The 72,089-nt window shown below is 41.1% G+C and overlaps 1 protein-coding gene across 2 annotated transcripts; it reads left to right on the forward strand.

Moving 5' to 3' along the window:
* The first annotated feature begins 3,726 nt into the window (after window positions 1-3,726).
* On the forward strand, window positions 3,727-29,374 carry FAM161A (FAM161 centrosomal protein A). Of its 2 annotated transcripts, XM_047781988.1 has the most exons (7): window positions 3,727-4,072; window positions 14,174-14,400; window positions 16,910-18,076; window positions 18,412-18,579; window positions 20,945-21,044; window positions 27,932-28,086; window positions 28,842-29,374. In XM_047781988.1, exons 1-7 carry the CDS (start codon window positions 3,866-3,868, stop codon window positions 28,978-28,980), a joined length of 2,163 nt encoding a protein of 720 aa, XP_047637944.1. In that variant the 5' UTR covers window positions 3,727-3,865; the 3' UTR covers window positions 28,981-29,374. The 2 variants fall into 2 exon arrangements, with proteins under 2 accessions (XP_047637944.1, XP_047637947.1); XM_047781991.1 differs by lacking the exon at window positions 18,412-18,579 and having other exon boundaries at window positions 3,730-4,072.
* Window positions 29,375-72,089: the final 42,715 nt, after the last annotated feature.

Consider the following 72,089-nt stretch of genomic DNA (forward strand, 5'->3'; position numbering starts at 1 on the left):
GAGGTGTCTTTGTCAGTGACTGGACACAAGAAAAAGTGGATGATGAACTACTCCTAGACAGGAATACTGATGAGTGCCTTTTTCATCTTACTGGAGATCTGCTCTTTCTATGTGTTGGTGGAGTTCTTTGAGGTGATGGCCACCTTCTTGGGGTTGGTTGTCTTGTAGGTGGGATGATGATCTGGATGGGATCTATGGCACTGGCAGGGTCAAGAATAAGAAGGACCCTTAGGTTTTGGATGATCCTTCTCCTCTTCCTTTTCTTTTCTGGAATTTTTTTTTTCCCCAGAGAAGGTCCTTTAGGCTCTGGCACAGGTCAGGCTAGGGCACTTTCAGATGTCACTAAGTGTCAGAAGTGGCCACTTGTACTGAAGGCTCTGGGAGCACTGGAAAGCTCTCCTCTTCTGGAGCAGGAGAAGAAGTCTGGCTCTTGGTTCTGGGATGAGGAGGTTGAACATGACTGTGCTTTCCCTCTGTTCAGACTGGGCGGAATCATTTTTTAGGGAGGGAAATCTGGACTTGAGTCTTCTTGGACTTCAAGACCGCTCCTGTTGAATAGCACAGGGAACTATATCTAGTCACTTGTGAGGAAACATGATGGAGGACAATGTGAGAAAAAGAATATATGTATATGTATGTATGAATGACTGGGTCACTTTGCTGTACATCAGAAATTGACAGAACATTGTAAATCAACTATATTAAACAAAAGAACTCTCCCTTTTCTCTGCTGCTTTCTTGTTCTTCCTCATCTCTCTTATCTTTGTCTTCATCCTGCTTTTTTTCTTAGATGGCAATTTTTCTTGTTCAGTCTGTCTGTTTCATTTCTTCTTCAGGTCTACAAAAGTGAAAGGGATTTCACTATTCTTTTCTTTTCTTTTTAGGGCCGCACCCATGGCATATGGAGGTTCCCAGGCTAGGGGTCAAATCAGAGCTACAGCTGCTGGCCTACACCACAGTCACAGCAATGCCATATCCGAGCCTTGTCTGTGACCCACACCACAGCTCATGGCAATGCTGGATCCTTAACCCACTGAGCGAGGCCACGGATAGAAACCGAAACCTCATGGTTCCTAGTCAGATTCATTAACCACTGAGCCACAACGGGAACTCCTATTTTATTTTTAAGTTGTGTGCTGCAATCCTTTATGTTACTAAAATTTCTAAGCATAGTCACACACACACTTTCTCCCAGAGAGCCAGCCATTAACTATTTACCAGCATACCTCTAGCCAATAGCATGCAGCCACAGTACTGTAAGGTTTTCCCACAGTGTTCCATCTGAGAATGTGCTCTTCAGAAGGAGCACTAGCCGGTAATTGAGATGACAGGGCTAGTAGGGTCTGCCATTTCTGTTCTGTGAGCAATCTTTTTGCTGGAGCTCTCTTTTTAGCTGGCTGAGAGCTTCTCAGACCTTCACTGTAGTTTCAACCTCTTCCTACACAATTATTCTTCCTTCTCTCTCTCTTTTCCAAGACGTCAGAATAATCTTGGCCTGAAAACATTCCTACTCCTCTCCCTTTATCTTTCACAGGAATTTCCCCTAGTAAGTCTCTTTTAAGTCTGAAGGACCTAAACTGACAGCCAAAAAAAAAAAAAAAAAAAAAAAAAATGGAAATAACAAGTGAATGAATAAACTTAAGTAATAAAGACAATGTTAACAGGGCAGGTTAAATTTAAGAGTATGCCTTGTCTGTAACTGTCACATTATGAATAGCACAAAATAATGGAGGAAATTCTTGGCAAACTATTATCTCAGCAAATGCCATTCAGCAATTAAAGAGGAACAGACTACTCATATCCACTCAATGTGGATGAATCTCAAAAAATAGTAGGCCTTTGAAAAGAAGCTAAGAGCAAAAGAAGTACATATGATTCCATTTATTTTATTTTATTTTATTTTTTAAAAAAGGAGTTTGAGTCGTGGCGCAGCAGAAACAAATCCGACTAGGAACCATGAGTTGTGGGTTCGATCCCTGGCCTTGCTCAGTGGGTTAAGGATCTGGCGTTGCTGTGAGCTGTGGTGTGGGTTGCAGATGTGGCTTAAATCCCGAGTTGCTGTTGCTGTGGGGTAGGACAGCAGCTGTAGCTCCGACTGGACCCCTAGCTTGGGAACCTCCATATGCTGCAGGTGCAGCCCTAAAAACAAAACAAAACAAAAACAAAACACACACACAAATTTATATTACGTTCTAGAGCTGTCAAGGGAATGGAATGGGGAAGATACTTGGGAAGGGGTACAAAGGATCTTTCTGGGATGATGGAAATGTTCTATATCTTAATATGATGTCATAAGTATATGCATTTGTCAAAACCTATGCAACAATACATTTAAGATTTGTTCATTGCACTGTATATGTTACATCTAAATAGAAAAATACAAAAATAAGTCTTCCTATGATGACGTAAGATTTGTCATTTTCTTCTTGTACATATGTCCATTTTTGCTTTATATATTTTGAGGCTATATTATTAGATACCTGCAAATTTAGAATACTGCTGGTAAATGGAAGGTTTTCTGCTCTCTTACAAACACATACAATGTGTTTCTCCACACTTACTCCTCCTGTTGTATTCTAGCCTAGCCTAGCCTAATCTCCCGTTTTCAGTGCTTCAGCATGTAGATCTGCGTTGCTGGTTTGGGGCCAGGCTTACAATAAATCCTAGCAAATCCTAAGAGGGCCGCGTGCAGCCACAGAATTAGCTGCATGCAAAGAAATAGAAATCCCTTCTTTGGTCACTTGGGGCATCCATACTTCAAGGGCTTCCAGCTCTGGCTTCTGCTCAGAATCCAGCCAGAATCTGTTCCAGTGTTCGAAGCAAATGCTCAGCCAAAACAAAAAGCAGCCCGAAGACGGTGAGGGGGTTGGGGATTTTGCAGGTGCTCACGCTCTAGACCAGGCGAACAAGAAAGGCTTGGTATGATGGGCTCAGATCTCAGAGGTTCCAGATACGGAGCGCCGCATACTTAACTTTGTAGTGGTGCGGCAGGTTGAAGGGCCAGGCCTGGGAGGAGGCGGAAGGATAGGGCTGGGGAGGTTGCTGCAGCCTCAGTCCCAGGAAGTAGGGGCTTAGGTAGCTGAGACTGCAACATGCTCGCTATTTTAAGGCTAGGCCTCTCTTACTTGCGAGGGGTGTAGAGGGAAGGCGCCTGCGAAGCACCCAAATTCCAGGTGGGAAAAGTTGATGCGGTAGAGGTGGAGAAGAGGCTTGGACCCCACCACTATAAAGCTAATGAACCCAAGCAGCAAACACTGGGTTCATACACCCGCACTGTCACTCACTGGCGAGGTTCTACCCAACTCTGGGCTTTCATTGGTCAGGCGAAAAGTATCGCTAGCCGGATTCGTTGACTTCTGCCAGCTCTCAAGTCAATCAGAGTAGAATGTGAGGCACTCCCTTCCATTCACCCGCTCCCCCTCGCGGGAGCCATGTTAGCTAGCGGGGTGCAAACCTCGCCACAGGCCTGAGGCCGCAACACAATAACATCCCCAGTTTTCCTGTGCCACCGCCGTTTCCTCCTAACATGTTATTTCAATGAATAAAAATGCGCTCCCCCCACAAAAGAGTAACTCATTAGTATAATGTGAGAAGTCTGCGTTTAGGCGGCGAAGCGCAAAAGGAAAGAAGTGCCTTGTTCCGTCCGCCAACGCTCTACGCCAGCAAAGACTCAGTCCTGATTCCCACTATCCAGGAGGCTCCGGGGTTTTCCGAAGAGTGCGCGGGTTTTGAGTGACGTTTGGTCGCTCGCGGCCCCTGTAGCGTCCCTAGTTACCAGGCCCCTAGTAACCACCACTCCAAGCAAGGAGCCGCCGGCTTCCCCGCCCCAGGCCAGCGCGGGCGCTAAGGCCTCGGAGGCGCGGTAATGGCTGCCTCGCACCAAGCTGCGAAGCTGGCGGCTGGCAGTCTCCAAACCCCGGTCAGTCCCAACACCGGAGCGCAGATCGCCCAGTACGAACGTAAAGACCCCTTAGAGTCCCTGTCTGCGGCCACGGCGGCCTTGGAGGAGGAGGAGGAAGAAGAAAAGGAGAAGGAAGAGGAGGAGAAGGCAGAGCGGCCGGCGCGGGCGCCGGTAATGCAGGGGCGGGACGTGGTCTGGGGCTGGGCTCAGGCGGGGTGCAGCTGGAGGCTGGTCTGCGACCCCAGTGGTGAGGCGCAGGCTGGGAAACGCGCGCACTATTCAGATCCTCCCTAGCCCGGTGAGCCTGGCCCACTGCGTTCTCTCTCCTCCCACAGAAAATGCTCAAAATCGAAGCGTTGAAAAGTCTTTTAATTTTAGCCTAAGAGATGCAAAATTTTCTTGGAGAGTCTTTACGTTTCTCTATTTCTAAAGAGTGCAAAGTACAGAACTTTACTCCTTATGCTCCATCGTCTGTTGGGGGTAGATACAGCTTTTTTTTTTTTTTTTTCTTTTCAACTTGAGGAAAATCGATCTCATAGAGGATAACCTATAAAACGGAAGGAAATCAGCTGTGCTGTCAGGTGTGTTTTGTTGTCACCTTGATGTCCTGGTTATTAGTGCATCTTAATACAATACATGAGAGATGGTTTTTAAAACCATCCAGAGTTTAGTGGGTCGATCAGACACAGATATAGTTAAGCCTCCAGAGAAGCGAAGTACTGAGGTTCCAGTAAATTATGGCTCTTCAGGGTAGGGTGAGACAGTCTTTTCACTGATCAATTTTCAGTGTCAAATGTGTTGTGAACCCCTGTCCACCAGATAGAGGGTCAAGTCTGCCATCTGCTCTATTCACTTAAAAGGTGGGAATCTTGAATTTTACCTAGCAATCTGCATATATAAACCTCCCTAACCCCAGTTAAAGATTTTTTTTTTTTTTTTTTGCTGCACCCAAGGCCTGAGAAAGTTCTCAGGCCAAGAAATTGAACCCCTGCCATAGCAGTGATGACTGGAGATCCATAATCCACTGTGTCACAAGAGAGCTCCATAAGATTTTTAATACGTTTTGTCCAAACTTTTTCAGATTCAAAATGTTGTGGTCTAGGGCTGATAGAAATCACTGGATATTTTGGATTTCTAATCTCTTTAATCCACACTGTTAATGAGAAAATCTGTAGCAACATCTTTTATAGGTAGTATTTACCAACAGATAAACTACTTGAGGTTATCCAGAGTAATACAGATTGAGACCATGAAGGTGAACCAGGCCAAGCGACCTAGTACCAAATTCATTCACAGTAAAGCTTTCCCTCAACACAAATGTCAATAGCCAACAAAGGAGACAAAGCCATGAAGGGAAAGGACTCCATATGGATAGAGAAAAAGGATTTGGAGTCCTGGGTTCAGATCTTTTCATTTGCTAGTTGATTTTTTTTTTTAAGTATATTTGATTTACAGTGTTGTGCTCATTTCTGTTGTATAGTAAAGTGACTTAGTTATACACATATACATTCTTTTTTAAAAAATTAATTTTCCTAGGGCCGAACCCGTGGCATATGGAAGTTCCCAGGCTAGGGGTCAAATCGGAGCTGCAGTTGCCAGCCACAGCACAGCAACACCAGATCCAAGCCATGTCTGCGACCTAAACTGCATCTTGTGGCAACACTGGATCCTTAACTCACTGAGTGAGGCCAGGGATTAAACCTGTCCTCATAGATACTAGTCAGGTTCTTAACCTACTGTGCCACAACACAAACTCCAATATATTCTTTTTTTTTTTTTTGTCTTTTGTCTTTGTTGTTGTTGTTGTTGTTGTTATTGTTGTTGCTATTTCTTGGGCCGCTCCCGCGGCATATGGAGGTTCCCAGGCTAGGGGTTGAATCGGAGCTGTAGCCACCGGCCTACTCCAGAGCCACAGTAATGCGGGATCCGAGCCGCGTCTGCAACCTACACCACAGCTCATGGCAACGCTGGATTGTTAACCCACTGAGCAAGGGCAGGGACTGAACCCGCAACCTCATGGTTCCTAGTCGGATTCGTTAACCACTGCGCCACGACGGGAACTCCATATTCTTTTTTAAATATTCTTTTCCATTATGGTTTATCCAAGAAGATTGGCCAGTTGATATTAAGATGTAACTTCCTTCAATCTCAGTTTCCTTATCTGTAAAAGAACTATAATAACTGTCTCTTTCTTGTCTCACTGGACTGTTAAGAGAACCAAATGAGAGAATGTATGTCATAACTAAAGGACAGTTTGTGTAAATTAATAATAACAACTGCCAGTGGGACTGTCATTTGAACAATTCTTCCAAAGATTCTGCATTGGCTTGCTGTGGTAGCAGAGTCAGTCATTTCTACAGTTGCAGGTATACTTCCAGAGTGCCCTGATAAATTGCAAATTTGTATTACAAACTTATCACCTGAGGAAAGATTAGTTTGTTTATCTAATGAGCTAGTTTGCAAGGGACAGGATCCTACTGGAAAAAAAAAAAGAAGGAAGCTAAGTTACGAGTCTGACACTGTTCTGAGACCACCATACTTGAAGGATCCCAAAGCAAATCTGAACAAGCTGCCACAGTAATAGGCCTCATAGTCAGGGGGCACTGGGGTTGGTGAGCAAAGCACTGAAAAGGCAGGAATGAAAGTACAGCAGCCAAGCTTTGCCTTCTTCCCAGTTTGGGTTGGGTTTCCACCTTGATTTTTTTTTTTTTTATTTATCTTATTTTTTGGCTGCACTGGTGGCACACATAAGTACCCAGACCAGAGAGCAAAACTGCGCTACAGCAGTGACAACAGTGACAATGCTGGGTTCTTAACCTGATAGGCCACCAGGGAACTCCCCTGCCTTGATTTTTTTTTTTTTTTTAAGGCCATACATGTGTCATATGGATGTTCCCAGGCTGGGGGTTGAATTGGAGCTGCAGTTGCCGTGCTATACCACAGCCACAGCAACACAGGATTCTAGCCACATCAATGAATGATGTTGACTCACTGAGCAAGGCCAGGGATTAAACTGGCCTACTTTGATTTTTTTTTTTTTTAATCTTTTTAAGTCCGCTCCCGTGGCATATGGAGGTTCCTAGGCTAGAGGTCTTGCCGCCTTCACCACGGCCATAGCAATGTGGGATCTGAGCTGCGTCTGCGACCTACAGCACAGCTCACAGCAACACCAGATCCTTAACCCACTGAGCGAGGCTAGGGATCAAACCCGCAACCTCACGGTTCCTAGTTGGATTCGTTTCCGCTGCGCCACGATGGGAACTCCAGCCCTACCTTGATTTTTAAAGGTTAGTTTGTCTCATCTTTGTCTTGTGTAAAATGGAGTAAACTCAGCTACTATAGCCACCACACAAAATTGATTAGAGAACCAGCTGTCACAGTAGGTCTCTTTCTGTCCTTTAATTTGCCAGAGTGAACCCCCTTCCTCACACACACCCCCATTCCACCTTCCCCTGCCCCCGAGCACACACACACACACACACACACCCACACACACCCATGTTCCTTATGTTCCCTGAGTCTAGCCTTAGTTGGAAATCAGTTCATAGGCCTTGCAATGTGATTGATGATGACATGCATAAAGCATTATTCTGTAATTCACAGTTAAAATTTCACTGACTTTCTCTTTTTCAACAAATACTGAGCGTTTGTTGCTAGTCACAAACTATCTAATAGTGAATGAAACAGTCATAACTCATGTTGTCACAGTGCTTCCAGTCTGATGGGGAAGTTAGTAAAAATGAACAAATGATTATAAAACAGGAAATGTTGGGAAGGAAATTAGTAGGTGACTGTGATTAAAAAAAGTAATAAGAGGGAACTTACTTCAGTGAGTGAACACTTAAGCCAATGTCTGATAGAAGAGACAGTGCAGCCATTTGAAGAGTGGAAGTGGGAAAAGCATTCCAGGCTGAGGGAGCAGCATATGCAGGGGTCCAAAGCTAGGAAGAGGGGGAGTTCCCATTGTGGCTTAGCAGTTAATGAATCTGACTGGGATCCATGAAGATGCAGGTTTGATTCCTGGCCTTGTTCAGTGGGTTAAGGATCCAGCATTGCCAGGAGCTGTGGTGTACGTTGCAGATGTGCCTCTGATCCCACATTGCAGTGGCTGTGGTGGTAGGCTGGCAGCTGTAGCTCTGATTCAACCCCTAGCCTGGGAACGCTCCATATGCCGCAGATGCGGCAAAAAAAAAAGTAGGAAGAGAAAGACCTTTGGGTGATTAAGGATCCCAGAGAAAGCCAAGGGACTGGAGAAGAGAGGAGAGGAGAGACGAGTTTGGAGAGGTAAGCTAGACCTGATGGGTCAGGGCCTTACAGACCAAGGTCAAAGTTTAGTGTTTATTGTAGGCGCAGTGAGAGGTCCTTGAAGACTTTTAAGAAATCTGTCTTGTTCCTATTTACATTTCTAAAAGATGATATTCTAATGGCTTTGTGGAGAATGATTGGGGGTTTAACAAAAGCAAGGAGACTCGGTGGGAGGCTATTGCAGTAAATCAGGTGCTCAGAGTCCAAGGGAAATGGTAAGAAGTGGACAGACTGCATAGGACTTACTGTTAGATTGGCTATGAAGGCCAAAGAAGAAGTCAGAACACTCACTCCCGGATTTCTGGTTTGACCAGCTGCATGGAGGATAATGTCATTTACTGAACTGGGGGTAACTTGGGGAAGAATAGGTTTGAAGGCTGCATGGGAATCACGGTTTCTTTCTTTCTTTTTTTTTTTTTTTTTTTTTTTTTGCTTTTTAGGGCCACACCTGTGGCATATGGATGTTCCCAGGCTAGAGTCGAATCTGAACTATAGCTGCTGGCCTATGCCACAATGTGGGATCCGAGCAGAATCTGCAACCTACACCATAGCTCACAGCAGCACCAGATTCTTAACCCACAGAGCGAGGCCAGGGATCGAAACTGCGTCCTCATGGATGCTAGTCCACTTCGTTAACCGCTGAGCCACAAAGGGAGCTCCCTGTTTGGTTTTTAATTTAGTATTAATATTCACAAAACTTTTTTTTCTTTAAAGTTACTTTTTTTTTTTTTTTTTAGGGCCCCATTCACGGCATATGGAAGTTCCCAACTAGGGGTTGAATCAGAACTGCAGCTACTGGCCTACACCACAGCCACAGCCACAGCAACGCCAGATCCGAGCCATGTCTGCCACCTACACCACAGCTCACAGCAGTGCCAAATCCTTGACCCACTGAGCAAGGCCAAGAATCGAACCTGCGTCCTCATGGATGCTAGTCAGATTCGTTTCTGCTGAGCCATGACGGGAAGGCCTAAAGTTACATTTTAATTATGGAAGTAATACAGGAAGTTTAAAATTTCAAATGTTATAAATAAAGCTTAGGCCCTTTTTACACTTCTCTCCTGCCAAAAGAAAATCTGGCTCCCCCTTCCCTCCTCCTTGGTAGCCACTGTTTTAAAACTGATATATATTCTGGGCTTTTTCCTGACTCCTGTGTTTATAATATTTTAATATATGGTAGCATTTTATAGATCCATATTGTTTTGTAACTTTTTTTCTCTTATTTATATGATCTGCCTCATTCCTTACAAATCACTTTATTTTTTTATTTTATTTCATTTTATTTTTTGCTTTTTAGGGCCACAACCATGGCATATGGAGGTTCCCAGGCTAGGGGTCAAATCGGAGCTACAGCTGCCAGCCTATGCCAGATCTGAGCCACGTCTGCGACCTACACCACAGCTCACAGCAACGCCAGATCCTCAACCCACTGAGCGAGGCCAGGGAATCAAATCAGCAACCTCACAGTTCCTAGTCGGATTCATTTCTGCTGTGCCACGATGGGAATTCCCCTAACAAATCACTTTAATACAAAAAAATTTTTAAATAAAAATCCCAGAATTTTAGATGATACTAGATAGACTGTAATACAAATAATTATGAGTGCTGATTACTAATGGAGCAATATGTGTTGGAAGAAGTCATCATCTAAGTAGGTCAAACTAATCTAGGGAAGATTATCTGCTAATCTAGTGGCTGCGTGTTCAACACTCTACAAAAAGCTCAACAATTAAAGGGAAAGGGGGCTAATTTTAGGCTCTTGGGAAATAAAGTCCTTAGCCTAGGTTATTTGATCTACTAAAAGTTTCCTTCTGTGTGGAGACAACTAAAAATGAAATTAGAGTAGGAAGTTGCTTATTAGCCATTTATCTGTTTTAGGTAAAACACTGAGATCAGTATATCTGAAAATTTCAGCCTAGTGTTACCAGTATTAAGCTGAAATGGAATGAATACAGTGCAGAAGGCCATGCTTTAGTGTAATTATCAGACCTGCCATATCTCTTCAGAAGTTGCTCATCCTTCTATGTCTTTTTTTACACAGTTTTTTCAAGTTCAAATACATTTCATCTTTTTTGTGAAAATGATTATTATGAGGCTTTTTTTTTTGTCTTTTTTTTTTGCCTTTTCTTGAGCCGCTCCCGTTCCATATGGAGGTTCGAAGGCTAGGGCTCTAATTGGAGCTGTAGCCACCAGCCTACACCAGAGCCACAGAACTGTGGGATCTGAGCCGTGTCTGCAACCCACACCACAGCTCACGGCAACACCGGATCCTTAACCCACTGAGCAAGGCCAGGGATCAAACCCTCAACCTCATGGTTCCTAGTAGGATTCGTTAACCACTGCGCCATGACGGGAACTCCCGAGGCTTTTTTTTTAAAGGATGTTCTAAAAGAACAAAGGGAAGAGCACATGGATACTTTTGTCCAAAAACTGTTTGTTTTTTGTCTTTTTAGGGCCATACCTATAGCATATGGCAGTTCCCAGGCTAGGGGTCAAATTGGAGCTTTAGCTGCTGGACTACACAACAGCAATGCCAGATCTGAGCTTTGTCTGCTACCCACACCACAGCCCATGGCAACGCCAGATCCTTAACCCACTGAGCAAGGCCAGGGATCGAACCCACGTCCTCATGAATGCTAGTCAGATTCGTTTCTGCTGAGTCATGATGGAAACTCCTAAAAACAGTTCTTTGTAATATCCACCTATTTAAAGATGGATTTTGGAAAATAGTTCCTTTCTTAATGCTCAGTGGAATGTAGCTCTTTTTTTTTGGTCCTTTTTTTGGCAGGGGCTGCACCCACAGTATATGGAAGTTCCCAGGCTAGGGGTCAAATCAGAGCCGCAGCTGCTGGCCTACACCACAGCTCACGGCAATGCCAGATCCTTAACCCACTAAGCAAGGCCAGAGTTTGAACCTGTGTCCTCATGGATGCTAGACAGATTTGTTTCCACTGAGCCACAACGGGAACTCTGAATATAGCTCTTTAGAGCAGCCAATATGTCTTTGACTGCTTCAGTCCTTTGTGAGAGAATGTCTTTCCTTAGTGTTTTTTAAGCTGGACATTCGTTCATCCAACAAAAATTTATTGAGTGTCTGCCACTGGCCAGGCACTTTTCCAGTCATTGGGGACACAACTGTGAACAAAGCTGACAAATACTTGTTTTTGTGAGACTTACTTTTTGGTAGGGGGCAGGCATATGATACACAAATAAGCAGAGATATGTAGCCTGTCAGTCGGGGGTGAGAGAAATAAAGCAGAAGATGGAGGCTGACAATGAGTCAAGAGGGGGAGGTTGTAATTTTGAGTAGAATGTCATTGAAGACCTTGCTTGGAAGTGACATTTGAGTAAAGATCTGAAGGAGTGATCAGACTTTCCCCTAGTCGGAATGAGGTATTTCTTCTGTGAGTTCTCATGGTGTCTGAAATTGTCATGTGTGGTCACTCATCTGTCTCCTTGCTCAGCAGGGAGCTGCTCGTGGGCAGGAAGCAGGTGTGCTGTCTCATTTTGAGTCTGCTATCGATTATTTATCTACATGTTCTCTCCTAAACTACCTGGAAGCTTCTCAAAGGTGCAGTTTTTATCTGATGTGTATCTTTCAGCAACTAGCTGAATGCCGAGTGTCCCTCAAAACTGAATGAGTGAGGAAATTAATAGAACACTCATTTCCACAGCCAAGAAGGCTATGGTGAAGAGCAACTGCAGAAACAGCATCAGATAGCAGACAATTCTCTTAATTGAGTTGTATGACTCTTAAAGCAATTCTCCAATTTATTTGGTAATACATTTCTGCACACTATTTCTACTAAAAACTTGTTTTCCTGCGTTCGTTTTCTCTAAGTTGTCCCAAGTGATACGACCCTGGCCTCCTGTACTGTTTTTAGCCCATTAAAAAATTATATCTATAAATATGACTGACTCCTGAATTTTCCTGTTGGGAGACACCCCTCAGATTTATTTTCTAGAGTTTCATCAGACTGAACCTATACTTTTCTATGGCAAATATGCCTTTTTCATTTTGAGTATCCTTCAGGCACTAGGCTAATTTAAAACCATGGTCAGCAGCCTTTTATGCATATAAGTAATTTCAATTGTTTCCCACATGAAAAAAATATTAAAATTTTTGTTTTTGTGTAGAATGTGGGGTTTTACCTCTTTAGTTGTTTGAGCTAAAAGAACTTTGAAAGGTTTGTGAGAGGAAAGAGGGGAAAAGATCAGTCGTACCCTTGCAGGCATGTAAATAGAATAGCCCCCCTCTGCTTTCTTGTTCTCTTATCTCCCCCACAGTCCCTGTCATCCATGGCAGCGACTGTTTTTTTATTTTTTTTATTTATTTTTATTTATTTTTTTATTTTTATTTTATTTAGTTGTTGTTGTTGCTATTTCTTGGGCCGCTCCCGCGGCATATGGAGGTTCCCAGGCTAGGGGTTGAATCGGAGCTGTAGCCACTGGTCTACGCCAGAGCCACAGCAACGCGGGATCCGAGCCGCGTCTGCAACCTACACCACAGCTCACGGCAACGCCGGATAGTTAACCCACTGAGCAAGGGCAGGGACCGAACCCGCAACCTCATGGTTCCTAGTCGGATTCATTAACCACTGCGCCACGACGGGAACTCCAGCGACTGTTTTTGTAGCCTGCAGGAGTGGCTGTTCTGGAAGTCCCTCCCACCCCTTCCCACACCCTCCTCTTCCCTCCTGAGGTATCCCCCAGTATCCAGGAGGGCATCTTCCTGGCTCCTTGATAAGCCCCTAAGCACTCTGTTCCCTCCATTCCCTGTCCACTGTCCTCTCTTCCCTGGCACACCCTGGGACCCACGCAGCAGGAGCCCGGATGGGGGAGGTTGCTCGGTTTGCAGCAGGAGAAACTGTGTTCCCCTTCATCTCAGGTAAACCTACACTCAGAAGGAGCCTCTATGAAGGGTGGGTTGGGAGTTCCCGCTGTGGCACAGAGGGATCAGAGGCATCTCTGCAGCACTGGGATGGATCCCTGGTTGGCACAGAGAGGTAAGGATCTGGTCTTGCTGCAGCCGTGGAATGGTGGCTTATATCTGATTCCTGGCCCCAGAACTTCCATATGCCTTGGGGTGGTCAAAAACAAAAAGAGAAAGAGGAGTTCCCGTTGTGGCTCAGTGGTTAACGAATCTGACTAGGAACCATGAGGTTGCGGGTTCGATCCCTGCCCTTGCTCAGTGGGTTAAGGATCCGGCGTTTCGGTGAGCTGTGGTGTAGGTTGCAGACGCGGCTCGGATCCCGCGTTGCTGTGGCTCTGGCGTAGGCCAGCAGCTACAGCTCCGATTCGACCCCTATCCTGGGAACCTCCATATGCCGCAGGAGCAGCCCTAGAAAAGGCAAAAAGACCAAAAAAAAAAAAAAGAGAGAGAGAAAGAAAGAAAAAGATTTAGTTTTATACTTTCACAGTGTATGGGTTAGTACATGATCTGGGAATCTAACCATCCTTTATAAAATAAATGAAATAGCATTTATTTTCGGGCAACTTGGTAACTCTCATTCTGAATAAAATGTCATTAAGAGAAAATGTACCTAGCTACAAGTAGCTTATAATCCATTATATGTATAGAGTCCACATGTAACATATAACCTGATTAAGGGGACTTTCAAAAAAACAGCCTTGGGGGAGTTTCTGTTGTGGCTCAGTGGGTAACAAACCCGACTAGTATCCGGGAGGATGTGGGTTCCATCCTTGGCCTTGTTCATTGGGTTAAAGATCTGATGTTGCCTTGAGCCATGGTATAGGCTGCAGATAAAGCTCAGATCCTTCATTGCTGTCACTGTGGCATAGGCCAACAGCTACAGCTCTGATTTGACCCCTCGCCTGGGAACTTTCATATGCTGCAGGTGCAGCCCTAAAAAAAAATAAAAATAAAAAAGCAGCATTGGGAATCAGTGTCAGCTTAATTTGGTTTTCAATTCCAGACATCATATAACATTTTTTTCCTCCTACCAGGCTGATTTTAACACCGACGTTTCTGGGGTGAGTGAACAAAAACAGGATTTTGTGAACTTTTCTGATATTTACTACTCTAATGAAGAGTATTTCAGGAAACTAGAAGAGCTGAAGGCTGCCCACATGGAAACTATGGCCAAGTTAGAGAAAATGTACCAGAATAAACTAAATTTAAAGGAAGTTCAGCCAGTGGTCACCAGGGAAGAAGCTGCTAGTGTCTCTTCTAAGTAAGTTTGTACATAATGTTATTTGTGGAATGTAAAATAAAATGTGTACCTAAAAGTGCAGAACAAAATTATTTCAGAATATTTTCTCACAAATATTCCCCACATCCCCACTCCCCCTTTCTTGGCCTCTCAGCAGCATATGTAGTTCCTGGGCCAGGGAACAGATCCAGGCTGCAGTTTTGACCTAAGCTGCATCTGCAGCATTGCTTGATCCTTAACCCACTGTGCCAGGATGGGTATCGAACATGTGTCCCAGCACTCCCAAAACACCACCAATGCCATTGTGTCACAATGGGAACTCCGCAAATATCCTTTTAAAAAAATTTTTTTTTAATTCTTTTTTGGCAACACCGTGACATGTGGAAGTTCCCAGGCCAGGGATCGAACCTGTGCCACAGCAGCAACCCAAGCCACAGCTGTGATAATGCTGGATCCTTAAGCCACAGAAGCACAAGGGAACTCCATCCCTTTGTGTTTTTAGTGATATACAGAAGTAGAATTTTATTCAGGTTGTTTGCTGGCCTATCGACCTACTAGGTGGCTTTTTGCTTTGAGGGTCATTTAGTGGCCATTTGGTCCTTCCTCTCTGACCCACCACCTTTAAGACTTTATCAGAAATATTTAGTCTGGGCCATTTTCAAATGATGAGTATTAAAATTTAATTTTAAAAGCTCTTTATAGTTAACATCAGCTTATTAAAGATAGAGTACAAATTGTTCAGGACTAAGGAATAAATCTGGGAGTTCCCACCATGGCCTAGTGGTTAATGAATCTGACTAGGAACCATAGGTTGTGGGTTCAAATACATGGCCTCAATTAGTGGGTTAAGGATCTGGCATTGCCATGAGCTGTGGTGTAGGTTGTAGACACTGCTCAGATCCCGAGTTGCTCTGGCTGTGGTGTAGGCCAACAGCTGTAGCTCCGATTAGACCTCTAGCCCAAGAACTTCCATATGCTGCAGGTGCAGCCCTAGAAAAGACAGAGAGAGAAAAAAGAAATCTGATTTAAGTTTTCAAAAAATAGTAATTTTTGCCATAAACTTGCTTCTTTTGAAACTCGAGGCAAGTCCCTTAACTCATCCACTTGGTTGGTGCTAATTTGCATCTCCCATGTGCCAGACTGTGCCTGGGCACTGAGGAGTCAAAATTAAAGTGCCCTCAAGGAAGTCCAAGACTAACTGAAATCCAGAAATACAACACAGTGTAGCAGAGTGTTAGAGACAGAGGAAGAAGCTGTTGATTATGTCAAGATGTCAGTGGAGGGATGCAGGTACTTGAAGTGTCCTGTGTTCAATCTTAAAGGGGAAATGGCTGAAGCAGATGTAGGAAGCAAGGAATGGCATTCTAGGCAACAGAGCCATGTGTGCAAAAGCACCGGTGCCACAGAAAACTGTGTGAGGAACTTCCCATGATTAGATCTGACTTAAGAATGGCGACAGGGGAGGAGAGGCAAGATGTGAAACTAGAAAGATAGACAAGGGCTAGTCCTCAAGGGCTTTATAATCTAGACTTTGTAACAACAAATTGTAGAAAAGTTTCTGGAAGGGGCATAAGGTGGTCAGATGTGTGTTTTATGATAGTGACTCTGGAAGATGTGTGGAGAATTCAGTAGCGGTTGGATACAAGGCACCTCTGCCGTCTCAGCTTCCTCCCCTGTAAATGAGAAAGTCCAATTAGATTGTTTATAAGCATCTCACAGTCTTTCTTCTAAAAAAAAGCGATAATTTTCACAAGCCCTAACCAGCTCCTATTTTCTAACTTTTTTTTTTGGCCGCACCCTTGGCATGTGTAAGTTCCCAGGTCAGGGGTCAAACCCATGCCACAGCAGTGACCCAGGCCACTGCAGTAACAGCAGCTGATCCTTATCCTGCTGTACCACAAGAGAACTCCATCTAACTGATTTTATCTTGATCTTAGAAATTATGTAAATCTTTTTTTTAATTTTTTTTTATTTTATTATTTTTTTTTTTTTAGAGCTGAACCTGCAGTATATGGAAATTTTCAGGGTGGTGGTCAAATTGGAGCTACAGCTGCGAACTACACCACAGCTCCTGGTAACATTGGATCCTTAACCCATGGAGCTAGGCCAGGGGTTGAACCTGTGTCCTCATGGATGATAGATTAGTTTCTGCTGAGCTTCAGTGGAAACTCCCAGAAATTATGTAATTCTTTTTTTTTTTTGTCTTTTTGCCTTTTCTAGGGCTGCTCCCACGGCACATGGAGGTTCCCAGGCTAGGGGTCTAATTGGAGCTGAGGCCGCCGGCCTACTCCACAGCCACAGCAACTCGGGATCCAAGCCTCGTTTTCAAACTACACCATAGCTCACAGCAACGCCAGATCCATAACCCACTGAGCAAGGCCAGGGATTGAACCTGCCACCTCACGGTTCCTAGTCGGATTCGCTAACCACTGAGCCATGACGGGAACTCTGGAACTATGTAATTCTTAATTTTTATATTTAGTCACATGCCACTGAAAGAGTAACCTAATTACTCCTTTCACTTACTTAGGTCTGTATCAGAAAAGAACTACTGTCCTGTCTCGTTAATGACATCGGTTTCAGAGCCTGATTTAGGTGAGTCTTCCTCCTTGGTTGTATCTTCCTCTGAAGATGAGTCACCCAACTTAGAAAAGGAGTATTCTGAGAAAAGCAGAATGATGACCTATGCCAAGGAGCTCATCAACAACATGTGGACCAACTTCTCTGTTGAAGATTATATTCAGTTTGAAGATGCTGACTTGCCAGCACTTGAAAAAATAAAAAAGAAACCAAAAGAATGGGTTCCAAAGATCACAATACCTGAGCCTTTTCAAATGATGATTAGAGAGCAGAAGAAAAAGGAAGAGAACATGAAATCTAAGTCAGATGTTGAAATGGTACGTAAACTGCTTAAAAAACAAGAAGAAGAATTAGAGTGTAAGAAAAAATTCCGAGCCAATCCAGTTCCTGCATTCATTTTTCTTCCCCTTTATCATGATGTAGTCAAGCAAAATGAAGAACGGAGGAGGTCTATGAGGGAGAAATACAAAGAAGCTCTTTTGGCCTCACAAAGGCCGTTTAAGTTTATGGCAAGAGAGGAACAGAAGCAAGCAATTCGTGAAAAGCAGCTAAAAGACTTTTTTAAGTCTAAAAAGAAAACAAATCGATTCAAAGCCAGACCTGTCCCTCTATCTACTTATGGTTCAACTGTCAAAGACAAGTTAACAGAAGATGAGTTTTATAGAAACATTAGGACACAGCGGAGAGCCCAAGAGTTATTACAGAATTCATCCCCTCTGCCTTGCAGTCCAACTCGCAGAAGTTTTGCTGCAAGGAAGCCCAGGTGTCCTGAACAGGCTGAAAGGTCAAAGTATAAACACAAAGTTAGGTGCCAGACTGCTGACTCTGAAGACCTTCCTAAGGGATATCAGAAATACCACTCAGAACAGAAATGTCCCAAACTCCTAACAGTCTGTGAACCGTCTGACCTTCATACAGCCTCACATGCCTCCACTAAAAGAGAGAAAATTCTGGCAGACATTGAAGCAGATGAAGAAAATTTAAAAGAAACACGTTGGCCTTATCTTTCTCCAAGGCACAAATCACCAGTAAGAAGTATGAATGCAAAGCCTGCATCTTGTAGCTACAACCCTCCAATGCCCACAGTGTCCTCTAGGGGAAGAGAGCAAGCCACAAGGTAAATAAGTGATGCGGTACTGATTCATGGTTGCTATTGCTTTTGTACGTGGAATTGGAAAATGTGAAGTTATTATATCTGGTAACATACTTTACTGTGTAATATAGAACATTTGCCAAAGGGTGTTCTTCTAAGAAGTGATATATTTTCCATTTTATGAATCTTTGGGAATAGAAATGGTTATAGTCAGCCTATTGATTTCTAATTTTACAAGTCAGATCCTTCTCAAAAGGTTGCCCCTTTTTTTCAACCTTTGAATTATCCTGTGTTAAATCTTTGCTAAACAACATTCTCATTGGCTTAAAGTGAATTAAGCCTTAGTTTGTTGCCCTCAGGAGATCACTTGAGGAAAAGAAAATGTTGGAAGAAGAGAGAAATCGGATCCTAACTAAGCAGAAGCAAAGAATGAAAGAATTGCAGAAACTTCTGACAACCCGGGCTAAGGCTTATGACTCACATCAAAGTCTAGCTCAGATGTCTAAATCCAGAGTAAAATCTCTCAGGTATCACGAGAGAGTCCTGACCCTCCAGATCATTGGTTTTCAAACTTTTTTTAATCAGTGGACCCAATATGTGAACAGATTAAGCATAGTGTTAGTATTTCAGTTTCTGGATCCAAGTTACCATCAGTTACTTACAGTTAACTTACACACTCACCCTCACTCCTTTCCTTCATGGTAAGAACAACATGTACACTCACCCCATGGTGAGGACCATGATGCCATGTTGATGAACATTTTATATTGTGGCCATAGTTCATGGTTGTAATCTTCTATCAGCATCTAAACCTTTTCATTAGATTATTATTGCACAGTATGGTACTGAGAAAAATCTTGATTCACACAGAGCTCTCTCTCTTTTTTTTAACAGCTTGCCATGTAATCTCAGAATATTCATCCATACAAAGATATGTCAGAGAGCTTTGTTCTAAGTTCTGCACAAAATCTGATAGCACAAATTAACACACTGATGTTAATTCACAGTTATGTGATGGGTCAGTTGACATGTGTTAATGTTTAGTGGTATGTGTTACATATTGGAATTCTGCAGTACAAAGTTTGAAAATCAGTGCTCCAGAGGAACATTTTTATGTTGCAGCATAAAAATGTTCATATTTAAGTAGGAAAATATCTCCCCCAAAGCTGGGTAAGTAATATGATGTATTAATTTTTGATATGATTTATAGGTACCCCACAAATCTATATTTATTTTTAATTATGAGTATTCTTTCTTAAATATATATTATATGTAGTAATTATATTCCTTTATAATGTATATTATGTATATATTTTTTATAACGTATATCAATGTAATTCATTGACAAAAGGAGCTTGATTTGATGAACTTGAGCAAAATATTTGTTTTTTGTTTGTTTGTTTGTTTTTTGGTCTTTTTGTTTTTTTAGGGCTGCACCAGAAGCATATGGAGGTTCCCAAGCTAGGGGTCTAATTGGAGGTGTAGCTGCCAGCCTATGCCACAGGTCACAGCAACGCTGGATCCTTAACCCACTGAGTGAGGCCAGGGATTGAACCCACAACCTGATGGTTCCTACTTGGATTTATTTCCGCTGAGCCACGATGGGAACTCCTGAGCAAAATATTCTTTTTTTTTTTTTTAGGGCCACACCCACAGTATAGGGAGGTTTCCAGGCTAGGGGTCGAATGGGGGCTATAGTGCTGGCCTTCACCACAGCCATAGCAATGCCAGATCTGAGCCGTGTCTGCGACCTATACCACAGCTCACAGCAACACCAGATCCTCAACCCACTGAGTGAGGCCAGGGATCAAACCTGTGTCCTCATGGTTACTAGTCAAATTCGTTTCTGCTGAGCCACAACGGGAACTCCAAGCAAGATATTCTTTAGAAATATTTACTTATTCATGCTTAGAAAGTAAATTGCATTTTCCATAATACTAAAAATTAGGCATAATTATTACTTTATTGTTTTTTGGGTTTTTTTTGTCTTTTTTGTTGTTGTTGTTGTTGTTGCTATTTCTTGGGCCGCTCCCGCGGCATATGGAGGTTCCCAGGCTAGGGGTTGAATCGGAGCTGTAGCCACCGGCCTATGCCAGAGCCACAGCAACTCGGGATCCGAGCCGCGTCTGCAACCTACACCACAGCTCACGGCAACGCCGGATCGTTAACCCACTGAGCAAGGGCAGGGACCGAACCCGCAACCTCATGGTTCCTAGTCAGATTCGTTAACCACTGCGCCACGACGGGAACTCCACTTTATTGTTTAATTATTTTTACTAATCCATGAAGTCTTATGATTTTGGTGGAGTTAGTATATTTTACAAAGAGAAAAATAGTGTAATTTAATTCATTATAGGATCTTGTTGTAAAAGTGCACTTACTGTGAATTGATGTATCTTGGTTCCTGTTCCTCTGTAAGTTGTACTCCCATAATCCCCATTTCTCTGCTGCCCTGCTCCCATTTAATTATTTAACTTTGCCACCAACCTATAGGAGATCTCATTTAGGGGAAAAAAAGAGAGCAAGGTCCTGTTTTCAGAAGAAATTCCTTAAAGAAAATATATCTAATTTAGACTAAATTTTCTTGGTTTTATATACTTATAAATGAAATAGAGGGCATTCATTTATCTCCTCAGGGTAATTTGAAGCCCCTTAATACATTATGTTTTGAAAATTTCAGAAACTTCAAAGTACCCAAACTGTTCCTGGGATAAAAAAAATACATGCTCTGAGAATGTAGGATTTTTATTCTGCATTCCATAAACATTTACCAGTCTAGAAAAGAATTATGATAAACTGTGCTCATAATTTCTGATTTGTCATCTAAGCTAAATGTTATGTGTGCAAGTTCTTATTTCTTTTAAAAATTCCATTCCTTTTATTTGATTTTAGAAAGAGTGAAAAGGAAAGGATGAGAGAATATCGGCAAGAACTAGAAGAAAGAGAAGAAAAATTAAAAAACAGGCCGCTGCTATTTGAAAGAGTTGCTCAGGTTGTGTTTGTTGGAATTTAAGAGCTATTGTCAACTTTTTTTTTTTTTAAACATCTCTAGCTCCTAATTTTTATAGTCCATTCTCCTATGTATTATATAATTTACCAAGACATTATTATTTCTGTGACAGCTTCATCAAATCAGTCAAGTAATTTTGCTTAAATCTGAACATTGAATCTTGATGAGGCTTATAAGCTTGATAAAGAACATGCTGCTAATCCAGTCATTCTCAAAGTAATAGATTTTCAACCTGCTTTTAATGGCTAGTCTTTTTTCAGTACCAACTTGGCCAATGTTAAGGTGAGGCTTCATGATATGAATTGCAAGTCTTTGAAGAATTAAAAATGAAACAAAATGGCCAATTGAATCAGATTTATTTCTGCCAGGGTTTTTTTGGTTTTGTTTAGATATAATTGACATGTAGCAGGTATAAGTTTAAAGTGTACAGCATGAGCTGACTACATATATTAGGAAATGATTACCACAATAAGTTTAGTTTACATCTACTGCCTCATATATTTACAAAAAACTTTTTTTTCCTTGTGATAAGAACTTTTAGGATTTATTCTCTTAGCAACTTTAGAATATACCACAGAGCAGCATTAACTGTTGTCATCATGTTGTACATTATGTCCACAGTACTTATAACTGGGAGTTTGTACCTTTTCTTGCTTTTATCCAATTCCTCCAGTAACCACAAATCTGATCTCTTTTTCTGTGAGTTGTGTGTGTGTGTTTAGCTTCCACGTATAAATGAGATCATATAGTATTTGTCCTTCTCTGTATGACTTATTTCACTTAGCATAATACCCGTCTGTATGGCCACAAATGACAGGATTTCCTTTTTTTAAAATGACTGAATTCCATTGTATGCATGTGTGTGTGTGTGTGTGTGTATAATATTGTCTTTATCCATTCATCTTTTGATGGACATTTGGGTTGTTTCCATGTCTTGACTATTGTAAATAATGCTGCAATGAATGGACATAGTGTTTTCATTTCCTTCAGTCAAATACCCAGGAGTGGAATTGCTGGATCGAATACTAGTTCTATTTTTAATGTTTTTGAGGAACCTCCATACTGTTTTCCATAGTGGCTGCGTAAATTAACATTCCCACCAACAGTACACAAGGGTTCCCTTTGTCTCCATCCTCATTAGCAGGTGTGAGGTGATAGCTCACTGTGGTTTTGATTTGCATTTCCCTGATGAGTAGTGATGTTGAGCACCTTTTCATGTGCCTGTTGGCTGTTCGAATCTCTTCTTTGGAAAAATGTGTATTCAGAGCCTTTGCCCCTTTTTAAATTGGATTATTTGGTTTTTTTGCTAATGACTTATGTGAGTTCTTTATGTATTTTGAATATTACCCCTTCCCAGATAGAGGATTTGCAAATATTTTCTTCCATTCAGTAGGTTACCTTTTCATTTCGTTGATGTATTTTCAAGTGAGTCTGTAATTTTTAGTCTTATCTACAATTACTGAAAGGACTTCCCTTTTTTATTGAAGTATAGTTCATTTACAATGTTGTATTAGTTTCTGGTGTATAGCAAAGCGATTCAGTATATTCTTTTTCAGATTCTTTTCCATTATAGCTTATTACGAGATATTGAACATAGTTCCTCGTGCTGTACATTAGGACCTTGTTGTTTATCTGTTTTATAAAGTAGTGCGTATCTGTTAATCACAAGCTTCTAGTTTATCCCTCCTCCCCCGTTTTCCCTTTCGGTAACCATAAATTTGTTTTCTATGTCTGTAAGAAGGACTCAGTTTTGCAGTCTTTCCCTTAAGAGAGATTTGTTTATTTCACCATAGTTTCGGTGGCTAGGAGCTACTTTTTCTCTCTATTCAGTTGTCACTAAAAGACCTGACAAGTTTTCTTTCTAAATAACTTTTTTTTTTTTTTTTTTTTGGTCTTGTTGTCCTTTTAGGGCCGCACTTGGAGCCTATGGAAGTTCCCAGGCTAGGGGTCTAATTGGAGCTGTAGCCGCCAGCCTACACCCCAGCCACAGCAACTTGGGATCCGAGCTGCATCTGCGACCTACGCCACACCTCACGGCAATGCCGGATCCTTAACCCACTTAGCAAGGCCAGGGATAGAACCTGCAACCTCATGGTTCCTAGTCAGATTTGTTAACCACTGAGCCACGATGGGAACTCCTCCTCTAAATAACTTTTATATCTATCTTTCTCCATCCCTCATGGTGAAATGCTAGATGAAACTTCTGTTACTTCCTATCTGAGTTATTATAATGGTATGACTGATTTGCCTGCCTTGCTCTTTGCAGAGCCACCCATTCTGTCTTCACTCTGCCATTCCCTCGCCACAGTGTTTACCCTGAGTAGGTAGTTAACCCCTGAGAACAATGGCAGTCATCCATTTTCACTCATGCCATTCTTTCCCACTTTCAATGAATGGTACCAAGGAGTCTTGTCATTGGCTTCTCCAGACAATGCTACAGTGCTACCTAGTGGGTATTCCTGTATTGCAAAAGAAGAAACTGAAGTTGAAAGAAGGTAAGTAGTTCCTAAGGTTTATAGCTGGTAAATAACGGATCTAGAATTGAAACCCAAGACAGTCAGCTTCCAGACACTTAACACTAATCTGTCCTGCTTTCTCCCAGAAGATAGATCCTTGAGTCTTAGCATGCTGTACTGAATCTTCTATGATCTGATCCCTCTTGACCTCTCTCTTTTTTTTCCCCTTCTTTTTAGGGCCGCACTTATGGCATATTGAAGTTCCTAGGCTAGGGGTCAAATTGGAGCTACTGCTGCTAGCCTGTGCCACAGCCACAGCAAAGCCAGATCCAAGCCTCATCTGTGACCTGCAGTGCAGCTTGCAGCAATGCTGTTTCCTTAACCCAGTGAGTGAGGCCAGGGATCAAACCTTCATCCTCATGGATACTAGTCATGTTCTTAACATGCTGAGCCACTATGGGAACTCCCCTGTTGACCTCTTTAGTTCATCTACCCCTGCGCTCCCTCCAACCCCTACTAAGAATACTTTCAGGGCATACGAGACTACTGTTTTCAAACTGGAACTCTCTATTCATGCTGTTTCTCAGCACCCTTAGAGCCTCTTCCTATCTTTCCTCTTAATCTTTTAATGCTTAGTATAAAATTACATTTTTCATTGTTTCCCCAAGTTGAATTTTGGGTGCCTTTTCTTCAGTGTTGTTGTTTGTTTTTATTTTTTTCCCCCCACCAATGGCATGCAGAAGTCCCTGGTCCAGAGACTGAACCTCCACCACAGCAGCAACCTGAGCCACAGCAGTGACAACACCAGATCCTTAACCCGCTTTGCTACACGAGAATTCTTTGTCTTTGCTCTTACCACATTATGGAAATTATCTTTTTAATGCTCTCTCTTCCCTTTCAGATACTTTTTTTTTTTGCCGCACCCTAAACATGTGGAAGTTCCCAGGCCAGGGATCGAACCTGTGCCACAGTTGTGTGCTGTGCCACAGCTTGTGGCAAGCCAGATCCGTAACCCCCTGCACCAAAGGGAACTTCCTCAGCTAGTTACTTTTAAAGGTGTTGTCAAATCTTTGTATTCCTGGCACCTAGCACCTAAGGTAATTTATGGCACAGAGGAGATGTTAACATCTGTTGAACCCAAACTCGTCTGTTTTCTTTCTGGGATTAGCCCAGGCTGAGAGCAGTACTCGAATGTACTAGTGATCAGTCCCAGCATTAACAGGCAGTTTTGCCATGCTGTGAATCCCTACTCTTTCTAACTACCAGAGAACATAAGCAGCAAAGTAAGTGCTGGCTGTGAAATTAAACCCGTAAAGAAATGTTAAATATTGAAAACACAGTTTAGTTTTATAGTTGATACTTCTTCTACCACTTTTGACCCACACACATGCTGTTCCCTTTCCCCAAAACACTTTTCTCTCCCCATATACGTTCTACCTCCGGTGAGGACTGGCTTGTCACAAAATAAGTAGTTAGTTAGTTCGTAATTATTAAATAAAAGAAAGAATTACTGAACTGAACTTAGGCTTATAAAAATTAAGAATTTTTTTTTCCCTTCAAACTAGGGAATGGATCGTAAACCAACTTGCGTCATTACTTATTTTGGTTTCCTGAAAAAACAAAGCTATTTTTTTTTTTTTTGGAGAGTCTTAGAAAAGCAAAATAACTACACGGTTATTTGAACTATGCCATTTATTTCATAGTCTTTTACAGTTCTTTTGCATGATGAAATTCAAGGGGGGGGGAATATTTTTCTCAGTCAGGAACAGTTACACTATTCACCCAGATATAAAATATTTAAAGATATTAAATATTTAAAACTCACTATAGTTTTGGTTTTGTTAACATAAATTTGTCCTTTTTTTCTTACAGTGACTATTGGTGCTAATTAACAGCTGTTATTTGATTAATTCTCTCACAACTTTATGCATTACCCATTTATAAGTGTTCATGTGGTCTTGCTGCTGTTGAGTTATCCCCTGGCAAAGTAAGCCGTGATCCAGGACAGAACAAACCATGTTTTCTAATTTCTCAAAAATCACAAGATTTATTTGTATTGATGTTAAATCAAGTTTTAAATCAAACTCTTTTTTTTTTTTTTTCCTTTTTAGGGCCACACCTGCGGCATATGGAAGTTCCCAGCCTAGGGACTGAATTGGAAATGCAGCTGCCAGCCTATGCCACCGCCACAGCAAAGCCAGATCCTAGCCACATCTGCATCCTATGCTGCAATTTGTAGTAATGCCAGATCCTTAACCCATTAAGCCACAACAGGATAAATAAAATTCCAGATGAAGGCTTATGAGCACTAATGTTGATTAGTATCATTTAAATCTCTTTTATATTTGATTCATTTTAATCAGAATATACTCTTCTTAATGCATTCTGAGTCAGATTTGGGGTTTCTTAGTTTGCTTTTCAGTCTTTGCCATAGTTCTCATTCTCACTTGGTCTGCCTTTCAGTGCCCCAAGATCGTAGTCTTTGGATGCATTTTTACTTACTTTTCTAAAAAATGTTGTTATTCACAATGGGTGCATTTCAGCAAAAGTTTGAGTTCTTCTTTTTCAGTTTTCCAGAGTGTCAGAAAATGTGCTGGTGATAGCTTTATCCATTGTAGTCAGTCTTTGCCATTTTGCTTTCTCCCGTGGAACACTAGACTCCACTGTCCCTCCTTATGCTGGAGCCCCTGGGTTAGGAAAATAGCTGACACTGCATTGCTGAAGTCAGATTTTCAGCTTATCTTCAGACTCCAGGATGGCCACTAGCACTGAGAGAAAGCACATGGTGCAATAGAAAAGACCCAGGAAAGGATTAAGAGGCTTGGTTTTACCTCTCACTATACCTGGGGACCTTAAGCAAACCACTTAACCTCAGCAGAGAAGAGGGAGCATCTTAGTTTTCTTACTTAAATTTGTGGGTGAGGCTGAGTGTTCCTCCATACCCTTTCCCAGATGGGATGCCATTGGAACATTGCGACTGGGCCATTGCTCATCACTTTCCTTTAGTCAAAGGTCCAGGTGGTGATTGTTGGCCCTATACTTGTTCATAATCATTCATCAGAGCTAAAAGTGGACTAAAGCCAAAGCACTAGTGTGAACCCCAGTCATCTTGTGTCTGTGTAAATCCTGTGGTCTCAGGAACTGTGACAACTTCTGACTTGCTTTAGGTGTGCAAGTGTCATCACAATTCCTACAGGTTCCCAAGCCGGGAAGTAAAATCCTGGAGATCTGAACCCAGTTCTAAATTCATGTTTTCCTTGCTATATCCATTGCTTCATCAACAGAGTAGAGATAACAACATTGATGATTTTATCATCTTTGGTGGATTGGCGATATGGCTTGTAAAGAATAAAATTTTTATTTATTTATTTATTTATTTTTTGTCTTTTTGCTATTTCTTGGGCCGCTCCTGCGGCATATGGAGGTTCCCAGGCTAGGGGTCAAATCAGAGCTGTAGCCACTGGCCTACACCAGAGCCACAGCAACGCAGGATCCGAGCCGCGCCTGCAACCTACACCACAGCTCATGGCAACGCCGGATCGTTAACCCATTGAGCAAGGGCAGGGACCGAACCCGCAACCTCATGGTTCCTAGTCGGATTCGTTAACCACTGCGCCACGATGGGAACTCCAAGAATAAAATTTATAGTAGGTACATAAATAACCCTCTGACAACTACCACATGAACTTATTTTCAGATTTTTTGGGGGGATATCATTGTACAGTCATAAAACAGTACAGTATAAAGAATTATAGATCAAACCTCATGTGATCAGTACCTAGGTTAACAAATACAGCATTACAGCATTGCCAGCACCCCAAAACCCTGTGTGCCCCTCCCAGATCCAGACCCTCTCCCTCCCCCCAAAGATAACCACCATTCTAACTTTTGAGATAAACATTTCCTTGTTTTTCTTTACAGTTCTATCACCCATGTGTCTATCTGTAAATAATATAGTTTGGTTTTGCCTGTTTGGGGACTTTATGTAAATGAATCATTCTATGTATATTCTTCTGTGGCATGCTGCTTTTGTTTAGTGTTATGTTTGTGAGATCTGTCCATGTTGTGGTACATAGCTAGAGTTCATTCACTTTCATTGCTTTATTTTAGTCTGTTGTATGAATAGGCCACAATTTATTTATCCATCCTACTGTTGATAGGTATTAGGTTGTTTCCAGTTTGGGGTTGTTTCAGACAGTCCTATTCTGAACATTTTAGGATGTCTCCTGGGGCACATATGTAGGAGTTTCTCTGGGCATATACCCAGCGGTGAAATTGCTGGCCAGAGGGTTTGCATATTTTCAACAACTGAGATTATTGAATTTAATTTTCACAGGAGCTTTTAACCCATACATTTTAATGGAAACTTGAAAGTTTTTTGTTCTCATCTAAAGAGGTTTGTCTTTCCTATAGAAAAATGCAAGAATGGCAGCAGAAAAGCATTATTCTAACACCTTAAAAGCACTAGGAATATCTGATGAGTTTGTTTTAAAGAAAGGCCAAAGTGGAAAAATATTTGAGTACTTCAGCAGTCAAGAGATGAAAAGTTTCACTGAAGATAAAGAAAGGTAACATATATAAGATGTCTGAATTGTTTACCTTTGAAACATTTTTTTACCTGTAGGAAAGCATAAAATCCTGTTCTATAATATTTGAAAAGGTCGTTTACATAATGGAATACATGTGAACTGTTGTAAAACATTCTGATATTTTAACATGTTTGACACTTCAAAATCTTGCACAGTGGTGAAATGTTTTGTCTTTAAATTAAAATAATTTAAATTTCTGACTGACTGACATAAATAATGAAAATAAGGAGTTCCCATCATGGCTCAGCAGAAAGGAATCCGACTAGGAACCATGAGGTTGCAGGTTCAATCCCTGGCCTCGCTTAGTGGGTTAAGGATCCGGCATTGCCGTGAGCTGTGGTGTAGGTCACAGACGCGGCTCAGATCTGGTATTGCTGTGGCTCTGGTGCAGGCTGGCAGCTGTAGCTCTGATTGGACCCCTAGCCTGGGAACCTCCATATGCCGTGGGTGTGGCCCTAAAAAGACAAAAGACAAAAATAATAATAATAATAATAGTAATGAAAATAAAAACCTACTTTCAAATGAAGTTTAAAGTGTCAATCAAGTTTGAAATATATTAGTTCTCAGAAGAATATTTAGTTTCCCAATTGGTGCTCTTATAAACTTTTCATGATAAACTGGAGCTCATACTCTTAAGGAAGACTGACTACAGGATGGCATGCATTGCAGAGGGTTTGTTTACCTTTAAATGAAATCATTTTTCTTTTGAAAGATTGATAAATTTCTTCCTCTAGCTTTAATGAAGATGAAAAAATAGAAGAAAAAGAGAACAGGGAAGAAAATTATTTTACTGATACCAACAGCCAAGGTTCTTGCAAGGAAAAAGACGAAGCTGATGAAGAAAGTGGAGAAGAGAAATCTGTTGGAGAATAAAACAGAATCCATTGGCAGGGTCTCCTCTGTGCTGTGCTGCGCAGCGCAGCTGCAGTATGGCGTTAAGGACATAGATGGGAACCGTCTGATTTGTGCAGAGCATGGAGCAGTCACCTTGTAGCCCGAAAGGGAAGATTCCAGCAGATTGGTCATTTGGTCAGTTAGAGTAAGGCTTGGCCTATTCAGTTCTTTAAATCACTCCACATGATCTGTTGGCAGCTTTGATCTTGTATTTTTAAAAAGCACTTGAGAACACAGTTATCACAAACTGATTCAGTATAAAAATATACATTACTTCATTATTTTCGATGGAAAAAAGGGGCTTTGCATCGAGAGCAGAGAGCAGTATTGGGCTTTTTCTGGAGAGCATGAACCAATAAATATTTTCAAGTTATACTATTTGTTTTTCTCTGCATTACCTCTCACAAAATGAATCCTCAAACATTTCACTAGGTACTTTAAGTTTGTTATCTCAGCCATTTTTTAAAAGTAATAAATACAGGAAAGAGTGAATAATTTGCACACTTACATTCATTTATGCAGTTTTTGTTAAATTATCCACACTATCATCACTTTTTCTTTTATCCCTGCTTTTATTCCAATTTATTTTATTTTATTTTTTTTTGCTATTTCTTTGGGCCGCTCCCACAGCATATGGAGGTTCCCGGGCTAGGGGTCGAATCAGAGCTGTAGCCACTGGCCTACGCCAGAGCCACAGCAACGTGGGATCCGAGCCGCGTCTGCAACCTACACCACAGCTCACGGCAACGCCGGATCGTTAACGCACTGAGCAAGGGCAGGGACCGAACCCGCAACCTCATGGTTCCTAGTCAGATTCGTTAACCACTGCGCCACGACGGGAACTCCTATTCCAATTTATTTTTGATGTATAAATTATTGGAAAAGTTTGGGGTTTTTTTTTTTTTTTTTTGCTTTTTAACATGGAAGTTCCCAGGCTAGGTGTCGAATTGGAGCTACAGCTGCCGGCCTATACCACAGCCTCAGGAACATGGGATCCAAGCTGTGTCTGCAACCTACACCATAGCTCATGGCAATGTCAGATCCTTAACCCACTGAGTGGAGCCAAGGAGTGAACCCTCATACTCATGATACCAGTAGGTTAGTTTTTGCTGAGGCACAACAGGAACTCCCTGAGTTATAATCTTAATTGGATTTAAATATTACCCCCGTTTTATATGTGACGAAATTGTGCATAATAATTTGTTCAAGGCATGTTTTCAAAGTAATTCAGATTTAACTATTAATACCAGACTCAGGAGTTCCCGTCGTGGCGCAGTGGTTAACGAATCCGACTAGGAACCATGAGGTTACAGGTTCGATCCCTGCCCTCGCTCAGTGGGTTAACGATCCGGCGTTGCCCTGAGCTGTGGTGTAGGTTGCAGACGCGGCTTGGATCCCGCGTTGCTGTGGCTCTGGCATAGGCCGGTGGCTACAGCTCTGATTCGACCCCTAGCCTGGGAACCTCCATATGCCGCGGGAGCGGCCCAAGAAATAGCAACAACAACAACAACAAAAGACAAAAAAAAAAAAAAACAGACTCAGTTGTACTCAACTTTCTACATATTGTAGACACAGTTGTCTTTCTATGCATGATGATAATTTGATTTTATGAATCTATCATTTTTGCTTTTTGTGCAAATTTTTGTTTGAAAAATTCAAACCAGTCATAAAGATGTGATTGGGTAAGACTTTTTTTAAAAACAATCAGCCTTTAAGGATGATAAACTAAAAAGGTATATACAGTAGCAATGTTTCCCAACTGGCAATTTATGCCGTAAATTAAGAAATAAGGCGATTTCTTTTTCTTTTTTTTTTGTCTTTTGTTGTTGTTGTTGTTGTTGTTGCTATTTCTTGGGCCGCTCCCGCGGCATATGGAGGTTCCCAGGCCAGGGGTTGAATCGGAGCTGTAGCCACCGGCCTACGCCAGAGCCACAGCAACGCGGGATCCGAGCCGCGTCTGCAACCTACACCACAGCTCACCGAAACGCCGGATCGTTAACCCACTGAGCAAGGGCAGGGACCGAACCCGCAACCTCATGGTTCCTAGTCGGATTCGTTAACCACTGCGCCACGACGGGAACTCCCGATTTCTCAATTAAGGGCAAATGTTTACTTGTAACTCCTTCCCTACAGTTTATGTTAAGTCACTGTCTTTAGATTGTAAACGCCTTGAGAGTTGGCACCATTTAAAAATTCTTCTTTCAGGAGTTCCCTTGTAGCTCATCGGGTTAAGGATCTGGTGTTGTCACTGCTGTGGCTGTGGTTACTGCAGTGGTGCAGGTTCCATCCCTGGCGGAGGAACTGAACTGCCTCATGCCACCAGTCTATATATATATATAATATATATATAGTAGCTGAAATAAGCTGATTATTTTATCCTAATTGCTCTAGGCCTTCTCATTTCTTACTCCTTATAAGTTGTCCTGATGTGGCCTGTGGTTGGCTAATTTATCTATATTGACCTTTAAATAGTTATAACATAATTTTTATAGCAAATTTTTTTGACCACGCCTGCAGTATGTGGACATTTCTGGGCCAGGGGTGGAACCCATACCACAGCAGCAACCCAAGCCACTGCAGTGACAACACTGGACACTTAACACATTAAACCACAAGGGAACTCCTATAACAATTTTTTTTTTTGTCTTTTTGCCATTTTTCTTGGGCCGCTCTCGCGGCATATGGAGGTTCCTAGGCTAGGGGTTGAATCGGAGCTGTAGCCACTGGCCTACGCCAGAGTCACAATAACTCGGGATCCGAGCCGCGTCTGCAACCTACACCACAGCTCACGGCAATGCCGGATCGTTAACCCACTGAGCAAGGGCAGGGACCGAACCCGCAACCTCATGGTTCCTAGTCAGATTCGTTAACCACTGCGCCACGACGGGAACTCCCATATAGCAATTTTTTGTTGCTTCTGTATAGGCAAGGTCCCAGTGTACAATATGTTTTTTAAATCCTGCTTTAAAAAAAACCCCAGTAGTCATCATCTATTTAACAACTAATATAGACTGAATAAACGAAAAATGGAACTATAGTTCATAAGATTTTCTAGTCTTTATTTTTATTTTTATTTCTTTTAGAGCCACACCCACATCATATGGAGGTTCCCAGGCTAGGGGTCTAATCAGAGCTACAGCTGCCAGCCTATGTCACAGCCACAGCAACACCAGATCCAAGCTGCACCTGCGAACTACACCACAGCTCATGGCAGCACCAGATCCTTAACCCACTGAACGAGGCCAGGGATTGAACCTGCAACTTCATGGTTCCTAGTTGGATTTGTTTCCACTGTGCCAAGACGGGAACTCCAGATTTCCTAGCTTTGAAGGCAAATATACTATATAGTTAGAATATCTACTTACTCTGGTTATTTTCCCTTTTTTTTTTTTGTCTTTTTGCCATTTCTTGGGCCGTTCCGGCGGCATATGGAAATTCCCAGGCTAGGCGTCTAATCGGAGCTATAGCCACCGGCCTGCTCCGAGAGCCACAGCAACTTGGGATCTGAGCCTTGCCTGCAACCTATGTCACATCTCACGGCAACGCCAGATCCTTAACCCACTGAGCAAGGCCAGGGATCAAACCTGAAACCCCATGGTTCCTAGTCAGATTTGTTAATCACTGAGCCACGACGGGAACTCCCTATTTTCCCTAATTTTTAAAATATTTTTTTCAGTTTTATTGAGATAAAACTGACGTACAGTTTTACTGCATAAGTTGAAGGTGTACTGCGTAATGAATGACCTGACTTAGACTGTGAAATGACTACTACAAAAGTTAACATCCATTATCTCATATACATACAAAAAAAACAAGACAATGTCTTTTTTCCTTGTGATGAGAATTTTTAGGATTTATTCTCTTGGCAACTTTCAGATATACCATAGAGCAGCATTTATTGAAGTCATGTTGTACGTTATATCCCTGGTACTTATAACTGGACATTTGTATCTTTTGACCACCTTGATTCAATTCCCTCACCTCCCACTTTCCCCCTTTTGTAACATCTAAAACTTTATGATCTTTGGCAGTTCTAAATCTCAATAAGAGAAGGAAATGAAAAACTGAGAAGAAAAATAATAAAATCTGGTATATAACTGTCAAAAGTCAAGGAATAATATGCATGTTTATATCAATCTCTCAGAAGATGTTAATAACAAAGAAATGGCAATAGAATTTACCTCTAGCAGCAGAGCCTGGGAGTGGCCAGTGGAAGACTTAGTTTTTTGTTTCGTTTTATTTTTTCATTCTCAACATATCTATATCTATAGATATAGATATCTAAAAAAATAGAAATGAGGTTTTTGCCTTGTTGTAAGCTATTTTCTAGTCATGGGTTTTTAGTAATCTGTATCAAGAAAAGAAAAATATGTATTTTTTTTTCTTAAAATTTTTTTGACCGCACACAAGGCATGCAGAAGTTCCCAGGGCAGGGATCGAACCCACGCCACAGCAGTGACCTGAGCCACAGCAGTGACAACACTGGATCCTCAACCCACTATGCTGCCAAGAAACTTATATCTTGATACTAAAAACAGACGGCATTATGAAATATTTTGGACATATACAAAAGTAGAATGGTCATGAACCCCACAAACCATTACCCAGTGTCAACAGAAGCTTATTTCCTCTACACTCCCACCCAATACTCCCCAATTGTTTTGAAGAAAATTATAGATGTATTTCATATGTAAATGCTTCAGTATATATCTTTAAAGGATTTTTAAAAAACCTCTTGGAACAGTGCCATATCACACACACAAAATGAAAAATTCCTTGATACCAGTCACCTACTAGTGTTCAAATTTAACCTAATGTCTTATACATTTTATAGAATTTATTTGAATCAGGATCCAAACATGGCAATTGGTTAATAAGTTTCTTAAGTCTCATTTTGACACATCTCTTTTTTTTTTTCTTGCAATTTTGTTGTAGAAACCAGGTCTTTTGTCCTATAGAGTGTTCCACTCTGAATTTTGTCACTTAATGCACTGCTCTGTTCTCTGTATTTCCTATATATTAGTAGTTAGATCTTGGATTGATCAGATTCATATTTGATGTTTTTGGCAAGAATACTTCATAGGTGGTAGTAAAGTACCTGATATCTAATGATCGTTCCTTTTGTGATGGTATCCAGCGCTGATGATTACTCATGTTACAAAAACTTTTAAGTTGTCATACTGGTGTTTTTTTTTTTTCTTCTGTTCTTTTTTTTCTTTTCTTTTCTTTTAAGGCCATATCTGTGGCATATGGAAGTTCCCAGGCTAGGGGTGGAACTGGAGCTGCAGCTACTGGTCTATACCATAGCTACAGCGATGCCAGATCTGAACCAAGTCTGGGAGCTACACAGAGCTTGTGGCAACCCTGGATCCTTAACCTACTGAGGGAGGCCAGGGATTGAACCCGCATCCTCAAGGATAGGTTCTTAACCTGATGAACCACAGCAGGAACTCCATGTGGCTTTCTCTTATTACCTAATTTTATTGTAGATGTTAGCTTAGTGGTTTTGGTTTTGGCTTTGTCGTTTTATATGAGAATACAGAAGGATTCAAACTCTAAACTGTTATCACTATCTTCCCAGAAAACTCTCAAGACTTAGTTTTCCTAAGTGCTTTTTGAACTGTTCGAATTTTTTTTTTGTCTTTTGTCTTTTCAGGGCCACACTTGCGGCATATGGAGATTCCCAGGCTAGGGGTCCAATCGGAGCTATAGCTGCCAGCCTACGCCAGAGCCACAGAAACTCCGGATTCGAGCTGCGTCTGTGACCTACTCCGCAGCTCATGGCAACGCCGGATCCTTAACTCACTGAGCGAGGCCAGGGATCAAACCCAAAACCTCATGGTTCCTAGTCGGATTCGTTTCTGCTGCGCCACGATGGGAACTCCTAAACTGTTTGAATTTTTTTTTACTGTATTAATTAGAAAAATAATTAAAATAAGATACTAGACTAGGAGTAAAGATTTTAATCCTCTTCTACGACTGAAATGAAATGAAATGCAATAAGAAGATAGTGGTGATAGATGCAAGTACTATAGAAAATTAAAGAAGATGAAAGGAAGCTTGTTCTGCAGATTAAAGGACGTCGTTAAAAAAGGTGACCTTCAAAAATGCCCTGAAAGGGTGAGGGGTGGGCCCTGTGGGTATCAGAGGGGAAAGTGCTATAGGCAGTGAAGAGGCAGTGCAGAGCTCTGAGGGGGAGTGGGCTTTGAGCAACAGCAAGGAGGCTAGGCTGGAACAGAGGGAAGAGAAAGACAGGAAAGAGGTCAGAAAGACTCGGGGGTTGGGTCAGTGTGTGCAGAGAAGGAGAGGACCTTGGAGGCCATTGTAAGGATTTTGGTTTCTTTGGATGAGGAACCACTGGGGGTTTTGAGCAGGGTACCATGATCTGACATCATTTAGGGTCTTCTCTGCAGCTGGCTGAGAATGGTCTATAAATAGCAAGGGCAAACGCAGGCAGACCACTTTGGAGGCTTTTAATATTACCTACATTGCAAGTCCAGGTGTGTCTCATTTCAAAGCCAGTTCTCCTACCACCATACCTTATGCACTGAAATGGTCATAAGGGCAACTTCTGATGCGTGGGTAGTTATTGTGTCCCCAAAACTACTATATTACAAGTAAGCCATGAAAATATACTTTAAAAAATACCGTTAAGACCCACTCACTACAGTTTTGCATAGGTAGTGTTTTAAATTCTTTTATTTTTCTTTTAGAAGCTATTCCGAAGCTATTCCCCCAAGAGAAGGCAATGCAACTTGCTTTAGTAATAGCGGAATAATTCAACCAGCAATTACAACTCAGTCCACTAGGGACTGAAAGCAGCGGTGGGGCCATTTTGTGAAGGCCCCATTTATTATTCTTATAATTAAAAAGCAACCATCGGTTTGCAGACATGATCTTGAAATAAGATAATATTTTTCCAAGAAAAGGTTGTGGTGGACCTCTCTCTGGTGTTGCAACAGGATCGGCAGTGTCCCTGGAGTGCTGGCATGCAGGTTTGATTCCTGGCCTGACACAGTGGGTTAAGGCTTCCATGTTGCCACAGCTGAGGCATCACAGCTGTGGCTCAGATTCTGTCCGTGGCCTGGGAACTTCCATATGCTGTGGAAAGGCCAAAAAATTAAATAAAAAGGAGGGGTACAGAGTGCCAATTGTTTGATCAGTAACTATTTTCCCTTTCTTCCTTCCTACTTTTGCTGGAAGTGGCAATATACCCAGCTGAGAAAAACAAATATATTTCCCAATTTCCTTGCAGCTAGGAGGTTGTGTGATATCATCCTGGCCAGAGAGAAGCAGGATTTTTAGGAAAGTCCCTTTAAAGGGAAAGATTTGGCTGGCTTGGCCTCTTGGACTTTGCCTTTTCTCTTTCCCGCTTCCTTCCTGGAATTTGAATGTGATGGTTAGATCCACAGTTATCCATGTTATAATCATGATGGAAAGAAACAACGGAGAAACTTTGACCCTCACACTTTTGAGCCACAGAAATGATACCAGAAACTGCGAACCTCCAGACTCAGTGTTCTCTGGTTCAAATCTTAGTCATTTGGGATTGTATTAAATGTAGTAGAACACAGTTCCCAAATCAAGAGATTATCCAACCTGTCATTAACCATACTTTGGAAAAAAATAGTATTTCTGAATTTTCACAAACTACCTGTGCCTGTTACATTAAATGTATACAATGAGGTCAATCTTTTACTTCTTCAAGAATGCCCACTTTTCCCAAGAAGAGACATGTTCTCTGCATTTATCTATGAGGAAGGAAATGCAAAGCAGGAAATTAACATTCTAAAGAAAAACAATGGAGCCCTTCTCAAACAAATAACAATATTTCTGTTCATTTTCAATTATTAATAAAAAGAAGCATGGTATATTTTATTATGAAAATAGGTGATCTTGTGGCATCGTAATAATGTTCAGATGGAATGGGTAAGGTACAGTATCCCTTTGCCAATCTTAAAATTTATGTTCCCCAAAACTATGCCAAGAGAACATGTGGCTGAGGAACTGAAACACTTATGAGAAACATGGAGACAGGAACCAAAATAGGGCAGGAGAAAGCCCCAAAAAAGCACATTTTAAAAATGTTCACTAATATAAAACAGCTTGTAACAGAGAAGAATAGATCTGACTCCATATTGGATCTATTGCTTGAGCTCTAACCCTGGTGCTCTGTTGCCTGTGCTTAGTCATGCTGTCTCTATACCTTTTGTGAAAGAATGTTGCCTATAGCCTGAAATATACATGATAGCCCATTCTTAATGCTCTGAATATAGAGATGCTTATCACATAGAGATAAAAAGTTGCAGAACAGAGAATAACATTTGCCTTGTTAGAGGTTTATGGGAATATTGTGACTGAACCTATGTGGCTGCAAGAACAAAGGATTCCAGCACCGAAATTTCCCAACAACCAGCCACACCGCCTCCCCTTTTAGTATAAATTCTAACTTTGGTAAGATGATTCTTTGCGACACTAGTCCACTGTTTTCCTGACCTGCTGGTTTTCAGAATAAAGTTGCTATTCCCTGCCCCAGCATCTTGTCTCTGGATTTATTGGCCTGTTGTGGGGCAGCAGTGTAACCTTGGACTCAGTAACAGGCTCACTAGATAAAAGTCATATCAAAGACATTATGGACATTTACATACATAATAAGTGCTCTACAATACATTTTCTTTGTTATGCCTTGCACACCAGGAAGTTTTCAGAACTTGTCTTTCTTCCATAGTTTTGATGAGATCCTGTAAATTTGTTTTATTATCAGGGGAGTGAAGAGAAACTGCATTTTGCCTCAATTTTTCTTTCTCTGATAGGGGACTCTGAACCAGCACTTCCTTGTGAGTTTTATTATGCTGTGCTATTAGTTCTACCTCTCTCCAACCTCCCCAGTTTCTTACCTCAGGCCAACTGGATGGCTGGACTAGCTCAGAGAGCTCTCTAGGCCTACCATCACTTCTCTGGAACCGCTAGGAAAAGACAAATTTTAGGAAAAGGGGAAAGGAGGAGAGTTTAAAAGCAGCAAATAAAAATAAAAATCTTGTTGGAGTTCCCATCGTGGCACAGGGGAAATGAATCTGACTAGGAACCATGAGGTTTTGGGTTTGATTCCTGGCCTCACTCAGTGGGTTAAGGATCTGGCTTTGCCATGAGCTGTGGTGTAGTTCACAGACGCAGCTCTGATCCCTTACTGCTGTGATGTAGGCTGGCGTCAGCAGCTCCCATTCAACCCCTAGCCTTGGAACCTCCATATGCTGTGAGAGCAGCCCTAAAAAAAAAAAAAAAAAAAAAAAAAATAAGGCAAAAAAAAATATTTCATTTGTGTAACTGTAGTATTTCAAGTTTTTCACATTATATCATTGGGGTCTCACATCCAACTTGTGAGGCAGGTAGAGTGTCCTTTCCATTTTGTAGAGGAGGAAATTAAATAACCCAGGTAATATCATGAAACTGGTTAGTGACAAAGCCTGGGCCAGAGTCCTTTGCTGGTTCAACTGCACTACCCTCCATTCAAAGGAATGCTACCTTCAAAAGGGAAGAGGGGACCAGTTCAATGATTCAGAAACAAGCAACACAACAGTTATTTTTTCAGAAAAGCACAGTTGGGCTTTATTTATTTATTTTTTAGGGCTGCACCTGCAGCATATGGAAGTTCCCAGGCTAGGGGTCAAATTGGATCTGTAGCTGCCAGCTTACACCACAGCCACAGCAACGTGGGATCTGAGCCACATCTGTGATCTGGCTCAGGTCATGGAAATGCTGAGCCACAGCTCATGGAAATACTGACTCCTTAAATCACTGTGCAAGTCCAGGGCTGAACCCATGTCCTCATGGATACTACTCAGGTTCATTATCACTGACCCACTACAGGAACTCCTCATCTGGCATCTTGATTGGCACTGGATTATTTACAATGACCTCTGCTAATAGACGGAAGATGCCAGCTGTCAGCTGGTTGATTTAAGAGGCTTCAGATGGGATGGCTTATTGCTCTCTATGCCCTCTCATCCTCCACTAGGCTAGACCAGGACTCTTCGTATGCCAATCTCAGGGTAGCATTCTAAGGAGGCACATGGGGAAGCCACAAAGCATCATGAGGCCTGGAGTTAGAAGTCTCACGGTGTCACTTCTATGCATTCTTTTGGTCAAACCAAGTCACAATCCCAGGCCAGGTATAAAGGTTGAAAAGAGAAATCCCACTTCTTCCCGGGAAGGCTGTCAAAATCACACTGCAGAGGAGTATGCACACAGGAAGGGAAGAATGTTGAGGACCTCTCTGCAGACAAGCTCCCCATCTCCCTGACTCCCCAAGCTAACCACTGCTCTAGGTCTTTGTCTCAGTCTGCTTTTGGGGGAATCCAAGCTAAGGTGAAGGTGGCTGGGAATCAAAGCTCTGGTTTGGACATGCAAAGTTTGAGATGCTTATTGGAGAAAGCCAAAGAGAGATTTTGAATCAGCAGTAGGATATATTAGTCTGAACTTCAGAACAGAGGTCTGGGCTGGAGATACTCATTTGGGAGTCATGGAAATATACTTGAGTACTTAAAGTAGTGAGCCTGGATGTGAACATACAAGGAACACTGTGTGGAGAGAGAGGTGGTCAGAAGACTGAGCTCTGGGCCACTCTAATGTTGAGAGTTCAGGGAGTAGAAGAGGAGCCAGCAAAGGACACTGACAAGGAGCAGCCAGTGAGGTCCTGGGGTGACAGTGGTGTCCTGGAGGGCAAGAGTGATAATGTGACAAGGAAGAGCATTCCCTCTACTTTCCAGGTAAAGTGATGTCAGGGTCATTGCTTCACATGTGCCAGCATTTTGTATTCATCTTCATTGCTTTCTCATTAATTCACTTAGAAGAATTATTTTACAACTCAAAGGCAGAGGTAAGAAAAACATTTACATTTGGGTGGGTCTGTCAACAATGAAGAAGCAGAGATGGAAGCCAAGGAGAGGCAACGGGCCTCAGATTCAGCACACTAACATGTTTAACCAGTCTTTGCAGCCTTGGGGAGCTTTTCACAATTTTTATTGTTTAGACCTGGACATGGAAGTTACCATCGTTCTTACAAAGGAACTAGAGGATCAAGCCATTTAAAAGTTCATATTCAAAAGGAAGTCAACGTGCTATGGCTTATTTACAATTAGTTCATGATCAGGCATTATCCACCACCCCCATCTATTCTGCTGTGCTTTTCATACCTAATGGTTTGGTCCCTTCCTCTTCCTCAGGAGTAAGAGCTTACCTTTCCCCTCGGAGCCTTCCTGAACTTATTCTTGTCATGCATCCCAGATACAGTAATGCTATAATTTCCTGAATAGTACTCTCTATGCCTAAGAGAAAGGAAAAGAGCCTTTCTTAAATCCTGGGTTCAGCTCATAATTACAAAAGTTTTTCCATTGTCTGTAAACAATTACTAAGAAGCTTTAAATATGTTTACTATTAATAACTGAAATCTCAAAATACTTCTTTTGAAAAGATAAGGCAATTTCCCCTCTCTCTCCTTTCAGAGATTGCCAGATGGCAGCTGTCCCCCTCCTGCACTGAGCATCCTGGGCTCCCTTCCCAAATAAACACTTGCACTCAAAGCCTTGTCTTGGTCTGCTTTGGGGGAAGCCCAAGCCAGGTCACTATTCTTCTGAATACCTGGAATGTTGAGCGGCATTGGGCCCGCACTTCACCTGGCAACAAAGGGTGAAGTCAGAAGCAGCTGACCCTTTCATGGCCACATGTCCCCTGCTTTGGACAGCCCTCCCTGGAATTGGCCAAGAAGGCACCTGAATTTGCAACCATGCACATGTAAGGTTCAGGCATAGGGAGTGCTCCTCTCTTTCATATTTTCAAGCAGTGAGAGAAGAGACACCATGAACAGATATACTTTGAAATCATAGTACAATCTATGCCATGGATATAATTGAAAGAATAAATATGTAATTAAACAAAAAAAACTTCCTTAGAGTTCCCACTGTGGCTCAACGGAAATGAACCTGACTAGTATCCCTAAGGACACAGGTTCCATCCTTGGCCTTGCTCAGTGGGTTAAGGATCTGGCATTGCCGTGAGCTGTGGTGTAGGTCACAGATGAGGCTAGGATTTGGTGTTGCTGTAGCTGTGATGTAGGCCGGCAGCTGCAGCTCTGATTCAACCCCTAGCCTGTGAATTTCTATATGCCATGGGTGTGGCCCTAAAAAAACCCCAACAACAACAACAACAACAAGCCTTCCTTTAATAAGCATTTTATCATTCAAATGTAATTTTTTTCTTTTTCTAATTTTTTTCCCTAGTTCTTTATTTTCTCAAGTTGGGGGTCTTAAGAGTCTCATTTCAAGAACTAACTTGCTTTGCTTAATTTTTGTCCTTTGGGTTTTGGTTACCTCATTAGCTTGAGTGCTTTCAGGAGTATGTTTAATGTTTCAATGTCAATTAGCAAGCTCTCCTGGAAGAAAGAGCAAGCCAGTTATTTATTTTTTTTAAGTGCTGCACCTGTGGCATATGGAGATTCTCAGGCTAGGGGTATAATTGGAGCTGTAGCCCCCATCCTACGCCAGAGTCACAGCAACATCAGATCTGAACCGTGTCTGCGACCTACACCACAGCTCACAGCAACATCAGATCCTTAACCCACTGAGCGAGGCCAGGGATTGAACCTGCAACCTCATGGTTCCTAGTGGGATTTGTTTCCTCTGCACCACGATGGGAACTCTGCCACTGTCATTTCTAAATTAATTCTACAACCTCACCAAATTTGATTTCCATAAAAGAATATGAAAATTATCTCTGATAATTTAGGAAACAATTTCATCTGACAAATGTGAGATTTGATTCTTTCAAATAAAGACGTGGAAGACAAAATTGTTTTCATCTGAAAAATTCACAATTTAAACTTTTTTTTTTGTCTTTGTGCTATTTTTTGGGCCACTCCCGCAGCATATGGAGGTTCCCAGGCTAGGGGTCGAATCAGAGCTATAGCCACCAGCCTACGCCAGAGCCACAGCAACGCGGGATCCAAGCCGCGCCTGCAAACTACACCACAGCTCACGGCAACGCTGGATCACTAACCCACTGAGCAAGGGCAGGGATCGAACCCTCAACCTCATGGTTCCTAGTCGGATTCATTAACCACTGCGCCACGACGGGAACTCCTAAACTTTTTACTATCAATTAAAATCTTTCCCTAAATTTACTAAATAAAAACTGAGAATTAGTATTACCATTTAAAAACTATTAATCTTTTATCTGATTTTAAGGCATGGTTCATGTTCTTGTTCCTCAGGTTTTTAAACTGAAGATTTTGCAATGACAGTGATAAGAATAATAGGGAGCAACTGCAGTCACTGCCACATCTGAAGTCTGTTCTTTGTAAGGTAATGCCAGATTCCTAAGCTGGGGCTAAAAATAATGTGTTTTAAAATAGAACCTCAACATGCATTTATTTAAGCAGTGATGTCTCCTTTAAAAGAATGGTTCTCAATAAAATTTGTGCCCCCGAGGATCAAAATGTACTTAGAACTATCCTTCTGGACTGAAATTGATTAAGCCTAGGGTGTATTTCTTGGAGTATTTTGATGGTGCCAGGTTTTTTTTGTTTGTTTGTTTGTTTTTGTTTTTTTGAGAATGAGGTTTTTTTTTAAAAAAAAAAAACTGACAAAAGCAATTTGACAACAAGGCTAGTGTATAGGATAGGCAGTCACATGAGTGGTATTGATTTTGTAAAAGAGGCCTAGCAGTAAAATAACAAGACTGGTGTTCTTGCCTTGCTCAGAAATTGCCTCAGAGGTGGGTCTCTAAGAATTTGAGCTCTGCAGCAGCATGGCTGGCAGCTGCAGTTCCCCAAGGGTAAGGCCTGTGACCATTTTGCCAATTACTGTACCCCTAGCACCTACTATTGTGCCTGGTGCATTATGGATGCCTGATAAATATTGGTTGGATGACTGAATGAATAAATGCATAATTTGACAACAGTGCTAGTTCTATGACACTCATTGAATGCTTATATTTGAAATAGTTGTTTAAAAATAGCTTCCATAATTTGCAAATTTGACAATAATCTGATGGTTTATAGGAAATACCCCAAGCTATTCAAATTAATTTTCTTTCTTGTGACATAATACCATCTTCTGGATGTAGCTCATTTTGCAAAATAAAAGCACCTTTGCAGTGGTTATGTTGGGTAGATAGGGCAGACAGAATCAGCCCCATTTTAAAGATTAGAACACTGGGATGCTGGACAATTAAGTAATTTGTCCTAATTTGTTCAACATTAGTGTTATTATTAGAATATTTTTGGCCAGTAATAATGGAAATCCTAATCTATATTGACTACTCCTCATTCCTGACAAAACCCCTGGGAAAGCAGAGGGGACCACCATGACCCAGTTGGAGTTGGCTTCTCTGAAAGTGCTGGGGCTGTATGGTGCAGGGGGATGAAGGAGGAAAATTGGGTGATGCTGGAAAGGAGGGAGGTGAGAGTGGATCCCAAGTAGGCACTGTGTCCCCCACAGTCAACAACTAATAACTAGAAGAACTGGCACTCAAACCTAGCTCTCCTGAAATCAAAGGTAGTGTTTTTGGTTCCTTTTCTAGGGCTGCTCCTGCGGTATATGGAGGTTCCCAGGCTTGGGGGCCAATCAGAGCTGTGGCTGCGGGCCTACACCAGAGCTACAGCAACTCGGGATCCAAGCTGTGTCTGTAACCCACACCACAGCTCACGGCAACGCCGGATCCTTAACCCACTGAGCAAGGCCAGGGATCAAACCCTCAACCTCATGGTTCCTAGTCGGATTTGTTAACCACTGCACCATGACGGGACTCCTCAAATGTAGTGCTTTTGTTTTAAGGGAACATGCTGTAACAAACAGACCATCTTACAGCAGGTTTTCAAGGATTAATGCATTTTACTTGGAGAATCTATCAGCAGTTTTATTCTGGATGAAAGTTAAATTTCTATGTCATGTGTTTTGATTCAGTTTAATACATTTCACAAAGAGTTGTGGAGAGAATGCAAATCATACACATTTCTGTTTATTGTTTTGTTGCTTTATTTAAAGTTGTATTAAATTCCCAGAGTCCTTCTGGCAGCATTATTCTCTGTCCTTTATTAACAATATTTAAGAGAGTCTGCAAGGTATAGTCCAATACTTTTTGAAGTGGTAGTCTTTAATATTTCTCCACAGAGAATTAATGTTTTCTATGAGCTTCCACCCTAAATCCTCCTAAGAAATTTCAGAGTTGCAAAAAAAGAGAAAAAAATCAGGTTTATAATAAGCATCTTCAAGGTACATACTATGCCAGTGTTGCAGACCTGGCAAGTCTAGAATAGCTATTCTCTCTCTTTACTCACAGAATCTATTCAAAGCACAGAGAACCCAGTTATAACACTGAACTTTCAGCCTCTCTTGTGGGCTCTGTTGACCAAAAAAATACATCTAGGAAGTTCCCAAGTGGTAGAGCCAGGATTGCCACAACTGTGGTGCAGATTTGATCTCTGGCTGGGGAACTTCACATGCTGTGGGCATGGCCAAAAAATTGCACACCTGAAAGTCAAGAATTATATTTTATTTGATGGACAAAACTGAAGACATAAGTCCAGAATGCTGCCTCTCAGGTTGCTCTGAGGGATTGTTCTGAAGAGGTAAAGGAGGAGCCTGAATATATAGGAGTTTCTGCAACAAAGACCAGGTATAGTTGGAACTTCAAAAGATTACTGTTAATCAAAGAAAATTATGACTTTAGCACTTTTCTATGTGTGGGACGATGCAAGAGTCTGAGCTCATTTGAAATCATGCCTTTGATATGCACCTTAGCTGTCTAGGGCCAGTTTCCTGCTATTTCCAATCCTGAGTTCCCTCAGAGTGTGCCAGTAGAGGTGGCTGTCGTACCTCAGTGGCTGCAACATCCTTTATTTACTGATATGGCAGGCAACATTTTTCATTCACGGTACCATATAATATAGTTCTGGCTGATTCTCAATCCTATAGACAGTGGCTTGGTGGGGCTTCTGGGAACAAGCCCATTGCCTTGCCCCTCTTCTTTCTGCCTGACTCATGGACACAGTGCTTGATGGTGGATAAACCATCTTGTCACCATGAAGATGGAAGAAACATCCTAAGGATGGAGAACTGGGGCACTAGGAGGAACACGGGTCCTTGATGACTTCTTTGAGTAGCTGCAGCAGCCTGGAATGCCTTTCAACTCCTACAATGTGAAAAACAAATCTGTATTTTATAGAGCCATTGTAGTTGGGTTTCTAGTTACATGCATCCAGATGCATGCCTGACAGACACACACATCATTTCCATTTTTGCCCTTTTTTGGGCGGGGGTGGGGTCCATACTTGCAGCATGTATGTGGAAGTTCCCAGGCCAGGGATCAAATCCATGCCACAGCAGTGACCCAGGCTGCTGCAGTGACAACACCAGATCCTTAACCTGCTAAGCCACAAGGGAGCTCAATTTTTGCCTTCTTTTAGCTCCTAGAAGAAGGCCAATAACAGGACCATTACTACATAAACTCCTTCCCTGCCTAACCTGCTGAATACAATTCATTCTTCTACAACATGTGTTTCTGTGACAATGGTTAGCTCATATGCAATTGGCATATAGGGTTATGAGGACAGCATAACATGGAAGTTGTATTGGTTTATATGCTATTTTCATAGCACATCACTATTTTGAAACACCATATGAAGATTTTAGGGGAAAAAAACTGAAAATCCTGCAAAAGTGCCTTCCTTTGGTGCAGGAAGTGACTATTTTGTGGCTTCAAGAACTACCAATCTTGGAGTTCCCATCGTGGCTCAGAAGAAATGAATCTGACTAGCATCCATGAGGACGCAGGTTTGATCCCTGGCCTTGCTCAGTGGGTTAAGGATCTGGTGTTGCCGTGAGCTGTGATGTAGGTTGCAGACGCAGCTTGGATCCTGCATTGCTGTGGCTGTGGCTGTGGCTGCAAGCTACACAATTCGACCCCTAGCCTGGGAACCTCCATATGCTGCAGTCGCGGCCCTCAAAAGACAAAAAGAGAAAAAAAAGAAAAGAAAAAGAACTATCGGAGTTCCCATCGTGGTGCAGTGGTTAATGAATCCGACTAGGAACCATGAGGTTGCGGGTTCGGTCCCTGCCCTTGCTCAGTGGGTTAACGATCCGGCGTTGCCGTGAGCTGTGGTGTAGGTTGCAGGCGCGGCTCGGATCCTGCGTTGCTGTGGCTCTGGCGTAGGCTGGCAGCTGCAGCTCCAGTTAGACCCCTAGCCTGGGACCCTCCATATGCCGCAGGAGCGGCCCAAGAAATGGCAAAAAGACAAAAAAAAAAAAAGAAAGAAAAGAAAAAAGAAAAAGAACTATCAATCTTCTCCTAATATTAAGCTACCTGGCAAAAAGGTAACTGAAGGGCAGCTGAAGAAGCTGGGTGTGCATATGATTCCTTTAATTCCAGAAGCTGTCCCCCCAAAACGGACCCACGAAGATGAACTATAATTCTGTCATGTGTCTACATCTCAAAGGAGGCAGTGTGAGCCATAGATCTTGGTGCTGACAGGACTAATGCTGTGAAGGTGGGTGCAGATGCACATGCAGATAGAATGTGCTAATATTTTCATCAGAATTATTATTGTTTTTGTAGCACCCTGGTTACAGCATTGCATGAAATTCAAGCGGTTTGTACCAGGCCCATTTCCCCCTAAGTCTAGTTGATTTTAAAGCATAATTTTTCAAAATTCAATTTCTTTTTTTTGTTTTTTGTTTTTTTATATTTTCTAGGACCACACCCGTGGCATATGGAGGTTCCCAGGCTAGGGATCTAATAGGAGCTGTAGCTGTGGGCCTATGCCATAGCCACAACAACGTGGGATCCAAGTCATGTCTGTAACCTACACCACAGCTCACAGCAACGTCAGATCCTTAACCCACTGAATGAGGCCAGGGATCGAACCCACAACCTCATGGTTCCAACTGGATTTGTTAACCACTGAGCCACTATAGGAACTCCCAAAATTCAATTTCTAAAACAGGTTTATAGAAGTATAGTTGATTTACAAGATTGTGATAATTTCTGCTGTACAACAAAATGATTCAGTTTTACATACACACACATCCATTCTCTTTCAGATCCTTTTTTCACATAGATGATCACAGAATATTGGGTAGAGGCCCCTGTGCTATATACAGTAGGTCTCTGTTGGCCAATCATTCCACATACCTCAGTGTGCATATGCCAATCCCAAACTCCCAGTCCATCCCTTCCCCACCACCTGTCCTCTTTGGTATAAATTTGGTATAAATTGTACCACCATAAATTTATTTTCAAAGTCTGTGAATCTGTTTCTGTTCTACAAATAAGTTCATTTGTATCTTTTTTTTTAGATTCCACACATAAGTGATAATCATATGATGTTTGTCTGTCACTGTCTAACTTCACTTAGTATGATAATCTCTAGGTCTATCCTTATTGCTGCATATGGAATTATTTTATTCTTTTTTATGGCTAATATTCCACACACACACACACACACACACACACACATATATATATACATGTATACACACACACATATATACATATATATATCTCACATCTTTATCCATTTCTTTTTTCCATGTCTTGGCTATTGTAAACAGTGCTGTAGTGAACATTGGGGTGCATGTATCTTTTCAAGTTATGGTTTTCTCTGGATATATGCCCAGGAGTGGAATTACTGGATCATACGGTAGTTCTCTTTTTAGTGTTTTAAGGAAGAAATCTCCATGTTGTTCTCCATAATGGTTGTACCAATTTACATTCCCACCAACAGTGTCAGAGGATTCCCTTTTCTTCACACCCTCTGCATCATTGTAGACTTTTTGATGATAGTCATTCTGACTGGTATGAGGGGATACCTCACTGTGGTTTTTATTCGCATTTCTCCAATGATTAGCAGTGTTGAGCATCTTTTCATGTGTTTTTTTGCCATCTGTATGTCTTTGGAGAAATGTCTATTTAGATATTTTGCCTACCCTTTGAATGGGTTGTTTTTTTTGATATTGAGCTGCATGAGCTATTTGTATATTCTGGAGATGAATCCCTTGTTAGTTACAACATTTGCAAAGATTTTCTCTCATTCTGTCTTTTCATTTTGTTTATGGTTTCCTTGGATGTGAAAAAGCTTTTATGTTTAATTAGGTCCCATTTGTTTGTTTTTATTTTTATTACTCTAGGAGGTGGATCCAAAAAATATTGCTGCAATTTATGTCAAAATTTTCTGCCTACGTTTTCCTCAAAGAGTTTTATAGTTTCCATCTTAATGTTTAGATCTTTAATCCATTTTTATGTTTGTGTACAGTGTTAGAGGGTGTTCTAATTCCATTCCTTTACATGTAGCTGTCCAGTTTTCCCAGCACCACTTACTGAAGAGACTGTCTTTACTGTGTACTCTGGTCTCCTTTGTCTTTTACTGTAGACTCTGGTAATTGACCATAGATGCATGGGCTTATTTCTGGGCTTTCTATCCTGTTCTGTTGATCTATATTTCTGTTTTTGTGCCAGTACCATACTGTTTTTTTTGTTTTTTGTCTTTTCTAGGGCCATACCACAGCATATGGAGGTTCCCAAGCTAGGGGTCCAATCAGAGCTGTAGCCACAGGCCTATGCCAGAGCCACAGCAATGTGGCATCCAAGCCATATCTGTGACCTACACCACAGCTCATGGCAGTGCCGGATCCTTAACCCACTGAGTGAGGCCAGGGATCAAACCCACAACCTCATGGTTCCTAGTCAGGTTCATTAACCACTGAACCATGACGGGAACTCCTAGTACCATACTGTTTTGATGACTGTAGCTCTGTGTATAGTCTGAAGTCAGGAAACGTGATCTTCCAGATTTGTTTTTCTTTCTTAGGATTGCTTTGGCTTTGGGGTGTTTTGTGTTTCCATACAAATTTTAAAATTATATGTTCTAGTTCTGTGAAAAATGCCATAGATAATTTGATAGAGATTGCATTGAATCTGTAGATTTCTTTGGGTAGTATAGTCATTTTGACAATATCAATTCCTCCAATTCAAGAACATGGTATATCTTTTCATCCGTTTGTACCATCTTCCATTAATAATATTCTTGTAACAAAAAGTTAAATGTGTTCATGAAGCCATGAAAAATGTTAGTGATCTGTGGTGAATGAGTTTTCAAATTTTTTGCTTATAAGCCTAATTTTATATCTATAAGAACAGGCTTTCAAATAGCTTTCTGCAATTTTTATTTCTAAGGTTATCCGACATTAGCCTAAGAAAGTAAACCTAACCTGTCCACAGAGTAGAGAAACATATTAAAGCTGCTCTGACCCCAATAGCTTTAGGTAACAAAGCAGCCAATATTATCACCACTGGCACTTCTCTTGACTCTCAACCAGTAGGTGAATTTGCCCGCTGTTGTTCCAGATCAGTGAGTTGCCCACCTCCATCCCCTGGGATGAAGGGACCAATGCAAGTTACAGGACAAACTCAGGAATGGAAAGGTCAGAGGACTTACTTCTTCCTGAGTCCATACCACTCACATTCCTCTGCCTTCACCTGGAGCAATAAGGGGTGACTCTTTTGAGAACATGGTATGATTTCCACAGCTGAGAATGGCTAACAGGTCTGTTACCAGAAAGGCGTGTTCAATTGCACTTCTTCTCTTCTCCAGCAGGTGGCAATGAGTAAGTGGCAAAACTCCAGGAAGAACCATTCATAGTCAAAGCTGGAAGGACACTGAGTATTTAAACTTTTTTTTTTTTTGTCTTTTCTAGGGCCGCACCCACAGCATATGGAGGTTCCCAGGCCAGGGGTCCAATCGGAGCTGTAGCCGCCAGCCTATGCCACAGCCACAGCAATGCCAGATCCGAGCCATGTCTGTGACCCACACCACAGCTCCTGGCAACAGCGGATTCTTAACCCACTGAGCGAGGCCAGGGATCGAACCTGCAACCTCATGGTCCCTAGTCAGATTCGTCAACCACTGAGCCACGATGGGAACTCCCTTAAACTTCTTAATTAAATATGAACTTTTAAAATATTTAAGTTTTCTTTAAATAGGCAAAAAACAGAAATCCTACAAAAGGTTCACAGAATTACAAACAATTGTGGCAGAAATGGGCATTTAAAATTTTTTTTTTTTTTGTCCTTTTAGGACCACACCACAGCATATGGAGTTTCCCAGGCTAGGGACTGGATTGGAGCTGTAGCCGCCAGCCTACACCACAGCCACAGCAACGTGGGATCCAAGCCACATCTGTGACCTACACCACCGCTTACGGCAACGCCGGATCCTTAACCCACTGAGCAAGGTCAGGGATTGAACCCGCAACCTCATGGTTCTTAGTCGGATTTGTTAACCACTGAGCCATGACAGGAACTCCCATTTTAAATTTTCAATAAAAACAGAACCCTAAGTTCTGTCTTTTTATGTACAAAGATGATGTCTAACTATATCAGTGGTGAAACAGAATAGTCTGCTGATGATCCCGGGAGATCACTCTGGGTCGCCTGGACAGTGGACCCGCTGTGACCAACAACCTCCCTATTTCTTCCACATTCCCCTTCCATGGCACAGGTGGCTTCTTCCCTCCAAGTAGGAGGGGTTGCAACTTCCCAGGGACACCCAGGGAGTCCAGATACAGCCAGCTGGCTCTCTCAGATAATTCTTGATAATTGACATCTAAACAGTCTGATACCAAGTAGTCTGTGTGAACCCAACTGACAAGGATGTTTACAGCTTTGGTCTTGAAGACGAGAGAGCGCAGGAGAGCAGATGTTCCTTCACTGGAATGCTCACTTATGACAGGTCCAACAGAGCACACTGTCCCCAGTGCGTCCCCTGTGCCCTCTCTTACACACTCTTGGCTTGTAAATTTCCTAGTTAAGCCTGACTTTTTGCCTGTGATGTTGTGGATTTGCCTGAGCTCTGTTGCATGACAATCCATACTCTAAGTTGCTGTCCAGGTGTGAATATTCCTTGTGCCTTCCATGGTCTCACCATTGTGATCTGAGGATCAGCAGTGTATAGACTGAGACAGCAATCTTCTTAATTAGAAGCAGGCAAGTAAAACCATGATCTCTTTTCCAGTGGACAGTCTTTTAGGCGCTTACAAAGCACTGTTAGGATTTGGAATGAGACTTAAGAAATCTATCATTTTCATTTCTCTGTTCTTATTTTTGGCACCATTGGTTTAACAGATTTGTAAAATTTATCCTGACATTTTCTGCCCCACATGTTTATGGAAACGCTGAACACCCCTTCTCCAGTGGATTTCTGTGATGGAGGTACTAAGGTCAGCAGAAAGAAAGGAAGTCCTCCACTGTGACATCCACTTTTACTCTTCCACACTTCAAAATTAATGAATCATGGAAGAGTAAAATTAATAATAGGCCTCATCACATATAAAAGAAAAAAGTAAGTCTAATGATTTCACAATTCTTTGTGATATATTTGTATAAACAAAATCTTTTGTCTTTGACCTACCAGTTAATGACTAAAAGATGATGAGAGAACAGCTCTTTAAGGTTAAATTATGGAAATCCCTACTGTACCAACATGCAAAAATCATTATTCTCTTGAATGTGATTAAGGTATTGTTTGTGGAGTTCCTGTCGTAGCTCAGCGGTTAATGAACCTGACAAGTATCCATGAGGACACAGGTTCGATCCCTGGCCTTGCCCAGTAGGTTAAGTATCTGGCATTGCCATGAGCTGTGGAGTAGGTCGCAGATGTGGCTTGGATCTGGCATTGCTGTGGTTGTGGCATAGGCCATTGGCTCCTATTTGACCCCTAGCCCGGGAACCTCCATATGCCGTAGGTGCTGCCCTAAAAAAAAAAAGATATTGTGTCGGTGTGAGGGTTTGAGTGCTCAACTTACTTTTTGTCATGCTATGTGACTAAATTCCATAAGTGCTGCTAATAATCTTCTTAACATGTAAAATTACACAAAATCTTTACAAGTTATTTTTTTTTACTGTCTAAAACCCATCATACTATAAGTCTAATGAATCACTTTTTCGGAACAAAAAATTAGATTTTCAGACAAAGTAATTATGGAAAATCCCAAAATAGTTCTAAAGTTGAATAAAGATAATCTTGTACATAAATAAAAAAAGATTATGCCATTGATATATAAACTAAAACCTACGTATTTTAGTAATAATTTTAAGAAATAACAGCTATCTATTTGTATATGTCAAGGCAATGGTTTTCTTTTTTTTATATAATTTTTTTTTATTTTCCCACTGTACAGCAAGGGGGTCAGGTTATCCTTACATATATACATTACAATTACATTTTTTCCCCCACCCTTTCTTCTGTTGCAACATGAGTATCTAGACAAAGTTCTCAATGCTATTCAGCAGGATCTCCTTGTAAATCTATTCTAAGTTGTGTCTGATAAGCCCAAGCTCCCGATCCCTCCCACTCCCTCCCCCTCCCATCAGGCAGCCTCAAGTCTCTTCTCCAAGTCCAAGATTTTCTTTTCTGAGGAGATGTTCATTTGTGCCATATATTAGATTCCAGCTATGAGTGATATCATATGGTATTTGTCTTTGTCTTTCTGGCTCATTTCACTCAGTATGAGATTCTCTAGTTCCATCCATGTTGCTGCAAATGGCATCATGTCATTCTTTTTTATGGCTGAGTAGTATTCCATTGTGTATATATACCACCTCTTCCGAATCCAATCCTCTGTCGATGGACATTTGGGTTGTTTCCATGTCCTGGCTATTGTGAATAGTGCTGCAATGAACATGCGGGTGCACGTGTCTCTTTTAAGTAGAGTTTTGTCCGGATAGATGCCCAAGAGTGGGCTTGCAGGGTCATATGGAAGTTCTATGTATAGATTTCTAAGGTATCTCCAAACTGTTCTCCATAGTGGCTGTACCAGTTTACATTCCCACCAACAGTGCAGGAGGGTTCCCTTTTCTCCACAGCCCCTCCAGCACTTGTTATTTGTGGATTTATTAATGATGGCCATTCTGACTGGTGTGAGGTGATATCTCATGGTTTATTTATTGACATTACTTGAGTTACAGATTGAACCATACTGTTTTATAAGTTGCTTTTTCACTTATTATATCTTGGACATCTTTCCATCTCTTTCTTTTAAAACACTGTGTAATATCCCAATACATGAATATCATTATGCTAACCTATTCCATATGTATAAATACTTGCATTGTTTTCAATCTTTTACTGTTATGAACAATGCTACAATAAATATCCTGTTCATGTATCTTTTTCCCCTTGAATGATTATTTTTTTATAATGATTTTTCTTTTTTTCCATTATAGCTGGTTTACAGTGTTCTGTCAATTTTCTACTGTACAGCATGGTGACCCAGTTACACATACATGTATACATTCTTTTTTCTCACATTATCATGCTCCATCATAAGTGACTAGACATGGTTTCCAGTGCTACATAGCAGGATCTCATTGCTTATCCATTGCAAAAGCAATAGTCTGCATCTATTAACCTCAAACTCCCAATCCATCCCACTCTCTCCCCCTCCCCCTTGGCAGCCACAAGTCTGTTCTCCAAGTCCATGATTTTCTTTTCTGTGGAAAGGTTCATTTGTGCCATATATTAGATTCCAGATATAAGTGATATCATATGGTATTGTTCTCTTTCTGACTTACTTCACTCAGGATGAGAGTCTCTAGTTCCATCCATGTTGCTGCAAATGGCATTATGTCATTCTTTTTTATGGCTGAGTAGTATTCCACTGCATATATATACCACATCTTCCTAATCCAATCATGTGTCATGGACATTTGAGTTGTTTCTATGTCTTGGTTATTGTGAATAGTGCTGCAATGAACATACAGGAGCATGTGTCTTTTTCAAGGAAAGTCCGGATATATGCCTAAGAGTGGGGTTGCTGGGTCATACAGTAGTTCTATGTATAGTTTTCTAAGGTACCTCCATACTGTTCTCCATAGTGGTTGTACCAGGTTACAGTCCCACCAACTGTACAGAAGGGTTCCCTTTTCTCCACACCCCCTCCAGCATTTGTTATTTGTGGACTTATTAATGATGGCCATTCTAACTGGTGCGAGGTGGTATCTCATGGTAGCTCTGATTTGCGTTTCTCTAATAATCAGGGATGTTGAGCATTTTTTCATGTGCTTGTTGGCCATCTATATATCTTTCTCGGAAAAATGTCTATTCAGGTCTTTTGCCCATTTTTCAATTGGGTTGTTGGCTTTTTTGCTGTTGGGTTGTATAAGTTGTTTGTGTATTTTAGAGATTAAGCCCTTGTCATATGCATCATTTGAAACTATTTTCTCCCATTCTGTAAGTTGTCTTTTTGTTTTCATTTTGGTTTCCTTTGCTGTGCGAAATCTCGTCAGTTTGACTAGATGATTATTTGTATACCATTAATTGCTAGAGGTAAAATTGCTGAGTCAAACAGTATGAATGTTTAGACTGTAACTAAATTGACATGCAGTCCCTCCAAAAAATTGAACCACTATATGTTCATGTATAAACACTGTATCAGGTTAGGGCACTGATTTTCAGGCTTTTGAGGTCTAGGAAATCCTCAAAATCCTTTGAAAGAAATCCTTGGAGTTCCCAGCATGGCTCAGCGGAAATGAATCTGACTAGTATCCATGAGGATGCAAGTTTGATCCCTGGCTTTGCTCAGCGGGTTAAGGGTCTGGAGTTGCTGTAAGCTGTGGTGTAGGCCAGTGGCTACAGCTCCAACTTGATCCCTAGCCTGGGGCAGGTGTGGCCCCAAAAAGACAGAAAAAAAGGAGGGGGAGGGAGAGAAAGAAAGAAATTCTTTTCAGAAAAGAATGTAAATCAGAAAATGTGCTTTGTTTTGGCGGAAGCTAATACAGCGGTGGGAGGCCTGTAATTCTGCTTACCTTGGCTTCTGTGGCAATTCCACATGGCTTCCTGGGACACAAAACAATACAATACAGACAATTCTTTCTTTGTCCTCAAATATTATTTGGCTGAAGGTAGGACTAATGTGACATAAGACATAAAAATTATTATAAAATTCCTAATTGCACCTCAATTTCAGACACAATCTTCAGTAATTTTGTCCCAGCACTTTATATGTGTTTTTTTTTGGGGGGGTTTCTTTTTCTTTACAATGAACAGCTGATTGTGGCTAAATTCTGGTCCCTTTAAATAATTTCCATCTTTGTCTAAATTGTACTAAGTGTATGAAACCTAAATTTCCTCTCAGTGGGATCAGCACTTCTATATTTTGATACTCTTCATTTTAATAAAAACAAGGAAATATTCAAAGATTTGATTTTCAGTATTCAAATATTTGAATAAAATATTCAAACAATTACATAATAAAACTCATCAACAAAGGTAGTGACTGCCAAAACTGGACGCAAATTCTTGCCTGTATCACCATATATTTCAAAATATTAATTCATTAACTGATATAGAAAAACTTCAACTGAGGAAAGGTGGATTGGGGGTATGAGTGTGTAATACAGAGAAGGGCAGGTGGTAAAGATCTGAAGAGCACTCTATACATCATTGCCATTAGTCACTCTATTCAGTGGTTTAGAAGCCTATTTGCAATTTTTTCTTAGTTTTATCAGACTTTAACAAGCTTATTGTTTCCAGGAAAGCAATGAAAGAAAAGTGCTCCAGGTAAAGAATACACAAATGTCAGGGGTATAGCAGCCAATTTGCATTTTTTTCTTAGCAGTTTTTATCAGACATTAACAAGCCTATTGTTTCCAGGAAAACAATGAAAGAAAAGTACAGCAGGTGAAGAATACACAAATGTCCATTTGAGCTAGGGAGCCACTCCAGATCTAAGTTTCTATGAGATTCTTCTTAACGAAGACCTCTGCTTCCCCTGATTTTCCAGGAGAATGCTAGCCCCTCACCCCCCCACCCCTCTCTCTCTCCTCTCTTCTCTCTTTCTCTCTTCTACTCATTTTAACTTTTATTCTGATTTTTGTCAAATTGAAATCCTCCAATATTTATTTCAGGTTGCTTCACATAGGCATAATTAGGTTTAATTGGCCAACCAGGTAGTGTCCCCCTTTTCATCATTATTTAAAGCTTCTTAAAAGCATCCAGAAATCCTGGCTCTTAGAGACAAGCCTGGAACACATTCAGTTCTCTAAAAGGAGCAGATCTTTAGCCTCAGTCAGATGCTTATTGTGAAGGAAGAAGAAACTCAGTAGAAAACACACAGAATACTACAATGATTTTATTCATTGATTCAACAAATGCATGAGTCCCTATGAAGCAATGTGCTAGTTGCTAAGGGAGTACAAAATGTATACACCATGGTCACTGCTCCAAGTTTCTGATATCACTGGGGCAACTAGATTTACACACCAAAAAATGTATGTGATAATTTAAGTAGTTAATGAATACAATGTGAAATGTGTGATACAGATTATAGTTGCTATGGAAGATCCACTCTTTCATATTCTCAGTTCATTACCGCCCCCCTCCCCCATAGTTTCACATGCTCTTGTACCTGCTCTAGACAACATGCCCAGCCACTTTAATTGCATCAGCATCTTAGAATCTTTGCCCACCCGATCTTTCATACATACTTTATCAATCCTCAATCCTGGGTAAACTTTGCTGTCTGCTTTCTCAGTTCACTTTCCCGGAGAGCTAAGCACGGCTGGAGAGAATTATATTATTTGCTCTACCTGGTTCTGTATATGCTGTCTCACAGGGGCTCTTCCCATTTTTCCTGCTCTCCTGAAGCTCCTGGTCCTAGAGGGTCCTTCATCTTAAGAGGGTGACCTGACCTCCTTCGCTGCAGGAATCAAGGACATCTGGCTTGATTTCACCTTCCATCCTTCCCATCTGAAACCTTTTCTGATCCTTATTCTTCCTTTCCAAAAACAACTCCTCCACACTTTCCTAATGATCCTCTCCCCTCCAGCCTCCGCAATTTGACCTAGCCAGGATCCCCTCTCCTGTGGGATCTGCACACTCTCAAACTCTGTTGGCTACTGCTTCTCACCCTGCAGACATGTTTAACACTCTCCTAATCCCACACCTCCTGCATTAGTTATCTATTATTGTATAACAAAGTACTCTAAATTTAGCAGATTAAAACAACAAACACTTATTATCTCAGTTTCTGTAGGTCAGGAACATAAGATCAGCTGCTTAGCTGGTGGCCATTCTGACCCTGGGACTCTCAGGAGGCTGTAAATAAGGATATCGACCAGAGCTTGACTAGGGCTGCAAAATCCACTTCCAAGGTTGAGTTCCCCCACACCATACCAGTGGGCTTCCCTCAGAGCAGGTGCCCCCAGAAAGCAAGTCCCAATGCCTTTTACGACCTAATCTCAGAAATGCACATCATCATTTCTGCCTAATTCTGTTTGCTAGAATCAAGTCACCAAATCTAGTTCACACTCAAAGGAGCAGAATTAGTCTCCACTTCTTTTTTTTAATTGAGGTATAGTTGATTTACAATATTGTATTTGTTTCAGGTGTATAGCAGTGATTCAGTTATACGTATATATGTATATATGCATCTTTTTTCTATTATTTTCCATTATAGTTTATTACAATATATTGAATATAGTTCCCTGTACTATAGAGTAAATCCTTATTTTTTTTTTGTCTTATTTATTTATTTATTTATTTGTCTTTTTGCTATTTCTTTGGGCCGTTCCCGCGGCATATGGAGGTTCCCAGGCTAGGGGTCGAATCGGAGCCTTAGCCACCAGCCTACGCCAGAGCCACGGCAACGCCAGATCTTTAACCCACTGAGCAAGGTCAGGGATCAAACCCTCAACCTCATGGTTCCTAGTCGGATTCGTTAACCACTGCGCCACGACAGGAACTCCTATGTTTTCATTTTATCTCCCCGTTTCCTTTGTACTTCAGCCAGTTGGACTGCTCATCATTCCCCCAACGTGCCCTCCGCTTTCCCACTCTGTGAACTTTGCTCAGATGGTTTCCCTCACCAGGAAGACCTGCTTCGTACTTTCTCATTGATCAAGACCCAGCTCAAAAGCCATTTCATCCAAGATTTCCTGCTCTTCCCAATCAGAAACATTCTCTTTTTCTTTTGCACAACAGAGCACATTGTCAACTTTACTGCAGTCATCTCATCTTATACCACATTGTGTTGTATACATCTTTGCTTCCTTTAGGAACCCCAACAATACCTTACTCATACTATAAGTCCTTAATCTTTTTGAATGGATACATTTATCTAAATGATTAAAATTTAATTTTACTCCCATCAAAAGGAAATTAAAGTCCTTATAATCACCAACTTGATTAGACTAATATATTGAGCTAAGGGAATTTGCTGAATGGCCTCTGCTAAAGAAAAAAAACAAGTCTTCCATTATTTGAACAATTTTAATGAAATGACTCGAATTAAATCACGACTATTCTCCAAAAAGATTTGTTTCTAAGATATGTTTGCACATAGTATTTTTACAATTCCTGGTCAATGTGAAATTTCCATGGAAACAGATCACACAAACTGGAGAAGAAAGAATTGAATTGTGTTTGAGTTGCATTTTGTCATCTCCATGGAGCTATTTGTGCTAAATATTTGAGTGCACAGGAAAGTATAATTTAAAACCACCTAAGAAAAGACATAATATTTAATGTTTTTAAATAACAATACCTGCTATGAGTTTTAAAGATTTTTATTAATATGTGGAGATAATATAAAGTTTGAATATTTACTATCAAATAAAATACCCTTTGCCTCTTTGCTAGTGTATAAAATGGAAAGAAATTAAATGCTCAGCATGGAAAGGGTGATGTTGCTGTTTTTGGCTTCTAGATAAAACGATTTCTCTCTCTCTCTCTTTCTTTCTGCTTTTTAGAGCTGCATCCGTGGTATATGGAAGTTTCCTGACTAGGGGTCGAACTGGAGCTACAGCTGCCAGCCACAGCCACAGCAACACGGTATCCAAACCATGTTTGAGACCTGAACCATAGTTCACAGCAACATGGGATTCTTAACCCACTGAGTGAGGTCAGGGATGTAACCTACATCCTCATGGATACTAGTTGGGTTTGTTATCACTGAGCCAAAACGGGAACTCCCTAAAAAGATTTCTTCTGGATATCATTCAGCTGTTTGTACAAAAGGCCTTCTAGCCTAGATTCATGGTCTATTAATGAGCCATCTAATAATTTTGATTTTAAATATGACTAATCAAATTGGGAGAGTTTGTTTAAAACATGTAGAAATTCAAAGATGAAAATATTTGTTACTCAAAGTTCTGTAAACCTTTCTGATTTATTATTTGTTTATTTATTGGGCTGTGTCCATGGCACTGCAGTGACACACGGGATCCTCAACACGCTGTACCACAAGAGAACTCCAAAACCTTTCTGATTTATGATTTGAGAAATGTATTCTTTTCCTAAGCACTGTAAAAACTTACCCTTACTTAAAATAACTAGAAAGATTATCTTAACTTAATGATTATCTTTTTCTAATCTGACTTTGTAATATTAATGTATCTTTGTAAGTCAAAATTTTTAGACATCTTTTCAAACAACTCAAAATGTTCAAGAGTTATGAAAAGTACCTTAGGATTTTCTTTAAATTCTCATGTACTCTGCATCCACTGTTGACTTTTGCTTTTACATTTCAATAAATGTAGTCAGAACAAATAGAACAAAAAAAGGAAAAGAATTACAAAAGCTGTGCACTGAAAATTTGCACATAGGCTATTAATATAAAGAGATTACATCAAGCTTGCGTTACTTGTTCCACAATCATAACAACTGTTGGCTTTTAATATTAATGAAAGAAGGCATTGGTAAAGGCAATTTAAATGTATTAGTAACATACATAGTCTGTTCTCTACAGACCAACTCTCTACACAAAAATTCATCTAGCCGAAAAGGACATCTTTTACTCTGCCAAGGGCAAAAACTGTTAAAAAATAAGAAGTAAAACAAAAAAAACAGGAGTTCCCGTCGTGGCTCAGTGGTTAACAAATCCAACTGGGAACCACGAGGTTGCTGGTTTGATCCCCGGCCTCACTCAGTGGGTTAAGGATCCGGCGTTGCCATGAGCTCTGGTGTAGGTCGCAGACGTGGCTCGGATTCTGTGTTGCTGTGGCCCTGGCGTAGACCGGCAGCTACAGCTCCGATTAGACCCCTAGCCTGGGAACCTCCATATTCCACAGGTGTGGCCCTAGAAAAGACCAAAAACAAAAACAGCAAAAAGCTGCCAATGGAGTATCACTTCCATTTGGGTGATTTTAATTATTTTCTGATAGTGATGCTCCAGTGGAAATTTGGATGAGGCCTCTACTTAGTTGGGCAGAACAAAGCTGCGTGATAACAACCCCCTAGACAGCTATGCTGCTTGCTCAGTCACTTTCTCCAGTTGGAGGGGCTGCTTCCTAAAGCTATGCTTCTGTTTCCTCACAGATTTTTGTACGGCTACGTATACCTTCATCTAAATTACAGCCAGCCTATGCTTAAAGAAGTAAGATACAGGCTTTGTCCCACTTGTAAGAATCAGCTTTCCTTTTTGGGGGCAGCTGTGGCTATGGCTGAAGTAAATGATTACACTTTGACCCTTTCACATGGTGTGTGACTTTGATGGACAGAGGGCCAAACACCCAAGAGAAAGTAAGCCTAAAATCCAAGATGTGGTGACAGAGGCAAAAAAGGTTGAAAAACCCAAAATACTCAGGTCTGGAAAGTGATACTTAGATGAAATTTAATGAAAATTTACACACCATAGATAATCTATTTTTCCCTTTAAATTCATTCTCCAGCCTACTTAATGCTCAGAGAAGCTGACCTATGTGGACTGCATCACTGAGTCTCCTTGCCTTCTGGCTTCCACTTGGTTCAACCAATATAGAAGAGGGCTGAAACTGGTAGGAAATTTGTAAGAGAGAGAAGGAGGGATATTTGTTGTCCTGGCTCCCTCCCTACCACACAGCTTTAGGTTGGCGGTTTCCCTCTTCCTGTCAAGTCATCCTCACAACATTGTTCTCCCTCAGGAGTTTAGAAACCATTCCCGCCCCTTATTCCTTCAAGTTTAAGGGTGAAAAAGCTCTGTGCCGTTACTGGCACTGGGGTCTACAGCATCCCTCATTTTTTCTAAAATCTGCCCTCATTAAATTATCCAGTTTGTGGTGCCATCTGTTTCCTGGATGCTGGCTGATACAGATGGTATTGATTTTCAACAAGAAATCTCAGAAACATAATTCGACATTGCAACTAGACTACGCAATAACATTGATACTATGGAGGTATTTCCTTGTTCATGGCATATTTTATACCTAAAACCTTCCTAACCCCTCAAACCAATTCTGGAGGTGCACTGTTTACTCCCTCTGCATTAGTGAGAGGGATGTAGAGCAGTCTTTCCTTCCATCCTGTGGATAAACAGATGCTAGACTATTACGAACAATGAGTCTGTAACTCTCCTTCAAGTTGTGGCCAATCAGTCTGACTAAGCTTCAGTCCTGGTTACTGGTTTTAAAATTTGGCTCCCTGCTATGACTGGAGCCTGATCTTGAACCCCAGAGTTGTAAATCTTGCCAATATTTTCCCCGGAGATTTTTTTCCATGTCCTTCTGTAGCTTGTTACTTCCTATGTCACCAAGATGGATTTCCTTGTCACTATACCTCTGGTCTGCTCTTAAACCTGAAAACTCTCTGTCTCAAAATCTCCTCTATTATACTACCCCTGACCCTCAGATTGGAATCATATTTACTGATTCTTCTGCGATTTTCTATTTGGCCTGCTAGCCCCTCCTTGAAGGTTATGACTATAGGATAATTTATTCCCCAGCTCCCATGTCTCCTACAGGGGTGACTGGCATTGGGATTCTGCAATACTTCATGACCAAGGTGACATCACTCATAATCGATGTAAACAGAATACATTGTTTAAGAGAAAGAGTCAGAAAGCAAGAATCAGTAAGTGTGCTTTCAGTAAAATATAATGCATTCTAAACAACCAATACAAGCATCGTTCAGTTTACTTATGAAATGGCATGTTTTGGGATTTAAGAGCCCGAAAATCAATATTGTGAAAAAGGGAGTGATAATAATTCTTGGATTCCAGAATAAAGATTCTGCCAAGAAATAATCTTAAATGTCTAAAAAAAAGGAGAAAGATTAAAATTATGGTATTAATAGCTACTTTGTTGGGCATGCCATAAATCAGGTATTTTACATAGATCATTTAATTTAACTCTAACACTCCTGAAAACTTGGCATTTTACTATGACTGAGCTGAGAAAGGTTACTTGCCTCCAGTCAAACTGCTAGTATTTGGGGAACTAGAATTTGAATTCAGGCTTGTTTGAAAAGCTTATATTCTTCTTGATATATTATGCCACTATAGCAATATGATAAAATAGTGGGCAGCCCTTAAAATAATATGATGAATCTATCAATTTAGAAGAAAGTATATATGAAAAATATAAATGCAATATAATATAAAAATAAATATTCAGGGAATTCTTTTGTGGCAGAGTGGGTTAAAGGATATGGTGTTGTCGCTGCAGCAGCTGGGATTGCTGCTGTGGTGCTGGTTCTGTGGCTGGCCTGGGAACTTACACATGCCGAGGGTGCAGCCAAAAATAAATAAATAAAAATTCAATGATCCTAAAGTCATTTATAAAATGGAACTGAGAGAAGTTAAAATAGTTGCTATTTTAGAGCAATCAGACAATGTATTGATAAATTTGTACATAAATATTTCACTTTTTTGGAGCTATTACAATTTTCTTTTTTTTGGTCTTTTTGTTTTTTTAGGGCTGCACCCCTGGCATAGGGAGGTTCCCAGGCTAGGGGTTGAATCGGAGCTGTAGCTGCCAGCCTACACCAGAGCCACAGCAACATGGGATCCGAGCTGTGTCTGCAACCTACACCACAGCTTATGGTAATGCTGGATCTTTAACCCACTGAGTGAGGCCAGGGATCGAACCTGCGTCCTCATGGATGCTAGTCGGGTTCACTGACCGATAAGCCACGATGGAACTCCACAAATATTTTTTAAATTTTGGGTTTTTTTGTTTGTTTTTGTTTTTTTTGTTTTTTGTCTTTTTGCCTTTTTCTAGGGCCGCTTCCACAGCATATGGAGGTTCCCAGGCTAGGGGTCGAATTGGAGCTGTAGCCACCAGCCTACACCACAGCCACAGCAACTCGGGATCCAAGCCGCATCTGCAACCTACACCACAGCTCACAGCAACGCCGGATCCTCAACCTACTGAGCAAGGCCAGGGATTGAACCCGAAACCTCATGGTTCCTAGTCGGATTCGTTAACCACTGTGCCATGATGGGAACTCCATAAATTTTGGGGTTTTTAACTCATTTTTAATATATAGGAACACAACTGATTATTTTTGTGCGTCTTGACCTCGTAACCTTGCTAAACTCACTTACTAGCTCTGGCAGATTTTTGGTGGGTAGATTCCTTAGGGTTTTCTTTGTAGATAAGAACATCATACGCAAATTTCTTCCTTTCCAATCTGAATACCTTTTACTTATTTTTCTCACTTCCACTGGCTAGGACTTCCAGTACAATAGGTGTGGTGAGAGAGACAGTCTTGCCTTGTTCTTGATCTTAGGGGGAAGTAGTAAGCATTTCATAATTAAGCATCATGTCCCCTGCAGATTTTTTTGAAGATGCCCATTATCATATGGAGGAAACTCCTTCTATCCCTAGTTTGCTGTGAGGAATTTTTAAAAATCATGAGTTGGAGGAGTTCCCTTTGTGGCTCAGCTGTAGCTCCTGGGAACTTCCATATGCTGCAGGTGTGGCCATAAAAAGCAAAGAAATAAAAAATTAAAAAAAATCATGAATTGGCATTTAATTTTTTAAAATTATTTTTCTGCATCAATTAAACAGTCATGTGATTTATCTTCTTTAGACTAGTAAGTTGTAATTACATTGATTTTTCAATACTAAACCAGCACTGCATTCTCAGAATAACCTCCCCCTGGGTCATGATGTATTATTCTTTTTTTTTATATTGCTGAATTCAATTTGAAATTTTTTTTTTTGTCTTTTTGCTATTTCTTGGGCCGCTCCCGCAGCATATGGAGGTTCCCAGGCTAGGGGTCGAATCGGAGCTGTAGCTGCTGGCCTACGCCAGAGCCACAGCAACGCAGGATCCAAGCTGCGCCTGCAACCTGCACCACAGCTCACGGCAACGCCGGATCCTCAACCCACTGAGCAAGGGCAGGGACCGAACCCGCAACCTCATGGTTCCTAGTCAGATTCGTTAACTACTGCACCACAACGGGAACTCCTGAAAATGTTTTTGTTGAAGATTTTTCTATCTTCATGAGGAACATTGAGCTGTAGTTTTGTTTTTGTTTTTTTTTTTTTTGTCTTTTTGCTATTTCTTGGGCCACTCCCACGGCATATGGAGGTTCCCAGGCTAGGGGTCGAATCGGAGCCGCAGCTGCCAGCCTACGCCAGAGCCACAGCAACGCGGGATCCGAGCCGCGTCTGCAACCTACACCACAGCTCACGGCAACACCCAATCCTTAACCTACTGAGCGAGGTCAGGGATCAAACCCACAACCTTACGGTTCCTAGTCAGATTCGTTAACCACTGCGCCACCACGGGAACTCCTGTAGTTTTCTTTTTTATTTAACCTTTTTGGCCACCTGGAGGCATATGGAGTTCCCAGTCAGGGATAAGATCTGAGCCGCAGCTGCTACCTACCTATACCACAGTTGTGGAAACGCTGGATCGTTTAACCCAATGTGCAGGGCTTCAGAATCAAACCTGTGTCCTGACACCTCAGAGACATTGTCCATCCCATTGCACCACAGCAAGAAATCCATCTTTTCTTATAATATTCTTTGCTTTTAGCACCAGGGTAATGACGGCTTCATGAAATAATTTCCAGCTTTCCCCCTCCTAATCCCTCTCTTTTATCATTGGGTGAGTTTTGGTAGTTTTTGGTTTTTGAGGAATTGGTACATTCCATCCAAGTTATTGAGTTTATGTATGTAGAGTTGTTCATATTATTCTCTTATTATCCTTTTCATGTCTATAGAGTCTGGATATTGGCAGTTTTTGACATTTCTTTCTCTCTCTCTCTCTTTTTTTTTTTTTTGGTCTTGTTAAAGTTTTTTTGTCTTTTTTTTTTTTTTTTTTTTTTTGCTTTTTAGGGCCTCACTCAAGGTATATGGAGGTTCCCAGGCTTGGGGTTGAATTGGAGCTACAGCTGCTGGCCTACACCACAGCCAAGGCAATGCCAGATCATTAACCCACTGAGAAAGGCCAGGGATCGAACCCACAACCTCATTGTTCCTAGTTGGATTCATTTCCGCTGCACCACAAGGGGAATTCCACGTCAGTCCTGTTAAAGTTTTATTGGTTTTACTGATTGTTTAAAAAATCCTTTTTGATTGTGGATTTTCTCTATTTTTTTGTTTTCAATTTAATTGATTTTTTTATTCTCCTATCTTTATTTGTTCCTTCTTGCTTTTGGCTTATTTTGCTCTTCTTTTTCTAGTTTTCTTAAGATGAAAACTGAGGTCATTGATTTGAAACCTTCCTTTTCTTTTTCTTTTTACTTATTAACTTTTTTCATTTTTGGCCACCCCATGGTATATGGAGTTCCTGAGCCAGGGATCAGATCTGAGTGGCAGTTGCGACCTAAGCTGCAACTGTAGCAATGCCAAACTGTGCTGGGCTGGGGATTGAACCAATATCCCAGCACTCCCAAGATGCTGCCAGTCCTGCTGTGCCACTGGGAATTATTTCCTTTTTTTAAAATTGAAGTATAGTTGATTTACAATGTTGTGTTAGTGTCTGGTATACAGCAAAGTGATTCACTTATACACATACATATATAATTTTTTACTATTCTGTGTTAGTTTCTGGTGTACAGCAAAGTGATTTCAGTTATATATATATAATTTTTTACTATTCTTTTCCATTATACTTTATCACAGGGTGTTGAATATAGTTCCCTGTGCTATATACCTCCTTCATTTTTATTTTATTTTTTTGCCTTTTGTCTTTTTAGGGCCCCTCCTACGGTATATGAAGGCTCCCAGTCTAGGGGTCTAATCAGAGCTATAGCTCCTGGCCTACACCACAGCCACAGCAACTCCAGATCTGGGCTGCATCTGTGACCTACAACACAGCTCACAGCAACACTGGATCCTTAATCCACTGAACAGCAAGGCCAGGGATTGAACCCACAACCTCATGGTTCTTAGTCAGATTCATTTCCACTGTGCCACAATGGGGACTCTTCTTTTCTAATATAAGCATTTTAATGCTACAAATCTTCCTCTAAGCACTACTTTAGCTGAATCTCACAAATATTAACAGATTGCATTTTCTTTTTTTCATATCAAAGTATTTTCTTTCTTTCTTTCTTTTTTTTTTTTTTTGGTCTTTTTGCTTTTTCTAGGGCTGCTCCCACAGCATATGGAGATTCCAGGGCTAGGTGTCTAATCAGAGCTGTAGCCACCAGTCTATGCCAGAGCCACAGCAACGAGGGATCTGAGCCGAGTTTGCAACCTACACCACAGCTCACAGCAATGCTGGATCCTTAACCCACTGAGCAAGGCCAGGGATCGAACCTGCAACCTCATGGTTCCTAGTCAGATTCATTAACTACTGCGCCATGATGGGAACTCCATATCAAAATGTTTTCTAATTTTCCTTGGGACTTTCTCTTTGACCCATGGATTATTTAACGGTATATTGCTTAATTTCCAATAATCTCCAGTGTTTGGAGATTTTCTTGTTATATTTCTGCTACTGATTTCTAATCTAATTTTATTATGATCAGAGTATTATTTTAATTTTTTTCAAATTTGTTAAGGCTTATGACCCAGGACATAAGTCAATCTTGGAGAATCTTCCCTGTGCATCTGTAAATAATGGATATTCCATTGTTGGATGGAGTACTCTTTAAATGTCAGAGTTGGTGGGTTTTTTTTTTTAAATAATTAGCACATAATTGCATTTTTATTCCTTGTGTTCTTTTTTTTTTTTTTTTTGGCCACACCCATGGCACGGGGAATTTCCAGGGCCAGCGATCAAATCCGTGCCACAGCATTGATCTGACCCACAGCATTGACAGTTCCAATCCTTAACCTACTGAGCCACCAAGGATCTCTCATTTCTTGGGTTCTTGATTACAATGATAATTAGGCAAATATCTTCCAAATTCTACTTGAATTATAGTAGCTTTGGAATGATAAACTATAAGCTCTGGTTTTAAGTTTTCTTAATATCTTTATCTTCTATGTTCTTGTTGATTTTCTGTTCACTTTACATATTACCAAAAGAGGAGTATTGAAACTCTGAACTATAATTGCGGATTTATATATTTCTTTTTTCACTTCTAACAGGTTTTGCTTCATGGATTTTGAAGTTCTGTTGTTAGGTACATACACAATGTTCTCTTAATAAACTGATTCCATTATAGTTATGAAATGACTTTTATCCCTGGTCATTTTCTTTGCTCTGAAGTTTGCCTTATCTGGTAGCAATATAGTTACTCCAGTTTTCTTTTGATTAGAGCTTTTAAAGCACATCTTTTTCCATTCTATAATGTTTAATCTCTAAATCATATTTGAAATGAATTGTACAGCACATGTTGGGTCATGATTTTTTTTTTTTTGGGTCCCTTTTGACAACCTCTTTTAGTTAGTATATGTAGGTCATTCTTTTAGCAATTCATTTAGAACAAGTCTGCTAAAATCAAGTCTTCAGTTTTATTCATCTGAGACTGTTTTATTTCACCTTTATCCTAAAGAATTCTTTAGTTGGATATAGAATTGAGTTGAATTTTTTTCTTTTAGCACTTTAAAAATGTTCTACTTCCTTGGCCTTTATATTTTTTAATAGGAAATCCACCATTATTGTTCCCCTATATAATGCAGGGTTCCCCCTCAACCCCTGCTCTTCTGGATAAAAATCTCTCTCAAGAGTTTTTCTTGGAGTGCCCATCATGGTGCAGCAGAAACGAATCTGACTAGGAACCATGATGTTGCAGGTTCGATCCCTGGCCTTGCTCAGTGGGTTAAGGATCCAGTGTTGCTGTGAGCTGTGGTGTAGGTCACAGACATGGCTTGGATCTGGCATTGGCATTCTGTGGCTCTGGCATAGGCTGGCAGCTACAGCTCCAATTAGACCCCTATCCTGGGAACCTCCATATGCCTCGGGTCTGGCCCTCAAAAAGACAATTAAAAAAAAAAAAAGAGTTTTTCTTTTTTTGGTCTTTTTGCCTTTTCTAGGGCCGCTCCTGCGGCATATGGAGGTTCCCAGGATAGAGGTCTAATCAGAGCTGTAGCTGCCGGCCTATGCCAGAGCTACAGCAACACAGGATCCGAGCTGCCTCTGCAACCTACACCACAGCTCACGGCAACGCTGGATCCTTAACCCACTGAACAAGGCTAGGGATCGAACCTGCAACCTCATGGTTTCTAGTCAGATTCATTAACCACTGTGCCACGATGGGAACTCCAGTTTTGGGTTTTTGTTTTGTTTTGTTTTTTGTTTTTTGTTTGGTCTTTTTAGGGCTGCACCCATGGCATATGGAACTTCCCAGGCTAGGGGTCAAATTGGAGCTGCAGCTGCCAGCCTACACCCCAGCCACAGCCACAACCACGCCAGATCTGAGCAGTGACTGTAAGCTACAACTCAGCTCATGGAAATGCCGAATCCTTAACCCACTAAGTGAGGCCCATGATCAAACCTGTGTCCTCATGGATTCTAGTTGGGATCATTACTGCTGAGCCACGACAGGAACTCCTGACTTCAGTTTTAAGCAGTTTGATTATGATATGTCTGGGTGCAGGTTTCTTTGGGTTTATTCCTTTTGCCTTTTTTTTCTTTTTGGCTGCACCCATGTCGCATGTAAGTTTTAAGGCCAGGGATGTAACCCACACCACAGCAGCAACCTAAGCCATAACAGTGACAATGCTGGATCTTTAATCCACTGTGCTATAGGGGAACTCCAGATCATTAATTTTTATTGGTCTACCTTCAAGGCCACTGAGTCTTTTTTCTGCCATCTCCAATTTGTCTTCAAGCCATCTGGTGAAAAAAAAAAAAAAAAATTTAGGGCTGCACCTGTAGCATATGGAAGTTCCCAGGTCAGGGGTCAAATCAGAGCTGCAGCCACCACCTATGCCACAGCTGCAGCAATGTGGGATCTGAGCCACATCCATGAACTATACCATAGCCTGCAGCAACACTGGATCCCTAACCCACTGAGTCACAATAGGAACTCCTAAAACTAAAAAAATTATAATTCAAATGATCTTGTCATAACTTTGTTACTTTAGAAAGTTTCCAGTTCCATGTAAGACAGAGTAAGCACGTCTCACTCTGTCTTTCCCATTGAACATCTATCTTGATTCTAAATCCGGGAAAAAAAATGCATGGATCAGCTATTTGAGGACTCTGAAAAGTGAACAGAAGCAGGAATATTGGGGAAGAAAACACGAATTTGATGTACCACCAAACCTTCATAGAATTTGCCAATTTTCCCAATATCCCTAGCCAGGACTCAGTGCAGCCCAAAAGCCTGAAGTGCACAGCAGTACAGACAGACAGGGTCTTGGAGGAGTCTTCTACTTTCAGCTTGAGGAATGGAAAGGAATTTCCTAACAGAGAGAGTAGGGGAAATCCCATGTGCTTGCTTGCTTTTATTTACCTTCTTTTCCTAATTGCCTAGCACCCAAAGCCTCCAAATAAGCATACAATAGCAGCAGTGAAAGCAACACTAATGGTGAGAAAGGGGTCTCAAACTAAGGGAAGGGAAACTTCCTCTCTGATCTGAGGAGAGGTGCTCCCAGAATTCTGAAGGTAGGGCAAAGCCCATTGCCTTTTTAAAATCTCTGTCCTCTCACTGCTTAACCTCACAGCACAGTCACAGGAAGTAAAGACCAAAATGGAGTATATGAAACCCTTGCTTTCTGATCAGATTACTATAATAGGGAGCCCCATAGAACTGGAAAGAACCAAGGAGACTAGAGAGAGAAAGGAGCTCAGGAAAGCAGAAGTTGTTTATGACTTCTGGGCTTAACCTCCAGTCTGTATGTGTGTGGATCTGACCCTCAGCATCCTATCAAATGCTTCGAGAACTAAACTACAAGACAGACCATTGCCCAGGAATTTGACTGGCTCCTGGGTGGCAAACATACAGGACAGATGCAAATAACACTCTAAAGTCCTTGCGAACGCAACAGAAATTGACATTATGACTTAGAAATTCTGGTTGGAACTTAGAGTCTAATCCCAACCAGATGAATTGCCTGTCAAAACAAAAGTATCAACATTTTCTATAGGATTTAAAAAAGACTCAGAATCTCATAGTGTAGTACTCAAAATATCAAAGAGACAATAAAAAATCCAGCATTCAAAAAGCCAGGAAAACCTAAATTAGGAAAAGACAAAAGACACCAATGCTAAAATGTCATAGATGTTGGAATTGTCTGACAAAGACTTTAAAGTAGCTATTATAAAAATATTCCATTGGAATTTTGAAATTTCTTGAAATGCATGAAAAGATAGAAAGTCTTAGAAAAGAAATAGAAGAACTAAGGGGAAACTGGAGAAAAACACAATAACCAAATTTAAAAATTTGCCAGATGGGAGTCCCTATTGTGGTTCAGCAAGTTAAGAACATGACTAGTAACCATGAGGATGTGGGTCAATCCCTGGCCTCGCTCAGTGGGTTTAGGATCCAGGCGTTGCTGTGAGCTGCTGTGTAAGTTGCAGATGTGGCTCGGAACAGGTGTTGCTGTGGCTGTGGTGTAGATTGGCAGTCATATCTCTGATTCAACCCCTAGCCTTGGAACTTCCATATACCTTGGGTGCAGCCTTAAAAAGACAAAAAATTTAAAAAAAATAATTTTTCAGATTTAAAATATTTTAAAGCTGACTGAATATAAATACTTTAAAAAAATTTCTGGGCACAAATATTAACATAATAATTTGAACTACTAGATCTATATTTGCCTCATAATAATTTCAGGGTTTATGACTCCAACATTCAATGTATTATAAGAAAAATATATTCATGCTTATCCCTCCATTTTTTGTGTTTCTCTGTTTGCAGTAACAGAGAACACATTTACATTGCAGTAACACATTTGCTAGCAATGCTCATTTATCCCATCAAAAATGTCACATAAAAATTCAAATAACTCAGAACTTTGGTGGGAGATTCACTTATGATTCTTAAGTCATGTGGTAGAACTTGAATGATAAGGAAATACATAGCAAAACATACGTAAGTGTTAGTGTTAGTTAGGACTAGTCATGAATGACAAAACATAAAAGACTACATAATATATACCTATTTTTTTCCACATAAAGTAGGAGGTAAAAATTTCAGGGTTGCTATAGTGCTTCATTGTATCAGGAACTGAGGTTCCTTCTTTCTTGATGCTCTGCCCTCCATTACGGTGCATTATCTCATGACCTAAAAATGTTGTGAGCGCTCCAGCCATCACAGGAATAAGGGAAGTTAAAGGAGAAGCCGCATCCCTCTTCTCTCTAAAGTAGCTTCCTGAAGTTCATTTTCAGGCCAGAGTATAGTCTCAGGGCCATATTCTGCCACAAGAAAGTTTGGGAAATATAGTTATATTCTTGGCAACTCTACCCACCTAGAAATTGAGGGATGTCAATTTCGATGTTACCATCGAAGGGGGAAGAATGAATATTCCAAGCATTCTCTGATAGGACCGTTATCCTTAAGAAATCCTTATGTTGGAAGAAAGAGAAATTAAATTCAACTTAGCATAAATAATAAAAGAGATATATTGGCTTATGTAATGAGAAAGTTCAGGTAGTGGGAGCTTTAGAATTTGTTTGATTCAGGAGAGTTTTGATGTTATGATGGACCCAACTTCCTTCAATTTTCTTTCTTTTTTTGTCTTTTTGCCATTTCTTGGGCCGCTCCTGCGGCATATGGAGGGTCCCAGGCTAGGGGTCGAATTAGAGCTGTAGCCACCGGCCTAAGCCAGAGCCACAGCAACGTGGGATCCGAGCCGCGTCTGCAACCTACACCACAGCTCACTGCAACGCCGGATAGTTAACCCACTGAGCACGGGCAGGGACCGAACCCGCAACCTCATGGTTCCCAGTTGGATTCGTTAACCACTGTGCCACAACGGGAACTCCCCTTCAATTT

This window comes from Phacochoerus africanus, chromosome 5 (assembly GCF_016906955.1).
Source record: "Phacochoerus africanus isolate WHEZ1 chromosome 5, ROS_Pafr_v1, whole genome shotgun sequence".
Lineage (NCBI taxonomy): Eukaryota > Metazoa > Chordata > Mammalia > Artiodactyla > Suidae > Phacochoerus > Phacochoerus africanus.

Excerpts from the sequence above, each read along its gene's own strand:
- FAM161A (XM_047781988.1), top strand. The coding sequence starts at position 3,866 with ATGGCTGCCTCGCACCAAGCTGCGAAGCTGGCGGCTGGCAGTCTCCAA. Across the intron at positions 14,401-16,909 it reads GCTGCTAGTGTCTCTTCTAA|GTCTGTATCAGAAAAGAACT; the intron begins GTAAGTTTGTAC and ends TCACTTACTTAG. Across the intron at positions 18,077-18,411 it reads GGAAGAGAGCAAGCCACAAG|GAGATCACTTGAGGAAAAGA; the intron begins GTAAATAAGTGA and ends TGTTGCCCTCAG.